Source organism: Nicotiana sylvestris, chromosome 7 (genome assembly GCF_000393655.2).
Source record: "Nicotiana sylvestris chromosome 7, ASM39365v2, whole genome shotgun sequence".
NCBI classification, from domain to species: Eukaryota; Viridiplantae; Streptophyta; class Magnoliopsida; order Solanales; family Solanaceae; genus Nicotiana; species Nicotiana sylvestris.
Window position 1 is genome coordinate 23,921,493 of NC_091063.1, and position 72,089 is coordinate 23,993,581.

The 72,089-nt window shown below is 38.3% G+C and overlaps 3 protein-coding genes across 5 annotated transcripts; 2 read left to right on the forward strand and 1 right to left on the reverse strand.

Moving 5' to 3' along the window:
* Nucleotides 1–32,962: 32,962 nt before the first annotated feature.
* LOC104248830 (benzyl alcohol O-benzoyltransferase-like) lies at nt 32,963–43,429 on the forward strand. Of its 3 annotated transcripts, none has more exons than XM_009805155.2 (3): nt 32,963–38,028; nt 38,170–38,354; nt 42,376–43,429. In XM_009805155.2, exons 1-3 carry the CDS (start codon nt 37,905–37,907, stop codon nt 43,312–43,314), a joined length of 1,248 nt encoding a protein of 415 aa, XP_009803457.1. In that variant the 5' UTR covers nt 32,963–37,904; the 3' UTR covers nt 43,315–43,429. The 3 variants fall into 3 exon arrangements, with proteins under 3 accessions (XP_009803457.1, XP_009803456.1, XP_070006855.1); XM_009805154.2 differs by having other exon boundaries at nt 32,963–33,478; nt 37,411–38,354; XM_070150754.1 differs by having other exon boundaries at nt 32,963–33,152; nt 33,294–38,354.
* LOC104248831 (benzyl alcohol O-benzoyltransferase-like) lies at nt 33,029–33,529 on the forward strand. Its single transcript, XM_070151270.1, has one exon. It carries the CDS (start codon nt 33,029–33,031, stop codon nt 33,527–33,529), a length of 501 nt encoding a protein of 166 aa, XP_070007371.1.
* A 1,929-nt stretch (nt 43,430–45,358) lies between the features above and the next one.
* On the reverse strand, nt 45,359–46,459 carry LOC138872851 (uncharacterized). The gene has a single exon (XM_070151271.1). The coding sequence runs from the start codon at nt 46,457–46,459 to the stop codon at nt 45,359–45,361; it is 1,101 nt and encodes a 366-aa protein (XP_070007372.1).
* Nucleotides 46,460–72,089: the final 25,630 nt, after the last annotated feature.

Genomic DNA, 72,089 nt, shown 5'->3' on the forward strand with positions numbered 1-72,089 from the left:
TCTCTCTTTCCAATCCTTCTTTCCGGATGTAGGTATCGTCTTATTACGAATAATAAAAAAAAGAATTTTGGAATTTGAATTCTTATAAGTGAGCTCTATCACACGATCTAGAGTAAGAAGAAAGAGTGACAATCCTAAATGCCATGTAGCCTCCTGCTTATAAGTGTGGTGCACGACACACCCATAAATAAGACTCCACTAGACACGGCTTGTAGACTCCCTAGAACAGAACTACTATGATACCACTTTTGTCACGACCCAAACCGATGGGTCGTGACGGGCACATGGTACCTTACTCAACCGAGTACCAACGTAACGTATTTTCTTAATACATCATCATATGCACATGACATACATGCCTAATAGGCCAACATGATCTTTTATAAACTCAAAACATAGGCCGACAAGGCTGTACAATCTTTCACATACACGACATATGTCTACAAGCCTCTAAGAATACATAAATATCATAATGGTTGGATAGAGTCCCGCCATACCAAACAATACACGTCTAAATCATACTAACCAAACAAGCAACTCCGAAGCAAATGGAGCACACCAACATCTTTCGCTGAGCTGATAGCCTACTTGGAGAGCTCTCGACTTGTCTATCGGGACCTGTGGGCATGAAACGCAGTGTCCCCAGGCAAAAGGGACGTCAGTACAAATAATGTACCGAGTATGTAAGGCATATAAATAAGTACATAAGAGACATGGAAGAAATATAGAGTACATGACTCATCCTGTAAGTCTGAATAACTTTGTAAATCATAAATTACTTTTAGCGTCATGCATATGCGTATGAATGTCATGTCGTGTATAGGTACATGTTTCATAACATTATCAGCCTCTGAGGGTATCCCATCATATCATATCAGCCACTATGGGCAAAATCATCATCGTATACCAGCTGATCAGGTGGTGGTGCGTATATAACGCCATAACTTTTCCCATATCCCATATACATATATATACTTACATATATACGCGTATATAACGTCGTTTGAATACATACATATATATATGCGTATATAATGCCATTTGAATACATACCCATATATGCATATATAACATCGTTTGAATCATATTTCAGCCACTGTGGGCAACATCATCATCATATGACAACTAATCAGGTGGTGGTGCATATATAACGCCATAACCTTTTCCCATATCCCATATAAATATATTTACATATATACGCGTATATAACGCCATCTAGTCATGGGTCAATGCACGTGGATGCAATGCATGAAATGTACGTCAATAAAATCATTCAGAATGTCATAAGATCATTTTCCCCTTGAGCAATATCATAATGTAACATCCTTTCAACTTTCGTATTTTTCTGAGACCCATGAACAGATGATAAAATATTAGGACACCTAGAAATTAAAGAACATAGATATTTCTATTACTCCTATGAGTAGAGTCACTTTTGGAATTTGTGCATTTGCACATTTCGTTCATATCGTATGGATCATGCCAAAAGAAGGAAGGGATAGCCTTAATATACCTGGAGTAGGGAAAACTCCGTATAATATTTCGTTAGAAAACCTTTATTGATTGAACGAAATCTACCTCTACTCCTTAAAGATTCACGAACGAAATTTGTTTCTGGTTCTTGAAATGTTTGAACGAAATCAGTGTTCCTTTGAAATTTTTGAGAGGGAACGATTCTGTTCTTGCAATTGGAAAGAACTTGTTCCAATTAAAGACCACATTTCCTTTTGGTTGAAAACTTTAAAAAGGAACGAATTTCTGATTTCCCTTTAGGATTTGAAAGAATCCTTTGGATTCATTTTGGATCAAGGAAACGTTTCTTTTTCTTAAAAGTCTTGGAAAGACTAGTTTTTCTTTTTGGAGTCACTTCTTTGATTCCTAAGAATTTTTGGCAGATTATTCTAATCCTCAATCTTGCTTATGCCTAGGTGGCATAATAAGTGACTAGTTAGTCACTCTTATTTTGGTGGTTTCTTGCCACGTGTGGTTGGAGATAATTATTAAGTTTTTATCCGCTTATTAATTAATCGGGTAATGTCCTACTACCCGGTAATTAACTAATTACCCGCATGATTTAAAAATTACCACAAATTACTTAAAATATTACTCACTTTCCACATACCTTATACACCTTACTATCATGGCCATGTGGTACCTTGTATGGCACTAGTTCATAAATACCGGGTATTTTAGCACGGGCCATATTTTATCCCAAAATGCCAAACATTGACAAAATTTATTTTCTTCGATTTTACTTACCCTCTTACCTTCACGAATTTACTCATCACTTATGATCCTTATAATCCCCAAATAATCTTTTCCTTGGACTGATGTCAATTACCTTACGACAAATTCAACGTACAATACTGCCGGGTGCAACACTGTCGTAACTTATTACTGCAAAGCGCAACATCACCGTAATGTAATACTAAGGGTGCAACACTGTCGTAACTTATTACTGCAGGACATAACATCATCGTAATTTACTACAAAGGGTGACACCATTGTAACATATTACTGCAGAGCATAACATTGTAATAATATAATACTGCGGGATGTAATATTGACGTAATATTGCAGGGTGTAACATTCTACCTGCCCATGTTTCACACAATTCGGGCTTGAAGTGATCTCAAAATGCCTTTACTTATTTCCCTCATATGTCCCTACATCTTCAACATTGTTTCATTGCTTCATGATTAAACTGACTTTTAAAACCAGGCTGAGAATTACGCGTGCATGTCATGTCACTAGAGTCAACAGGAAAAGAACTATAAAAAGAAAAGAGAACTAAACGAAAATGACTAGAAATCACATAAAACAGAAAATTGCATTAGACAGATGGTGAAAGGGTTTGGACAACATAACAAACAGACTAAACTGGGGTTACAAACCTAGAACAAACCTAGACAACACTAAACGGGCTACTATGACTAAACAAACTAGGCAAAATAAAAGGATAGAAGGGTTTGAGTCACAAGACAATATCCGGATTACAACCCTGAAATAACCCGGACAGCAGAAATGACAACAAAATAAACCACCAAAACTCCTCCCTGACTAACCAAGGAATGAGCGTCTTTCCAATTGTCAAGCTCGGCATCTTAGCCATTGAATTTCGCATCAACATTTCTAGGACCCTCACAAACCTCCATCACATTGTTCTTAATAAATTGCTTTTGGGTTCCCATTGCTAGCTCATTCTTAAGATCAACCTCTGATAGCACTAAAAACTTTGCGACGCGTGGACCTTCGAGGATCTTAGAAGAATTATCATATTCCTTTTAAAAACAAATCATACTCACCATATGCATCTCATTACGAACAGGGGATAGACTTTGGCTAGTGTCTGCTGCATCTGGATTTTGCACGACAATGTCACCTACATTAATAAGCTTCTGAATTGCTTTCTTCAGATTCCAACACTTCTCTATGTCATGCCCCTGGGCATCTGAGCAATATGCGCACCTTTGAGAAAAATCAAACTTCTTTGATAGAGGGTTTGACATTTTTATATGAATCGGCTTCGACATGTCCAATTGCTTTAACTCTTGGAACAAACTGGCATATGATTCTCCAATAGGGGTGAAATCCTTTTCTTTTTTTAGTAACCTCTCGTTCTTAAATGCTTGATTGGGTCGGAAACCTGATCTAGGGGTTTTCGGTAGGCTCGTGGGGGTGGATAAGCATTTTGTGGAGCTGGGTACTGGGAAAGTGATGTACGATTTTGGAAGTTCCGTGGAGAGAAGTGGCATTGGGGAGGATCATCTAGCGTACAAGGATATCCCCGGGGATGATGTCGAGGCTCGAAGTATTGATCGGGAAAGACCATCAGATCATCTTTTTTGTTTCTCTTTCTTCCACCCAAGCTTACTGGGGTGTTCTGAATGTCTTTCGAACAACTCATGATTTTGCCTGACTTGATTCCCTCTTCCACTAGCTCCCCTATTTTTAACACATCTTTGAAAGGCTTTCCCAAGGCCGGGATCAAATGACTAAAGTAGGTGGGCCCCTAGGTTTGTAGGAAAAGCTCAACCATTTCTTGTTCACCAATCGGGGTATTGACTCGAGCAGCTTGCTCCCTCCATCTGAGCCCAAACTCCCTAAAGCTGTCCTCTGATTTCTTTTCCATTTTAGATAGGGAGGAGCGGTCTAGGGTAATGTTACAACCCATATCCACACGCGTTAGTTCATTCCATATATTAGTTAACATAAATACAAGAAGTAATTACCTTTGAGATGATAAGAAGTTAATTTTATTGGTCTTAAGTGATACAAGGGTGTATAAGGGTGATTAAAAAGTATTAGAAGTTAAACGAATCAAGGATGTGGTAACTCGTATTTTCAGATAAACCTAGAGGTTCTTAATACACTCAAGGTCATGTATTAAGGTGTTTTAATCATATAATATCCGTATCATAAGTCTTGAAGTCAAACGAGTTATGAAACAAAAGTCGGCAAACGTTGTCGCAACTTAGGTTCATAATTTTACTTAAACATTAGGTTAAATGTTTCTAAGATTTTCCCCTAATTTACAAGGAATTACAGGGTGATCTACCCACAAAATTAAAGCTCTACGAGTCTAGTTTCCAACTCATAAACCATTTGTCAATACAATCTCGAAGTATAGAGATATTCATATTTTTGCAAGCCTGCGCATATTGGTAGATGACAAGTAGGTGCATCACCTACTTGCCAAAATGCTAGGACAAAATTAAAAGACCTAAGTCGGCCAAGAGAGGACTTTTAAGGGTTTATGAACTCAGTTATTTCATCCATATTTCAGACCCTCAAAACTAAAGTTAACCCCTGCAACTCCTCCCCAAAAATCTCACACAAACCCTAATCGATTTTCCCTCTCTTTCAAGTTCTATTTGAAGGTAAAACCTAGAGTTTGAAAAACCAAGAGAAGGGCTGAGTTATCCAACAAGTAAGGTAAGTTACTACCATCTTTCATACATTTTTCTCTGTTGTGAATTCATGGTAATTCGTTCTATACATGTAAGAACTCACTGGATAGTGATCGGAAGCCGTGAGTTTGAGTTATTCACTTGTAGCAGACTGTTTTGTGGATTGTTTTGTGTAGCTATTGGGCTACCTGTTTTACTACTATTTTGTGGGGTTTTGGAGGTGGAAGGGTGTGTAGGAACACCATATATATGTAGGGTTGTGGGCTGATAGTGATTCGTAACATTTTCGGGTCGTTTGACACGACTACGGTGGTCGTCGTATGTATGATGTAATAAGGTTGTGCGTGGACTGTTTTGGGAGGCTCAATATGTTTATTATTGATATTGTTTGGGATGTTTGGTGATTGTTTGGAATTGTGTGAAGTCATATATATAGGGGAGGTATTGTCCGTTTCAATGTAAAATAGGTTGTGGTCGATACATAATAGTTATGACGCTTAAATGATAACGATAGTATCGTTTCTCTTATTGTAAACTAAGGAGTTATGACAATTGCATAGCTTGTGATTGGGGCAGTATATACAAGGTATGTGAGGCTATCTCTTTTCTTCTTTTGCACTACTCCGATTGTACATAATGTAATGAACGATCTTCCAAAGATACTCTACTCTTAGAAGCTAGCAGTACTTACATTGCTTTCCCTCTTATGGAACGATTGATGTTAATGTTGCTTCTCTTGTTCTTATGTTATCAATGTTGTTGGTACTTCCTGATTCTTATAAGGTTTATAATGAAGAGTTGGTCCTAATAACGTGTACAGAGGATACCGACCTTACGTCACTCCGAAAGATTTAGAATGTGATTCCATGAGTCGAGCATGCATTATATATATGTATCTATTTTACTCTACCGAGCTGCGCTATAGTCGGTCGGGTACAGCACCTATTGTGCAACCACTGATCAGTTGGATATTACCGAGCTTCACGTGGTCGGGTACGATTCTACCAAGCCTTATAATGGCCGGGTATGTTTTTACCGAGCCTATTATGGTCGGGTACGATATGATGATGATGATGCCCACAGAGGCGTATGTTTTAAAAGTTTATGTATACATACATATGTATCATGCATTTCATGTCAGTAGCCCTCAGAGGTACTCAGATTTTCCAGGTTGTATATTCTCTATCCCTGCTTACATTACTATTCATATTTATGGTTCCCTGCCTTACATGCTCAATACTTTATTCGTACTGACGTCCTTTTGTTTGTGGACGTTGCATGTCGTGATGCAGGTCCTGATAGATAGGCAGGTGCAGCTCCTCCACCACAGTAGGTTGTCCAGTTCAGCGGTGATTGGCGAGATCCCTTCTCCGGACTTGTTGTGGTATTGGTATGCATTTCTGTTATAGACATTATGGGTATGTCGGGGCCCTGTTCCGGCTATGTTGCAGCACTTATGTTCATTTAGAGGCTCATAGACAAGTATCGACTCATGTATAGTTTGGTATGCCTTGTCGGCTGGTTTTTGTTCTATAGTCTTTCATGGTAGTGTGGTAGCTCATACCGTCTATGTAGTTTCTTGATTGTCTGGTCATCCCCTGCTATATATGTTCATGCCGTCATATTTTATTGTTGGTTTTTCATGATCCAGATCTACCATTTATATTGATCTCGTCAGCCCTAAAAGATAATACAGAAGGTTAGATGAAATGTACGTTGGTGCTCGGCAAGTATGGTCGGGTGCTAGTCATGGTCCTCCAGTTTGGGTCGTGACAAACTAGGTATCAGAGCAAGTCTGTCCTAGGGATTGTCTATGAGCCATGTCTAGTAGAGTCTTGATTATGGATGTGTAGCGCGCCCCATTTATAATCAGAAGGCTACATGACATCTAGGGTTGTTACCTTCTTCCTGAATCTAGATCGTGCGTAGAGTTGAGTCGTAAGTGTTTGTCTCTAATATTCACCTTATTTTCTTTCAACGATGCCTTCGACTAGGAAGAAAACAATTAGTAGACGGCTTGATACAGCTGCAGGAGAGGGTACCAGTCAAGTGCCCCAAGCCAGAGTAGGCCAAAGTGAGACTCAGAGTGAGATGTCGTCTCATACCTCATCTACCCCGTCTCTTCCAGAGGATATTAGGAGGCACCCAGCACCTCCAATTCCTCCGTCTGGCACTACAGACCAGGATATGCGAAGTGCTTTGCAGTTATTGACTAGCTTGGTAGTTGCTCAGGCTCAGAGGCAGAATACAGGTGCTGCTGAGAAACCAGTTAGTACAAGAGTTTGTGATTTTATTAATTTAGACCCTCCAGTATTTGCTGGATCAGACTCTAAGGAGGACCCACAGACTTTTATTGACCAGGTTCATCGTACACTTCGGTTTATGCATGTTAGTGATACAGAGGCAGTAGAGTTGGCTTCTTATCGGCTATGGGATTTAGCGGTTCTCTGGTATGATAGTTGGGAGAGATCCAGGGGTTCGAACGCTCCCCCAGCTGTGTGGAAGGAATTTTCTGAGGCCTTTCTTCGTCACTACTTGCCAGTTGAGATACGACGAACTAGAGCTGATAAGTTCTTGAACCTTAGAAAAGGTAATATGAGTGTGCGAGAGTACAGTATGCAGTTCGATTCTTTAGCAAGGTATGCTCCCCATATGGTGGCCGAGATGAGAGATAGGGTGCATTTGTTCATGAACGGATTGGGACCACATCTGATAAATGAGTGAACGACAGCCTCCTTGGTGGAGGGCATGGATATTTGCCGTATTCAGGCTTATGCCCAGACCCTAAAGGATCGTAAGCGCCAGTAGAGGGTAGATAGGGAGCGGGATTTTGGCCAGCATAAGAGGGCGAGATTTGCAAGGTATTCTAATGACTTCAGAGGCAGCGTCAGGCCCCAGTCCTCGAGGAGTTCGGCGCCACCTGTAACTAGTGCTCCCCCACAGTTTCAGAGGCCTCAATATGATTGATTTACCCATTCTGGTCCAGGTCAGAGTTCGCAGGCATCAGGCTCGCAACATCACAGGGATACTAGTCAGACGAGACCCACAACACCACGTTGTGATCATTGCGGCAAGGCCCACTTTGGACTGTGCCGTCGAGGTTCTGATGCATGTTATTCTTGCAGACAGCCTGGCCATATGATGCGGGATTGTCCTAACAGGGGAGGTGATGGTATGGCTCAGCCAACTGGATCTGTGCCTACTTCTTCCTCATCAGTTCGACCTCTAGCACGGGGTTTTCAGCAGTTGACAGGTCGTGGTAGAGGTAGAGTTGCAGTGCCGAGTTTGAGGGGTGGTCAAAATCGAACCTATGCTCTAGTAGGTCGACAAGATCTCGAGTCATCTCCAGATGTTGTTACAGGTATTTTATCTATGTTTTCTTATGATATATATGCGTTGATTGATCCGGGATCTACATTATCATATGTTACACCCTTTGTGGCTAATAAGTTTGGCACTCAACCTGAATTGATAAGTAAACCCCTTGCAGTATCTACTCCAATAGGAGATTATGTGATTGCTAGAAGGGTATATAGAGGTTGCACTGTGATGATTTGTAGTCGTCAAACCTCGGAAAATTTATTTGAGTTAGAAATGGTTGATTTCGATGTGATAATGGGAATGGACTGGTTGGCCTCATGCTATGCAAATGTTGACTGTCGTACGAAGATGGTTAGGTTTCAATTTCCCGGTGAACCCATCATTGAATGGAAAGGGAATATTTCTACACCAAAAGGTAGGTTTATTTTCTATCTTAAGGCAAGGAAAATGATCTCAAAAGGTTACATTTATCATTTCTTTCGTGTTAGGGATGCGGAGGCGAAACCGCCTACTTTACAATCAATCCCTGTGGTCAACGAATTCCCAGATGTTTTCCCAGATGAACTCCCAGGCCTTCCTCCTGAAAGGGAGATTGAGTTTAGCATTGATGTGTTGCCTGACACTCAACCGATCTCTATTCCTCCATACAGAATGGCCCCGGCAGAGTTGCGAGAGTTGAAGGTGCAGTTGAAGGACTTGCTGGATAAGGGCTTTATTAGGCCTAGCACTTCACCTTGGGGTGCACCAGTCCTATTCGTGCGGAAGAAAGACGGGTCGTTACGGATGTGTATCGACTATCGACAGTTGAATAAGTCTACTATAAAGAACAAGTATCCACTTCCAAGAATTGATGACCTGTTTGACCAACTCCAGGGTGCCAAGTATTTCTCCAAGATTGATTTACGTTTAGGGTATCATCAGGTGAGGGTTAAGGAGAAGGATATTCCAAAGACGGCCTTCCGGACAAGATACGGGCACTTTGAGTTCTTGGTGATGTCGTTCGGGCTAACAAATGCCGCAGCAGCTTTTATGGATCTCATGAATACTATATTTCGGCCCTATCTTGATGTGTTCGTGATTGTATTCATTGATGACATTCTAGTATATTCTCGTTCGGAGGCGGAACATGCGGGCCACTTTCGGATAGTATTATAGACGCTTCAGGATCGTAAGTTATATGCTAAGCTCTCCAAATGTGAATTTTGGCTGAACTCAGTAACGTTCCTTGGACATGTGATATCTGACGAGGGTATTAGTGTCGACACTCAGAAGATCGATGCAGTAAAGAATTAGCCGAGACCTACAACACCATCAGAAGTCCGCAGCTTCCTAGGGCTAGCAGGATATTATAGGCGGTTTGTGGAAGTGTTTTCCTCTATATCATCACCATTGACTAAGTTAACACAGAAAGCTACCAAGTTCCAGTGGTCTGACACTTGTGAACGTAGTTTTCAGGAGCTGAAGAATCGATTGACATCCGCACCAGTGCTCACTCTTCCTGAAGGAACAGAAGGTTATGTGGTATATTGTGATGCCTCAGGTATAGGTTTGGGGTGCGTATTGATGCAGCGTGGGAAGGTGATTGCTTATGCATCAAGACAATTGAAGAAGCATGAAAAGAATTATCCAACCCATGATTTGGAATTGGCTGCAGTAATATATGCTTTGAAGATATGGCGGCACTACTTATACGGCGTCCATGTTGACATCTACACAGATCACAAGAGTTTACAATACATCTTCAAGCAGAAAGAGTTGAATTTGAGGCAGCGTAGGTGGCTTGAATTATTGAAAGACTACGACGTCGAGATATTGTATCATCCCGGTAAAGCCAATGTTGTGGCAGACGCTCTCAGCCGTAAATCAATGGGAAGCTTAGTACATATTGAGGCAGGTAGATGGGGGTTGACTAAAGAGCTTCATCAGCTAGCCAATATGAGAATCAGATTGTTAGACTCTGATGACGGAGGTGTTACTGTACAGAATACATCAGAATCATCTTTGGTAGCCGAGGTAAAAGCACGGCAATATGAAGATCCTATCTTAGTACGATTAAGAGAGAGCATTCAGCAGTGTAAAAGTATGGCTTTTGAGATCGGAAGAGATGGGGCACTGAGATACCAGGGCCGATTATGTGTGCCTAATGTGGCAGGGTTGCGAGAGAAGATTATGAATGAGATTCATCAATCCCGATATTCCATCCATCCCGGCTCGACAAAGATGTATCATGATGTCAAGGAGCAGTATTGGTGGGATAACATGAAGAAGTCTATTGCAGAATTTGTAGCCCAGTGTCCCAATTGTCAACAAGTAAAGATAGAACATCAAAAACCTGGTGGATTGCTTCAAAATATAGAGATTCCGACCTGGAAATGGGAGGTGATTAATATGGACTTCATTATCGGATTACCTTGCTCTTATCATAAGTTTGACTCCATCTGGGTGATAATTGATCGACTTACAAAATGTGCCCATTTTCTGCCAGTTAAGAAAACTTACACAGCTAAAGATTATGCGAAGTTGTATATCAAGGAGATTGTTAGGCTTCATGGTGTGCCGATATCTATTATATCAGACCGAGGAGCTCAATTTACAGCTAACTTTTGGAGGTCTTTTCAGAAGGGTTTAGGCACACAAGTGAATCTCAGCACTGCATTTCATCCGCAGACTGATAGACAGGCTAAACGTACCATTCAGACACTAGAAGATATGCTACGAGCATGTGTTCTAGATTTTAAGGGAAATTGGGATGACCGTCTTCCACTCATAGAATTCACCTAAAATAATAGCTACCATTCCAGTATTAAAATGGCCCCACACGAGGCACTATACGGGAGAAGATGTAGATCACCAGTTTGATGGTTCGAAGTCGGTGAAACAGAATTATATGGGCCAGATTTGATTCACCAAGCTATTGAGAAGGTCAAAGTGATACAGGAGCGATTGAGGACGGCACAAAGCAGGCAAAAATCTTATTCCGATGTCCGACGTCGTGATCTGGAGTTTGAGGTTGGTGATTGGGTTTTCCTGAGGATCTCACCAATGAAGGATATTATGCATTTTAGGAAGAAAGGTAAGCTGAGTCTAAGGTATATCGTGCTGTATAAAATTCTTCGACGGATTGGACAGGTTGCTTATGAGTTAGAATTGCCATCCGAATTGGAATTTGTCCAGCTGGTATTCCATGTATCTATGTTGAGGAAATGTATTGGAGACCCTTCTCGAGTCGTCCCTATCAAAGATGTATAGGTTACAGAGGACCTATCATATGAAGAAGTGCCATTGGCTATATTAGATCGACAAGTCCGCAAGCTGAGAACAAAAGATGTAGCTTCCATCAAAGTATTATGGAGGAACAAGAATATGAAAGAAATAACATGGGAAGCAGAAGGGGAGATGAAGTCTAAATACCCGTACCTATTCCAAAATGAAGATAACAAGGATGCTGGTGGAACACATGATATATTGGAAGGTGAAATGGCTCTATGAGGTAAGCAATAACTTGAGAATACTCTTCCTTAATACAAAATGGCGATATGCAGATAATGTACATGTACATAATGCTTAGCATACTCTTGTAAGGCCATACGTTGAGTTAACTGCTTGCAAGTTTGTCCTCTATTTATGGGAGAAACTTTACCGGAATCCACGATTATTTAAACTCCCCATGAACCCTTACATTCGAGGATGAATGTTCCTAAGAGGGGAAGGGTGTTACAACCCATATCCACACGCGTTAATTCATGACATATATTAGTTAACATAAATTCAAGAAGGAATTACCTTTGAGATGATAATAAGTTAATCCTATAGGTCTTAAGTGATACAATGGTCTATAAGGGTGATTAACAAGTATTAGAAGTTAAACGAATCAAGGATGTGGTAACTCGTATTTTCAGGTAAACCTAGAGGTTCTTAATATACTCAAGGTTATGTATTAATGTGTTTGAATCATATAATATCCGTATCATAAGTCTTGAAGTCAAACGAGTTATGAAATAAAAGTCAACAAACGTTGTCGCAACTTAGGTTCATAATTTTACTTAAACATTAGGTTAAATATTTCTAAGCTTTTCTCCTAATTTACAAGGAATTACGGGGTGATCTACCCACAAAATTAAAGATCTACGAGTCTAGTTTCCAACTCATTAAACCATTAGTCAATACGATCTCGGAGTATAGAGATATCCATATTTTCGCAAGCCTGCGCAGAATAGTAGATGACAAGTAGGTGCATCACCTACTTGCCAAAATGATAGGACAAATTTAAAAGACCTAAGTCGGCCAAGAGAGGACTTTTAAGGGGTTATGAACTCAGTTATTTCATCCATATTTCAGACCCTCAAAACCAAATTTAACCCCTGCAACTCCTCCCCAAAAATCCCACACAAATCCTAATCGATTTTCCCTCTCTTTCAAGTTCTATTTAAAGGTAAAACCTAGAGTTTGAAGAACCAAGGGAAGGGATGAATTATCCAACAATTAAGGTAAGTTACTGCCATCTTTAATACATTTTTCTCTGCTGTGAATTCATGGTAATTTGTTCTATACATGTAAGAACTCACGGGACGGTGATCGGAAGCCGTGAGTTCGAGTTATTCACTTGTAGCGGACTATTTTGTGGACTGTTTTGTGTTGCTATTGGGCTGCATGTTTTACTACTATTTTGTGGAGTTTTGGAGGTGGAAGGGTGTGGATAAACACCATATATATGTAGGGTTGTGGGCTGATAGTGATTTGTAACATTTTCGGGTCGTTTGACACGACTACGGTGGTCGTCATATGTATGATGTAATAAGGTTGTGCGTGGACTATTTTGGGAGGCTCAATATGTTTATTATTGATGTTGTCTGGGATGTTTGGTGATTGTTTGGAATGGTGTGAAGAAATATATATAGGGGAGGTGCTGTCCATTTCAACGTAAAATAGGTTGTGGTCGATACATAATAGTTATGACGCTTAAATGATAACGATAGTATTGTTTCTCTTATTGTAGACTAAAGAGTTGTGACAATTGCATATCTTGTGATTGGGGCATTATATACAAGGTATGTGAGGCTATCCCTTTTCTTCTTTTGCACGACTCCGATTGTACATAATGTAATGAACGAGCTTCCAAAGATACTCTACTCTTAGAAGCTAGCAGTACTTACATTGCTTTCCCTCTTATGGAACGATTGATGTTAATGTTGCTTATCTTATTCTTATGTTATCAATGTTGTTGGTACTTCCTGATTCTTATAAGGCTTGTAATGAAGAGTTGGTCCTAATAACGTGTATAGAGGATACCGACCTTACGACACTCTGAAATGTTTAGAATGTGATTCCATGAGTCGAGCATGCATTATATATATGTATCTATTTTACTCTACCGAGCCGCGCTATAGTCGGCCGGGTACGGCACCTATTGTGCAACCAATGATCAGTTGGGTTTTACCGAGCTCCACGTGGCCGGGTACGATTCTACCGAGCCTTATGATGGTCGGGTATGTTTTTACCGAGCCTATTATGGTCGGGTACGATATGATGATGATGATGATGCCCACAAAGGCGTATGTTTTAAAAGTTTATGTATACATACATATGTATCATGCATTGCATGTCAGTAGCCCTCATAGGTACTCAGATTTTCCAGGTTATATATTCTCTATCCCTGCTTACATTACTGTTCGTATTTATGGTTCCCTGCCTTACATACTCAGTACTTTATTCGTACTGACGTCCTTTTTTTGTGGACGCTGCATGTCGTGCTACAGGTCCTGATAGACAGGCAGGTGCAGCTCCCCCACCACAGTAGGCTATCCAGTTCAGCGATGATTGGCGATATCCCTTCTCTGGACTTGTCGTGGTCTTGGTATGCATTTCTGTTATAGACATTATGGGTATGTCGGGGCCCTGTTCCGGCTATGTTGCAGCACTTATGTTCATTTAGAGGCTCATAAACAAGTGTCGACTCATGTATAGTTTGGTATGCCTTGTCGGCTGGTTTTTGTTGTATAGTCTTTCATGGTAGCGTGGTAGCTCATACCTTATATGTAGTTTCTTGATTGTCTGGTCATCCCCTGCTATACATGTTCATGCCGTCATATTTTATTGTTGGTTGTCCATAATCCAGGTCTACCATTTATATTGATCTCGTCAGCCCTAAAAGATAATAAAGAAGGTTAGATGAAATGTACATTAGTGCTCGGCAAGTATGGTCGGGTGCTAGTCATGGCCCTCTAGTTTGGGTCGTGACCGGTAACACCTGATCTGTATTGAAAGTATCAAACAAAATCTTGAGAAATGTCACCCAATGTAGGCCACTTACCAACATCTTGACGATTATGCCATTCCAAAGCTGCCCCGGCCAGGCTCTCACTGAAGTACGCCATCAACAAATTATCATTCTCGCCAACACTTCTCATTTCACTGCAATAATCCCTCAAATGGGCTACCGGATCTCCACACCATCATACAAGTTTAACCTTGGCACTTTGAATCCCGTGGGCAGGTGAAAATCAGGGGACACAGACAGTTCTTTGTAAGCCATGCTACCCTGGTCTCCCCTTCCTTGTTTGTTCTTTAAGGATTGTTCGATACCTTTCAGCCTCCTGGGTATCCCATCTCGCCCTTTTCTTCCTGTAAACTCTTCATTTACAACATGAGGCCCATCCCGCGGACCCTGCTTGTATGAGTTGGGAACCTTGTGGGCAACCTCTAAGGGGTAATATTGGGCATCATGAGCTTTGAGTGGGTGTTCATTATTGGAGATGGTGGATAAGACCGGAGGGCAATTTTTGGGAAAGGTAGTTGGAAAATGAGTGATGGAGCTACTAGGGTAGTTTGGAAATCCATGATAAGCGGGTGGATTTGGAGAGTATGGGGGATCATCTGGCACTGCGACCGGTGTTTGGGTAAGGGCAGCATCTAGGAAGCTAGGTGGTGGCAGGGGTGGCGCCTTCCCAATCATCCAAGCCTGATACATGTTAGCCATGTGTTGTTTTAACATCTTTACCTCTTCAACCAACACATTGTCCTGTTCAACTAACTGTTTTCGAGCGCCGATATCAACCAACTCAGTTCTGTTGTTGTCTGTCATTGCCTTTTGACTTTATGTTGTAGAGAATAGTTACCACTTTAAAACCACAAACCAACCACCCTTCTGCTATGAATATAACAAAATGAAGTCATCACGTTAGCGTTAGAGCATTTAACATAAGATAATCTCACTTTATGTGCAATGCACCTAGCCACAGTTATCGGTTCTAAAATGACTTTGAGGGTACAACAGTCAGTTGGCATCATCCCAATTTGTTCATTTCAATTCTTTCTTTTCTTTGCTTTTCTAGCACCTCTTGGCTTGCCCGTTTTCCTTTATTTCTCTTTTTTTTATCATCACTCTTTTCTTTCTCTCATATCTCACATCCCACAATTTCACCTCTCTTTTTTTTGTTTCCTTTTTTTTTTCTTGTAATAATAAAAAATATGATTCGATCGAACCCTATGTAGGTTGTCTACGTATCATGACCCCGCATGAATTAGATCTTTGCGTAGTTCTGGAAGATCAGTAATAAAGGAAACAAACTGACGTTCTCTTTTTCTTTTCTTTTTACCTTAATGACTACTCTACTGAGAAAAGAGAAATAAATGAAGCAAAACTTTTTAAAAAATTTCTAAACTTAATGTTCTATAACCTATTTTAAACTCAAGCTTAACGGATTTTATTTTCATTTCTTTGAAACAAATACTCTATTAAGGAAAAACTCTAGAAGAGAAAGATATTTCTAATTCCTTTTTTTAGGAAGAAAATCTAAAGAGTGAACCACAGAAAAATATTTAGAATTTTCATTTGATATTCTGATGCAAGGTTTCGAAACAAGCAATGAAAAAGATAAAACAAAATGTTTTTGGATTTCAATTTTGATTGCCTAAAGAAGAATTTCTAATGATAAACAAAGGATAAAGTATGTTTTTTTCTATGTACAATATCCTAAAGTTCTAATGAAAATAAAAAGAAATTTTTTTCATTTTTCACTATTTTCCCCAAGAAACACCTCAAAAGAAAATCTTTTTGAATTTTGGAATTAATATCTTAAAGAAGGATTTTAAAGAAGTACTAAAAGAAAATTCTCTTTTTTTGAATTTTGGTCCTAATATAGTAGAGGAAATATAAAAATAATTCATTTTAAGTCCTAGATATTAATTTCCTAAAGGAAAAACAATCTCAAAGGAGAATTTTTTTTATTTCTTATAACAAAAACACAAAATTTCTTCTTTTTTCTGGATTTTAGACTTGTAACACATTTCCACATACAAAATAAGAAATACAATAACAAAAGACTCGGCAAACTTAACCTGACTATTACAAACTCTAACATCACCTAAAAGACTAAATACTACTATACAGGACTAGAAAATAAAACAAAAACAATTGACTCAAAAACATAAAATGGCTCCTCGAGCAGCTCCTGAATGCAGTGAACCTGGGGTATCTGTCATGATCAAACTCCAGTAAGTATATCCACACCTGTATGAAAAAACTTAAACTAGCACTATGTGAGACAATAACATTCCCTAAGACACGTGCAAGACATGGTTGAGGCTATTTTTGCAAAATGACTTATTTGGCCAAAAAGTGGTTAGAAGTGCAAAATTTGGCTAAGACCCCGCAAAGCCAAGAACCTAAGATTTACTAGGAAGACCGGACCCAATGTGGGTTGCCAACGTATCACGCCCCGAAAGACGAGAATCAGGTATGCGTAGTTCGGGCAGATTGGATACAGGCAAGAATTAAAAAAAAACACTAATTTGAAAAAACAATATTTTTTTTTAAATTTTTTTTTTTTGAAAAATGATGGAACATCTAAACTCATTTTGGATTTTTTTTTGATTTCCTAATTTTCGGAAAATGACGAAAGAGCGCAAAATCTTTTTTTTTTTTGAATTTTCAATATCTTTTTCCTTAACAAAAATGTGACAGAAAACATAATTGGGCCCCACTCTCTTCACACTTCACCCTCTCTTTTTTTCTTTTCTTTTTTTCATTTTTAATTTTTTTATTTGCCATCAACTATCATTAGTCCGACAAATGACCCTTTTACCCTCGAAAAAATGCAACATGTAGCACATAGGATGCATCAAGATGGTCTATTATTTTGGGTACACCTGTCCTAGACAGACTCAACCCCTGTGTTGAGTCCCTAAAGTTGAAATGCACATGATGCAAACAAGCGTTCCTACTAGGGATCCGACATGAGGCTTTGTTATACTAGGTTTAAATCCTGGGTTTATTGTTCTAGACCTGGCTTACCCGAGCGGACAACTCGAGCCGAGGAGGGGGATACGTACCGGGAACCAAAAGGCCATCTGGCTTAGTAACTTGTCTGAACCTCTTTATTATTTCAAGGTATGACACTAACAGAATAGGGAGTCTCGACCAGCGAGCACATCCCCGAAGATGAGGAGAGAAGGGTTTCGTAGCAGTTTATATACAGTTCCACATAATATCAAAGAGGTAAAAGCAACATTTTACACATTTAGGCCCAACATGTAAAAAACAGATAAAGCAAGCCAATTATAACAATTCATCTAAGCTCGAATTCTGAACCCTGAACTAGAGATTCTGGGTTCGTTCCCCAGCAGAGTCGCCAGAGCTGTCACACCTCCTAATTACCTACACCCCGAGAAAGGGTATAGTATATAAGGGAGTTTTTCCAATTAAAGGACAATAGAAACATGATTTATTTATTTAAAGATTCAAAGTCGCCACTTGGAATAATTTATGGAATCCCAAGTCACCGGTTCAAATCCCGAATCGAGGAAAAGATTGACTCTGTATTACAGCCGCGAACACAGAAATCCGGGTAAGGAATTCTGTTAACCCGGGAGAAGGTGTTAGGTATTCCCGAGTTCTGTGGTTCTAGCACGGTTGCTCAACTATTATATTCAGCTTAATTATCTGATTTTAAACAATTATGAACCTATGTGCAAATTTTAACTTTTAACCGCTTTTATTCAATTTTTAAAAATGATTGAACGTCGTTTAAAATACGTTTTTGGATCGCGCCACATGAAATGCACCCGCAATCCTAAACATATTTTATTCAACGTTTAAAGATTTGGATTTTGTTCATATGAAATGCACACCCGAATTTAAGGAAAGTAATTTTTAAATAGCGCGCCTAAAGCAGTTACGCAATTAAAATGAGACGAGAATAACCAAATCCTCCTTTTTATGTCCAAATTCCTTCTCGTTACCAACCAAAACATACATCCAACTTTAATCTTTCTTGAATAAAAAAAATCAACCCTTGGTCTTGTTGACTTGATATTAACAGAAACAAAGTAAGATAATAGAGATTCATATCTATTCCCTAATAAAGCATCCATAAAATTTTAACATAAATAAACAGAATTAAGAAGTTTTAGACAAACAATGCCATAACAGAACACACACATAACGTCCATAGTCATCAAAGATCAATATTGAGAGGAAATTAAAAATCAGAGAGAAGTTAACCTCAAAACAACGCAATGTTGGTTCTGAAATGCATAACACCAGAAAATTTGGACAACAACAATTCGACGGAACCACGAGTCTGCCCGGAACCCTCGAACGGACAACCTCGATTTGAAAATGACACTACTACCGCAACAATGGCGACACTGGAGCAACAATCAAAACGATACACACGAAGGAATCGCCAAAGAACTAATTCCATCCAAACTCGGTACAGAACATCACAAAATCCAGAACTTGTTAGATCTACACTAGTCCGACGTAGAAGTAAAACACACGTGAATAATGGTGATGAAACAATCAAATGTTTTCTGTTCGTTCATCGTCAACAGTGCGGATCCGACGATACAAAGTCAGTAGAGGGGGAAGAAGGCAAGAAGAAATGGCTAGGCGTAGCAACAGTCATGGTCATCGCCGGCCATCACCTCCGGCAGCGGAGACCATGTAAAGGGCGAAACCTAGCTTCAGCGAGTTTTATTTTTGCAACTTCTAAGAAATGGCCTGGGTTGATCTGGGTCTGTCAATGAAGAAGAAGAGCTTAGCGTGTGTGTGAGGTGAGGCTTCGTTTATGGCTGTTGCGTGGTGAAGGGAGGTCCGTCGATGGAGTTTTGGTGGTGAGTGTGCGGCTGGTGGGATGGGCTGGGGCGTTAGGCTGCAGGGAGTTTTGAGATGGAGTTTAGGTTTTTGGTTTTGAAGGTGATGAACAACGACCCTAAAAACTTTCCTTTCAATATGGCTTTCTGATTTTCACTCGAAACTGGATCATGAACGCATAAACCAATTTCTTCTAGGGTGGAGATGGTCGCTCTAGGGTGCGTCGTTCATGTCTGTTCCGTGCAAAGAAGAAGAAACAATGATGAGGGATTTTTTGATTCCGGCGAACTTGGTTGACGGATGCAGAGAGTCGTTGTCTGGGTGATCGGCGTGAGGTCAGGCGTGGGGTGCGGTGATTTCCGGCGAACGGTCACTGTTTTGGTTTATTCTGCTAAAGAAGATGACTGGCGGGGGGGTCGTTTTTGTAGAGCTAGGGTCGTTTGGAGAAGACGATGCGCAAGGGGGTGGGTCTCGTAAATTGTCTATGCAGCCTTTGTGTTTTCCTTCAGCATTCTTCTTCTTCTTTTTGATTTTTAAGCATTAATTTATAGGTAGAGTCTAGGTTTCGGTGTATTTTTGTGTATTTTTCCCATTAGTCCCTAGGTCTTTTTGTGTATTAGGTCCTTAGGGTCTTTTTTATTTGTTTTTATTCCAAAGAAGAGTCTAGAAGGGTCCCTAGGCTTAATGGACTAATCCGAATTGGGCCAAAAATCGGGCTCTAAAACTCTTAAAATTGTGATCCAACACCTTAATTGACTCATTTTTAAAATAAGATAAAAATACTACACAATCCAAAGCTAATCCTAATTAAACTAAACATGAAACTATTTTTGTGTTTTCGAAATTATATAAAGATAAAAATAAGGTACCATTTTATATATATTTTTTAAAATTTATGAAAAATACATAAACTAAAATATATTTATTATATTTTTTTGTAATTTTCATTTTTCTTGTAACAAAATAAAGTAAAAGAGTCAAAATGGAGTTGGATTGTCTGTCTAGCCTAGAGATGTGTTTGTACTCCTAATGTCACTTCAAACATTTTTGGGTTTTCGAATTATAACTATTTTTATAAAACTATTGATTAACACTAAATTATGCTACGAGAATATTGCTAAGTTGTATCTAATGGGAAGAAGGGCACTAGGGTCGTGACACTACCTAGGTGGCTAATTGACGGGTAGATGTTACTAAGGTTCGATTGACATAATTGGGGCTTATGCTATAACCGTTGCACAATTTTACCCACTCTCACACCTCTCGGTAGAGAAAGTGACTTTGCCCAATTGACTCTCTCGAGACCAAATGGGTAGGCAAATTAGACCAAGCAACTAGGGTTCAAGTAGGGTAATTACTCTCTCGAGGTTTAACCCGTTAATTGGGACTATCATTTCTCATGAATCCATCCCAATTCCTTGTTGGGTCAATTTTGGGGTTATAGACTCTCTTTCTCAATAAGAGTTAAACCTACAAAGCTTGAATTAGTGTTTGCAACCACCAATCCTAGATTAAAACATAAAATCAACCCAAATAGCAAACACCCATAGTCAATCTAACACTAGATGGAAATACCCATCAATTACCCACACTAGGGTTGAGCCACAACCCTAGCTAATGGGTTTAGCTACTCATGCTAGATAAAGAAATTGATTAATTGCTAAAATTAAATTACAAGAATCTATCGTAAATGTAAAGCAAAAGTGCCAAAAAATGGCTACAAAATATGTTCTCATGAGCGCAGTTTTCCACTGATGTCTCTGATTCCCTAAAAATGGTAAAATATTCTATTTATACTAGGCTGGAAAAACTGGACAAAAATATCCTTGCGGGGTCAGTGCGGGCCGCATTAAATGGACCGCGGCCGCACTGGGCTCACTCCTGCTTCTCTAAACTTGGACTCCGCGGACCACGTAGAACGGACCGCGGCCACAGAGGGAGCTGGCGCGGTCCGCGCAACTAGCTTTGTAAACTCAATCTCTCTGAACCTCATGACCGCGGACCGCATAAAAGAGTAGTGCGGCCGCGGAGCCTTCACCGCAGACCGCGTGATGTGTACCGTGGCCGCGCTTCTTCTAGTCCTGATTCACCAACTCTCTGAACCACCTAGTGCGGCCGCATTCCACTTTGCGCGGTCCGCACTAGGCCTTCTATTCTTAATATTTCTTGGTCTTTGATACTTGAGCAGGTTTCACTCCTTTTTTAGCAGATCTTTGACATTTCGTCACTTTGTCGATCAAACTTACGATCAAGCATAACTTTTGAGCCTTTTAGGACTATTTTGTGATAATATATGATCAAAGCATAGGCAGTTAGAGGCATAAAACATGTTAAAATTAAACTTATCAGAGTTCCAACTCAGAAGGTGGATTTTTCTTTTGTCGGGGGTAGAGTTCCATATGAAATCTCTTTGTATCTTATCAATGTCCTTGATAGATTTTGTAGGGAGATGAGAGTATTGCATGATATAATTTGGTATGTTATTGAGAGTAGATGTGACTAGAGTGCATCTTCCAGCCATATTTAGCCATCTAGCTTTCCAACTTTCCAACTTCATTCTCATTCTATCAATCACAAATTGATAGTCTTTGTGGCTAGGTTTCGAGTTGATAATAGGAAAGCCTAAGTAGATACCAAATTTATCACTAAGCTTGATGTTTAGGATGTAAGATAATTCTTTTCTAGCTATTTTTGAGCATTTAGGAGATACGATTAATTTTGATTTTGTTTTGTTAATAGATTGTCCTGAAAGCAGGCAGAAATCATTAAGGCTTTGAATCATTGTGAGGGTTATGTCACCGGCAAAAAATAGATGCGATAGAGTAGGACTTCTAGGGTTAATTTTTAAAGTATCCCATTTCCTGATGTCAATTTTGTGATTGATCATGATTGAAAGCATTTCCATACATAGTATAAAAATGTATGGGGACATTGGATGACCTTGTCTGATCCCTCTTGTTGGAGTAAAGAGATCTGATTTGGTTCCATTTACCATGACGGAATAACTAGGAGTGGTTATGCAAGACATGATTAGGTTGATGATTTTTGGGGGAATTTGAAGTATTTTAATGTTCTATGAACAAAAGACCACTCGATTTTGTCAAAGGCCTTTTCAAGATCTATTTTAAGGATCATATGACCTTCTCTAGATTTTGAATTTCTAATGTAGTTAACTACTTCTTGAATTATTAAAGCATTGTCACAAGCTCGTCTACCCTTAATAAAGCTTGCTTGGTGGGGACCAATTACTTTATTAAGAAGAGGTCTTATTCTATTGGCAATGATTTTGGTAATAATTTTATAAATGGTATTACAGAGGCTAATAGGCCTAAAGTTTTTTAAGTTATTGGCATTTTCAAACTTGGGAATTAGGCACAAATAAGTATTGTTAATGATTGTAGGGATGCGGCAGTCCTCAAAAACTTTGTGACAAAAGAGATTTATACTATCCTTGATGGTATTCCAATATTTTTGATAGAAAAAGGGGTGTAGACCATCAGGACCGGGGGATTTGTAGGGTTTGAACGAGAATACTGCCTTCCTAATTTCTTGATCATTTAGGGGTAAATATAGTCACGACAGTTCATTCTTAGTGGCTAAAGTGGTTTCTTTAATATTTGTGTGCCAATTAGAATGAAAATGTGAGGTGGTAAAGAGATCTTTGGAGTAGTTTATAGTATGAGTCATAATACACATGTGGTCATCTATCCAATTACCCATGTCGTCTTTAAAGAAAACTATTTTATTAATTCTTCTTCTATTTGTAGCACTGATGTGAAAAAATTTAGTATTTGCATCACCATCGTTTAACCACATTACTCTGGACCTTAATTTCCAGTAATCTTCTTCCAGTTTGAGGATGTCATTATATTGTTGGGGTAAGGTTATCCTCTAATTGTTGAGGAAAGAGCTAGTATGGTAATTAGGACTGCTTTATATCCATCCTAGCCTAGCCAGGAGTTTTCTTTTTCTTTTATGTATACTGCCAAAGTTTTCTTTGCTCCAAAATCTTACATCCTCTTCAAAAGAACTAGTTGCATCTAGTAGTTCTTTGTTAATCCAATTTTTTTCCACTAGATTAATAAAATCAGGATGGCAGCACCACATTGTTTCTAATCTAAAAGGTTTGTCCATATGATTTTTATTAATATTATTTAAGGAGACTAGGATGGGATTATGGTCCAATTATGTCTTAGGAAGGTGTATTATAGAGACTTGGGGGTATTGGTCAAGCCATTCCATATTATCATACACCTTATCTAATCTTTCCATAATTAATCCCTTATTTTTTCTCCTATGATTTGACCACGTAAACTTTGATTATTTGAAACCTAGGTCAAGTAATTTACAATGATTAAGGCTTGCTATTATTTTTCTAGCTCTATTTTGATTAACAGCTTTGCCTCCAATTTTTTCATCAGTTCTAGAAACATCATTAAAATCACCCCCATTAACCACGCCCCTTTTATAATTATCAGAGATGTTTTCTATGTTTTGCCAAAAAATATCTCTATTATATTTATTGGTGCTAGCATAAATAGAGCTAAATAACCAAGATTTGTAGATAGGTTGTACCTCTATCATGGTATGAATTTCCTGATTCCTTCTTGTAAAATTGTTCACGGCAACCTTATTGTGATTCCATAGGATCACCATTCCATCAGCTTGCCCTTCCGCTGACACCTCTATCATTTCTGTGAAGTTAAACTCCTCTAGAATGGTTATGTGAGTGGCCATTCTAGTTTCCAGAAGGGCAATCATACTAGGCTTGTGAGTATCCATGATTTCCCTAAGGTTCCTTCTGAAATTAGGGTTGTTAGCACCTCACACATTCCAAATGATGAAGTTAATTGGTTGATTCATTGATGGGGAATTGAGGAGGTTGTGGAAGTTGTCCCTCATTGCCATGGCAATGCTTCTCTTGTGGGATGGAACTAGGATGACCACATTTTTTCCTACTGTTGGATCATGTGGGGGCCTTATATTGATTGAGCATTTGAAGAGGGTCATCGGACAATTGATGATGCATTTCTTGTCGAGCCTTTCTTTGATAAGATTAGAATTTTTACCTCGTTTAGGCTTGATAATGCCACCCTTGGTTCCCCCTGGTGATGGATGTGTTTTTCCTCCTCCTATGGACATTGTTCTTTCTCTTGCATGTTCTCCTGTGGCTGAGGTTGAGCTTGCTCTTCTGCCTGAGCAGGTGGATCTTGTTGTTGGACAGTTGGAGGTGGGGGTGTTGCACATCCTAACGAGTGAAGATAGGGTTCACCATTGACATCTCTTCTGGAGCAAAGAATGGAAGATTGAGAGGAATGTTTTGCGGCATTAGGGTTTGTGGATTCCCCGGAATATTCCACATGCCTTTCATGTTGCTTGCAAGGTTTTGGTTCATTGATGGTGCCAGTGGCTGCAGGATGTTGTTCATCCACATCTGGTTGATGTAGTTGTTCATTGCTAGATGCATGCCTTCTGAGATTAGTTGAGCCAGGTAGTTCATGTTCTGGATGATGAGAACTGAATCTTGGCCATTGATTTGTAGGTTGAATGATATTGCACGGCCCATGAGGCCCAACTCTATCCAAGATTAAGGTTGGTGGTTGGGAGGATTTGGAGGTTGTGCATAGATCACTGGTGAGGTAAGGATTTGTTGTGGTAGTGGAGGGAGGTTGTCCATCGGATAGGGACGGTGGAGACAATGGAGTTGAATCAATATGTATCTTTTCTGTAGGGTTAGTGGTGTGCGAGGCATTTTGGGAGGAAGTGTTTACTAATATAGGAGAAGGATCATCAATAGTTATGGCTGATGATAGGGGAATAGGTAAGATAGGAGGAGTAGTATCTATTTGCATGCAAGAATGGATTGGTTTCGTAGAGGATTTATCAAAATCTTCCTCAGATTTAGTCTCTGACACTTGTTGGCTTGAGTTTGCCAAGTGTTTAAATTTAGAGTGTTCATTAGTTTGCATGCGAATAGTGTTAGGTGGATTTATTGAGATATCAACATGATTAGGGTTTATTACTTGGGTAGGGATATTATTAACTAGAAGGTCATTGGTCTCTGTGGTTTTTAGAGGATTTTTACCGGGGTTATTAGTATAGGTAATCATTTGGGCGTAGGAATTAGGGGGGGTCTTTAGTGGAGACACGTTTCTTCCACTTGTCTGATGGTGGATAGATTTTGCATGTTTAGGAGTAGTGGTATTAACGAAACCACTGTTTTTAGTAGAAACCATGTGCCCATTATTGTTTAGCTGATCATTTTTAGTAATAGTGTAATTAAGGGTCTCCTGTGCATCATTAGTAGATTTATCCATGTTTAACTGGATATTACTAGGATTTTTAGTTTTATCAAAATTATCAGGAGGTATAGAATTTTTATCAACATATTTTAATTTTTGAGTGTTAAGAAACTTACCTGTTGCTGCATCGAAAATTCTTACATTTATACCTAGTGCATTGAGGAGCTTTGTTGATGTTGTCAGTTCTCCTCGATCAGTGATTGGCCTATTGTTCCTTTTGGGAAAGGATACAGTCTGCCACTCGCTGGTAGTATTTAGTGCAATTTGCTTTTGATTTTTGCTCACCTGATTGGTCATAGGCGGGCTATGTAGGTTTGAGATAGAACATTTCAAGGAAGCGTGACCTAGGCAACCATATCATTTGCATAGGATATTATCACCCTCGTAAAGGAATGGTTGTTTGTGAGACCCGATTTTTATAAATTATTGTACAGTTTGTTCTAATGGGATTTGTACACACAACCTTGAATATCTACCTCTAATGGTAGATGATGTACATGCATCGATTTTGAGTAGCTTTCCTATAGAATTCCCAATCTTTGCCAGGATAATCACATTGTAAAATTCGGTTGGCAGCTGTGGCAGTCTTATCCGGATAGCCGTGTAGCTCTTAGTAGCCCTGGTTGCTACAAAATTTGGAGTCAATTTTTGGACAGAGAGAAAGAAACCATTGATGAACCATGGATCGTTTTGTAAAGCTTTCCTTGCGTTTTCTTCTTTGTTAAATTTAGCTATATAATAATCTTCACCAAGGTCTACCAGGGAGAAGTTATCCGTTGGTCTCCATAGATTTTGTATTTTTTCTTTGAGATAGTGATGGAGGACTCTTTTCCTATTAGTTTAATTATCACTGAGAATTTCCATTGTTCATAGATCCGTTGGATATCTTATACTTTTTATCCCAATTTCTTCTATCTTTCGTGTATTTGGGATAGTGGAGGGGTGTGGAAGATCCATGGATATGGGTGAAGAAAGGTCTTCATTATGGATTTCATTGGGAGTTTGTTTTTTCCCCAGTAGTTTATCCTTGTAGGAATTCGTTTGGTCTATAGGATTAGGTTGAGAGGGGAGTATTGCAATGTCAGGAGGTTTTGGAGGAATAGGTGTTCCCAATTGCTGGTGTTTTGGTTGGTGTTGGTCATGATTGGGAGTGTAGAAGAGAGAAGGTAGACCTTCTCTCACTATAGAAAGGCGATGTTGTTCACTGTTATTACTTCTTCCTAGCAACAACTTTCTTTATCAAACAAATAGTAGTTCAATTTTCAACTTAAAAGAAAGACTTAGAAACAATTTCCATCAATAATTTAGTCCAATAGCAAGCAATCTTAGCATCCAAAGGTGTTCAATTTGAAACTGTGGACAATGAACTCAAAGACCAAACAAATGGAACTCTTTCTTTGTTTTCTTCTTGGGAACGTTTTTCCTTTTATTTATTTTTTCTGTTTTTTTTATGGTTCAAAATCAGAGAAAAATTGAGTATTAGAATATCCAATTACTCAAAGCTCTTGATACCAAATGATATAAACCAAAATGCAAGAACAAGAAATGAGACTTGAAAAACAAATAAAGAAAGGGGAAGCAAGATACAAATATTGATGAGATATTATTAATAACTAGAATTAAATCTTAATCACCCCTAATACAATCAACAAATGCACTTAACCTAATAGAATCCTCAAGAAGAAGACAAATTGCAAATTCTAGGGCTAGTTCAAATGCAACCACAAGTTTATCTTCAAGCTCACAAAATACATAGCAATATTCAATATAGTCTCAGAAATGAAAGATGACCTAATATTTTCTATTTATACTAAGGTCTACATAATGACTAAAAAGACTCATTAGGTGCTTGGTCTCTCCACTTGTAATTGGACCTCTTCACATGAACTTGGGCCAACATCCTTGAATATCATTTGGGTGAAATTGTAGACTCTATTAGGCTTTTCTGAAAGATCATCCAAATCTTCCAACTTCATCAAATGCATCCCAATAATTTGAAGGTCCTTGGCTTGACTCCCAGTGAACAATCTTGAAAGCATAGGCATAATGTGATCGGCATGTAAAAGGTTGTTTATTTAAGTTTTGTTTAAATGATTCAGATTTTCTATAAATGTTATAAGTTGATAAAAATATATCCTTTGAAACTACTATGCTATGAATATATTTTTAAAGTATCAAATGTTTTGTAAGTTACTTGTGTTCACCGAAATTGACTTCGGATATATTGTATTCATCCTCATGAAACTACACGTGTCGGTATAGGTGTAGATGACCACTTTGTGGTATAGACTACGACAGAGTGCTCTCCCTCGAGCGGGGTACTATTTTGTGCTATTATTAGCATGGCTAAGTCAATTTGTATGGTACTACGATAAGACGACCTGAGCAAGTAGGGTATATGATATTTTCCGCTAGGTACATAACCTAGTTGACCTTCTTATGTCGGTGATGGTATAGTACTCCCAATAAAAGGTAAGGATGATTTTCTTATATTTAGGCCTAAGGAGTCAAAAGTGATGTCGATGACTTAAAGCAAATGGAATGATGATTTTCATCCAAAATCGTGGATTGATGTAAATATTTTACAAGTTTATATTGTGGGTTATATTTCACTTGGTTGTTATTTAAAATAACAAGGTTCATGAATTGATAAAATTTCTTATCATTTTATATCAAATATTGACGCATTATTTTTATAAAGTTTGTCTCAAGAACTTAAGTTAGAGAGAGTCTATGACACTTATTGAGTACCGTTGTGGTGTACTCAGCCCTTAGGGCCCCCCTCCAGGGCCCTGCTTACTTTACATGTTTCAGGATGAGGTATGATACGTGGCATGCGGTCGGGATTAGGATGACTCTCTTCCTGAAGTATATGGTGGGGCACCACTCCTATTTCGTGGTAGCTATCATGTTGTTTTTCTTAATTTATGCTAGTTGGGTATTCGTCCAAGTGCTTAATTCTATTCTTTAGTATAGAGGCTCCATAGATAGTTGTGAAAGGTTGTAGTAACGGAGTTGTACACAATATATATGAAAATATATTTATTTTACTTAGTCTCATTGTTATTATCATGAAAGGTGTCATGTTTAATTTCGAATTGAAAATATTTTATTATTTAACTTGAAAATATATATGATTTTCAAAGAGCTTCCACAGTTAAATTAGTTTCATGTATATGATTTGGGTGCGTCATATGGGTTGGTTCACTCGAGTTGGATAGTGTGTCGGGTGCTGGTCACATGGATTTGGGTCGTGACATGCCTCCATGGTGGCTAAGGTTCAGCATCGTTCCCCTATAAAAGCTAAGGGCAAATAGATGCACCAAATGCAGAAGGGTCAGTTCAACCCCGGCCAACTCGACAATTTTAATCAGCATTCTGATAATTTTGTAGATATACGGTGCAACCTGAGCAGGGCAAATGCTGTAGTGGCGAAAAAATTCTTCTACCAACAGTAGACGAGGGAACGAATAACCGATGAGGAATAGGTAGGGGTAAAAAGCATATTACCCAGGACGATGAACCTGCACCACGTCCCCTTCGGCCGGGACTAGTTCGACGTAGTTGGGAAGACCAAACTTGGCTTTGAATTCTGCCAACTCTTTGGATGCCATCAGCGATCGAAAATTCCTGGGTGTTGCATCCAGTAATCGGGTGAGATCAGACCTGACGTCGGGGTTGCGGGGTAGTATCTCCTCCGCCGACGGGAAAGCTTCATCCTCAGCAATGGCGGAAACATTCTCCCTATAGGTAGGAAACACAACCGCTAAAGGAGCAACACGACTCCCTTCACCAGCATCTGAGGGTAAGTTTGACATGCTTCGAAATAACGAAGAAGAATACATGAAGGAGAGATTCGAGTATGGTGTAGGGCAACAAAACAGAGAAAGAAGATTCAAAGAAGAAGGTTGATATCTCAAAAATTTTAGAAGAGCAAAATTTCGAATTCATGTTCATCAACCCCTATTTTTAGAAATCATAGCACCAAACCCGAAACGGCTAATCATAATTGGCACCAGAATTGAAATGGCAGATCCAATCAAAGGTCACACGTAAATAGAAGCAACGCGTCAAGAACAAGTGTCATCATGACTCATGATGTCATGACGTCACTCCATCCCTTGGGCCAGGCGACTCCAACAAATTACCCGGAAAACCTAAGAAATTTGAAAAATGCATCCGACAGAAGGCCACGTTGCCCGCTAGCCACGATTACTACGACTTATATGGTCTACTCGATAAGTTCGACCATGAACAACATTATCCGCTCATTGAATTCACTTGCTATAATGACCTAAATAAGCGGAAGGACTAATTGTATGGGTCAAAAAATTATCTTTGATATGATTAAAGCGTGATAGCATTAAGAAGGCCTTCATGGGCTGCCACATATCACCAGTGCGACTTGGATAAAGACCTTCCCAAGGTCGAAATGGTCTCTTAAGAGGTGAAGGCAGGGTCGGCGAGTTGTTGAAGGTCAAGGTCGAGGTCGAGCATTCACCTTAGACAGGATAATAACGGCTATTTTTTATGATAAGACATTAAAGAGAATATTCTAGTAGATATTCTCTGGACTTGTACTATTAAGGTATTTATGTATATGTTCCATATAAATAGAAAGAGACAAAATTACAGAGGACATAAGATATTCACTTGTAAGAAAAGACATTGACTTTTGATATTGAATCTGGCTTTATTGCAAACATACAACAAATACCTTTTTCCTAAGATTCTTGTCTAACTTTTCTACCTGATCCAAGAACAATCTGAACATTCGAAGGCTCATCAATCATTCATTATTGCTAGATGGAATATCCATAGATCTCACCCCTTTTCGGGTGACCCGCACGTTCTTATTTACTTAAATGTAATCCATGATATTTATTGTTATTAGTGTCATCCCCCTTCTTTTTGGGTCGTTGAATATTGTTAGTGTTGTCAATATTTATTTCTATTCAGATAATCTACATATCATCTTATTATAATATTAGTTAATATATCTTTTGGATATTAATATTAGCTAAGATTGACTCAATTTTATTAAATCTAACTGATTAAGTTCAGATCTAAATTTTGGGTCAAACAGATAGTCCAAGAAAATACGAGAAATTGTACATTGTATCTCATATGGTTAAATCATAATTGTGTGAGATTTTAGGAGCATCCATAATAAAGCGGGGTCTCTCCTGCAGCTTTGGCTTCTTTTTTTTTTCTTCCTACGTACTTAGGTGTAATTTTGACAAGTAGATTCTCTTTCGTCCAATCTCCTATGAAGGAGCTGTAAATAGTCTCTACAAATCGTATCAGATTTATCGATGGTCTTACTTTGAATAATAATTAAAAAAATTCTATCCTGTATTTTTTTGAGAAATAACGTGCACTCGGCTTTGTACCTTGCTGATAGATTACACACTTTGCGTAGTATGTTCTTTTTGTTATTTAAGACTTTAACTTATATATACAAAACCAACAATGACAACAAGAATAGCATAATGAGTAAATTCTCGTACCGTGGGGTCTTAGAAGGGTAATACCTATGGAAATTTTACCCCTATCTTATGAAGGTGGAAAAATTATTTCCAGTAAACCCTCGGCTTAAGAAAAAAATAAATATACAAAACAACCATCATAAATATATTTTCCTCAATTGGTGTAGTTTAATTAGCTCAAGGATTAAATAAATTGACGAGTCCTTTAAGTTAAAATATTACCTATTTAAAGTTATTACAAGCCTAAACTTTCCTTTAAAACTACAGACAAAGGGTGTGTTGGGTACGAATGAAAATATTTTCCGAAAAATATTTTTTTTAATTATTTCTTGTTTGATTGGCCTAAATATTTTGAAAACATTTTCCTCATGAACTCATTTTCCTTCAATTGGAGAAAAATATTTTTCCTATCAAGAAAAGGGAAAATATTTTTCAAAACTCCTTCTCAACCTTCCCCACCCTAATCCCCGACCCCACCAACTCATCCCCACACCCCACCTCCACCCATGAATCTTGGACCCCACCCCCACCTACCCACCCCACCCCGTCCTAAATAAAAGTATTATAAATAGTATTTTCTTTTCATAATATAGATAGTTTTTTTATATTTCAACAAATGAATATTTTTTTCATGATATAGAAAAGTATTTTTTTCATTTTAACAAAAAAATTACTTTCTTCTCATGTAGAAAAATATTTTTTTCATGTCAACAAAAAAATTATTTTCTTTTCATGATATAAAAAAGTATTTTTTTTCTTCTTTTCAACAAAATGAATATTTTCTTTTCATGATGTAGAAAAAGTATTTTCTTTTATTTCAATAAAATTGGTACTTTATTTTCATGTTTTAGAAAGAATACTTTCTTTTCAACCAAAAAAAGAGTATTTCTTTTTAGTTATGAAGCACAAATTTCAACATTATTTTTGCGTAAAAAAGTTAAAGCAGCACATTAGTTCCTTTGGGTTTGTGTGAATTTTTAGAGACTTGGGAGAAGGGAGAAGGGAGGGGGAGGGTGAGGAGAGTTTCATAAAAAATATTTTCCTAAAAAAATATTTTCCACTCATCAATCAAACAAAGGAAAATAAGTGATAAAAGCACTCATTTCCATAAAAATATTTTCTAGAAAAATATTTTTCATGGAAATTTTCCTTCGTACCAAAGACAACCAAATTTCCATACATTTTCGTGTAACTTACTTTTCAAAAACTTGAAACGACTTGAATCATTTAAAGAAACAAATTTTTAAAGGCCGAACTTGGTTGTTGAGTATGAAAACACTAACAGATATCTTCCAATAGTACACATAAAATAGCAAGTCTATTTCAAGTCAATGCAGTCCTCATTCAGCAGCCAGGAAATTCACAACATAGATTCTAACAACCATTAACATGTCTTCTACGGGGCGGATCTAGAGTAGCAGCGTCTGATTAATTTGAATCCGATATTTTGATGCGAAACTTAAATTTATGTATAAGAATTTATTAAAATTGCCATAAATGGTAGTTATTAACCCATAAATTTAGAATACAACAGATTCAATGCAAAGAACTTTAAGGAATAAACTCATAGAGTTTAAATCCTAGCTTCAGTGTGGAGCCACCTTATAGCAAAGAATTGGCACCCCTTCACAGGAACTATATAGGCAGGTAATTTTTTAAAATTTTTTTTATGTATATATATTATATGTTGAATTTCATTACTTTTTTATAATGTTTACTTTTTACATATTTTTGACAACCCTTGATAAAAATACTATTTTGTCATCATTACAGGTACAACCACTGTTACCACCTCTATATATAGCTTTTATGTTTCAGTAGTTGGAATTCATCCACAAACAAATGTTTCTTCTTCATATCCCAATTAATCACTAATATTAAACTCACATTCCTGATTATGTATCATCTTCAATGGATTCAAAGCAATCATCAGAATTAGTGTTCACAGTATGGAGACAAAAGCCAGAGCTAATAGCTCCAGAAAAACCAACTCCACGTGAAACTAAGTTTCTTTCGGATATTGATGATCAAGAAGGTATGCGATTCCAAATTCCCGTTATTCAATTTTACAGTAAGAATTCTCCTATGGGAGGGAAAGATCCTGTTAATGTTATTAAAAAGGCTATAGCTGAAACACTTGTGTTTTACTATCCATTTGCTGGCCGGCTCCGGGAAGGAACTGGCCGGAAACTTATGGTGGATTGTACCGGCGAAGGGAATATGTTTGTCGACGCGGACGCTGATGTTACACTTGAAGAATTTGGAGATGAACTTCACCCTCCATTTCCATGCTTAGACGAGCTTCTTTTTTATGTTCCTCACTCTGCTGGAGTTCTTAATTGCACTTTGCTTCTTATTCAGGTTAATTATTTCTCTTTTCTACCTAATGTTTGGTTATTTATTCTGGGATAATGTCACGATCTGGAATTCTCACCGTTAGAATCGTAATGACGCCTAACATTTCACTTGTCAGGTAAACTAACGTTAGAACAATTTATTTTCTTTAACGGTTTAAATGATAATATTAAGAAAGAGCTAAAATAACTTAAATAATCTAAAACATAAATGCGGAAGCTAAACCAGCCAAACATCTATTACAAATCTCTGAACCTGGTGTCACATGTGCACGAGCTACTAGAATAATACATACAAAGGTCTAAAATAACGTAAAGTTGTCTGAAAAGAAGATAAATAGCTAAATAAAAACCGGAAGGGGACTTCAAGAGCTGCGGGCGCTGAGCAGCTGTACCTCAAGTCTCTGCAGGCCATCCAATCCAAGCTCTCTAGTAGCCACCGCTGGGACCGACTCCAAAATCTGCAGAGAGTAGTATCAGTACAACCGGCCCCATGTATTGTACGTGCCGAGCCTAACCTCGACGAAGTAGTGACAAGGCTAAGACGGGTCACCTACACTACAACCTGTACGCAGTATATATAATAATGACAGAATAATAGAAATACTGAACATAATTAAACAGTCAATTGAACCCACAGCCTCAAGAATAAACCAGCATCGTCCAGAATTTTTCAATATTTAACAGTTCAATTACAAATACCGTAAAAACCAACATAGCTCAAGAAATAGAAACATATAGGTTGTTGCGGCACGCAACCCGATCCCTCCAGACAATACATAATCCTCCGTTATTCCACCGTAATAGCACCAACCACAGAGATAATGTATATAAATATGTCACAGCGCGCAACCCGATCCCACTATATATCAATATTAGTATCACAGTTCACCCTTATTTCACCATATCAATCCACCCTTCATCCATCTGTTGCGGCGTGCAACCCGATCCCACCTCATAAAGCATATTCACCCTTATTCAACCATATCAATCTACCCTTATTACACCTGTTGCGGCGTGCAGCCCGATCCTACCATATTAGTACCAAATACTCAGAACACAACCAAATCAATAGTTCAACTACAAAGCCTTTACGATCAATAAATACCAAACTGAACCAAAAGGGAACTTGCACAATAAAGGAATCTACATGAGTAATACTAAACAACGAGACCGGTCCAGCAATTGACAATTAGAAGGTGCAAGTAAGTCAATTTAAACAAATAGTAGGGAGTCATGAAACTATGGAATAACTAACATCATGAACAGGAGAAGATATTGAATAACAAGTAGAAATTAAGCATGGAAAGCATATAGATCATATAACAGTTAAGACATGAAAGGAAATAATTAATGAAAAGCGGTAAATCAGGGAAAAAAATAATTTGGCGGCGTATAAGCACTTGTCACCTCGCATATATGCCGCTCACATGAGAATCACATAGCACATAGTCCGAGGGTTCCTAATTGCTCAAGTCAAGGTTAGACACAATACTTACCTCACTCTGCAGTCAATTCTAAGCTCTACCGGGGCCTTTCCCCGTGAATTCGCCTCCAAACCACTCGTATCTAGCTACAATTAACTCAATAACATCAAATATTGCTAAAGGAATCAACTACAATGCATAGATTTAGATTTCCCAAACTTTCCCCAAAAGTCAAAAATCGACCCCGGGCCCACTTGGTCAAAACCCGATGTTCGGACCAAAATCCATTTACCCATTCACCCCGAGCCCAATTATATAATTTATTTCGAAATCCGATCTCAATTCGAGGTCTAAATTCCAATTATACAAAAATCGCTAATTCTACCCAAACCCCCAATTTCCACCATGAGGTTTAAATCTAATAAAATGTAATGGATAATTGAAAGAAAGTAGGTTAGAATAAATTACCAACAAATTGGGAAAGAAAATAACTTGAAAAAATCGTCTCTTTAGGCTTTTTAGCTTTTGAAAATTTGAAAGAACGACAAAAATCCTGTACTGGTACTTTTTATCACTGGGCGTCAGTGTTCATCGCGTTCGCGTGAACACTGACGCGTTCGCGAAGAGCTGTGCCTTAAGGGCTTACGCGACCGCGAGAGGCTACACGCGTTCGTGAAGGTTTAGCCCCCCCTGACCTTCGCGTTCACGGGACAAGACCCGCGTTCACATAGTGTAACCTCAAGTTTCCCGGCCCAACCAATCTACTGCTACTCGTTCGCGTAGGTTCGACGCGTTCAAGAAGGGTAGTACCCCATCGCTCCGCGTTCGAGTCCTTTACCTCGTGTTCGCGTAGGGTAGTTTTTCCCCAGTCCCAATTCCCTTTCTTGATCGCGGTTGGACATATGTGATCGCATAGAAGTCTATACCAAACACCAACTGAAGCAAAATACCAGATTTTCTAAGTTCAAATCAGCTTGTAGCCTATCTGAAACTCACCCGAGCCTTCGGGGATCCAAATCAAACATGCACACAAGTCCTAAAAAATCATACGAACTTGCTCGCGCGATCAAATCGCCAAAATAACACCTAAAACTACGAATTGAACCTCAAATCCAATAAAATTTTCAAAAAAGCTTTAAAACTTCTATTTTCACAAATGGATTGCCGAATCACGTCAAACTAATTTTGTTTCTCACCAAATTTCACAAATAAGTCATAAATATTATAATGAAACTGTACCGGACTCCGAAACTAAAATACGGTATCAACAAGGCCAAACATCAGTTAATTCTTAAAATTATTAAACTTTATACTTTCAATTTTCAACAAAAATTCATATCTCGATTGGTGTAGTTTAATTGGCTCAAGGATTAAATAAACTGACGAGTCCTTTAAGTTAAAATATTACTCCCTCCGTTCTAATTTATGTGAACCTGTTTGACTGGGCACGAATTTTAAAAAAAATGAAGATTTCTGGAATTTGTGGTCCTAAACAAGCCAACAAGGGGCCCAAAGCATTTGTGTGGTTATAAAAGCTTCTCATTGAGGGTAGAATTATAAATTTAAGCTAAATTGTTACCAAATTTAGAAAGGGGTAATTCTTTTTAGAACGAACCAAAAATGAAATAGGTTCACATAAACTGGAAAAGACGGAGTACCTATTTAAAGTCATTACAAGCCTAAACTTTCCTTGAAACTACGGATAAAGGGTGTTTGGTATGAAGGAAAAATATTTTCTACTCTCTAATCAAACATTAAAAAATATTTTACAAAAAATATTTTTCACTCACCAATCAAACAAAGGAAAATAAATGATAAAAGTACTCATTTTTCATAAAATATTTTCTAGAGAAACATTTTCCATGGAAAACATCTTCCTACCAAACACAACCAAACCTTCCTACATTTTCATGTAACTTACCTTTCAAAAACTTGAATCATTTAAAGAAACAAATTTTTTAAAGGCCGAAATTGGTTGTTGAGTTGAAAACACTAACAGACATCTGCCAATAGTACACATAAAATAGCAAGTCTATTTCAAGTCAATACCTTCCTCGTTCAGCAGCCAGCTGGAAATTCACAACATAGATTCTAACAACCACATGTCAGCTACGGGGATTAAGATGGAACTCATAGAGATTAATAATGGCACGTTTGATCAAGTTTTTTTTGCCAAAAGTATTTTTTTTTTTTTTACCAAAAGCACTTTTGGCCAAAAATTAAGGTGTTTGGTCAAGCTTTTAAAAGAAAAAAAAATTATTTTTGAGGAGAAGCAGAAACAGTTTTGGAGAAGCAGGAAAAAGTAGTTTCTCTCCAAAAGCACTTTTTTGAGAAGCACTTTTGAGAAAAATACATTTAGAAGCAGTTTTTTAAAGTTTGGTCAAACACTAATTGCTATTCAGAAGTGGTTTTCAAACTAATTAGCCAAACACAAACTGATTATCACCAAAAGTGCTTTTGTGAAAAGCACTTTTGAAAAAAACCACTTCTCAAAATAAACTAATTTTTACAGCTTGGCCAAACGGGTTATAAATTTTAGATCCAGCGACGGAGCCACCTTATAGCAAAGAATTGACACCCCTTCACGGGAACTATATAGGTAGGTAATTTTTTTTTATTTTTTATGTATATATGTTATATGTTGAATTTCATTGCTTTTTTGGTAATATTTACTTTTTATATATTTTGACAACCCTTAATAAAAATGGTAGCTTCTTAGATCCATCTCTGGTTAGCCAGCAACAACAATACACCCTGGTTAGTTGGTAGTACTTAATTAAAATTTACAAAAAATAAAACATAAAAATAGAGTTTCTAAGCTCTAACGTCGCTTCTTCTCCCCCACTTACTATTTTCATCATTACAGGTACATACCACTGTTACCACCTCTATATATATAGCTTTTATGTTTCATAGTTGGAATTCATCTACAAACAAATATTTCTTCTTCATATCCCAATTAATCACTAATATTAAACTCATATTCTTGATTATATATCATCTTCAATGGATTCAAAGCAATCATCAGAATTAGTGTTCACAGTAAGGAGACAAAAGCCAGAGCTAATAGCTCCAGAAAAACCAACTCCACGTGAAACTAAGTTTCTTTCGGATATTGATGATCAAGAAGGTATGCGATTCCAAATTCCCGTTATTCAATTTTACAGTAAGAATTCTTCTATGGAAGGGAAAGATCCTGTTAATGTTATTAAAAAGGCTATCGCTGAAACACTTGTGTTTTACTATCCATTTGCTGGCCGGCTCCGGGAAGGAACTGGCCGGAAACTTATGGTGGATTGTACCGGCGAAGGGATTATGTTTGTCGAAGCGGACGCTGATGTTACACTTGAAGAATTTGGAGATGAACTTCAGCCTCCATTTCCATGCTTAGACGAGCTTCTTTTTGATGTTCCTCACTCTGCTGGAGTTCTTAATTGCCCTTTGCTTCTTATTCAGGTTGATTATCTCTCTTTTCTAACTTATTAGTATTAGTACCCATGCAATGCGCGGATGTAAACTATATCAAATAATGATTTAGATTATTTGAATTATGTGCAAATAACTTTAAAAATTAAATCTTTTATATAAAATTATAAAAAATTATTAGATATTAACTAAAAAAAAAGGACATGAAACTATATTTTTCAAATCTCCTAATGGATAAACTGTTTTCTTTTTCTACATATGCAATAACCTAACCCCTTGACTGTGGCACTTGTATTTTATTTTAGAGAAAATAAAATATACATAATTACTTCTTATAAAATACAATTATTTCTTATAGTTACTATTGAGTTGTGTATTCGTTGTATTCGCCAGTGCCGAGGCCAGAAAATTATTCAAGGGTGTTCAAACTTGAACACGAAAAAATAAATGTGGAGATGCGGGTTCAATCCTGCATCCTTGAAGCAATTTTGACCACCCTTTGCCACTGGGCAATGACTCTTCATTGTTACAAGGGTGTTCAATATGTATTACATATATATAAATCCTAATATTTTACCTATATACACGGTATTATTTTTCGACGAAGGGTGGTCAGTTGACCACCCTTGCTACCATGTAGCTTCGCCCCTGGTATTCGCGCGGCTGTATTCATGAATACAGCTGTAAAAAGCGCCTAAAATCATGGCAGTCCAGTTGTATGCGCATGTATTCACATGTATTCGTGCCATGTATTCATGAATAAAGTAACGACAATCACCTTAAAAATAGGTATGTCCAGCTGTCTAAGATAAAAGAAAAATATAAATAGCATATTTCATACCTTATTTCATGCATCAATGATAGGATATACCATAAATACTTATATTGCTATAAAATATAAAAGGTAGCTATAGAAAAATATTTTAAAATAATTTTGGTTTATAATAAATGGGATGTATACCTTTGCAATAGGAGGTAAAATTTCCCTTTATTTTACGGTCAATATTAAAGAATACTGAACATGTAATACCTTTAAATTACATTTGATCAAATCTTATTTGTCTTAATTTTTATTAGATTTTGTCTCTAAATATTTTTGAATTTTATCCTAAAGTACCAAATGACTTTTCTCAGTACACTACTTAGCTTAATATTAAGCTTGTCTCCCCTCTTATTTTATGATTTTATCATAAAACTACTGATTATCTTTTTTTGGGTGAAAGAAAAGTTTTATTGATCTCCACCTGACAAAGATATTTACAAGTTTATAACTACACTATAAACTATAAGCTATTCTACTTTAGCTTACCTCTAATTGTATTTTCCTTCTATGCATCCCTAGAAGGTAGGTCTGCTCTATAGAATACAATTTGTACAAAAGATTTATCCATTCTTTATCTTTCTTGTTCTTCCTATTGTCTACTATCAACTGCATTCTATGTTTACTATCCTCTTTAATACTCTTCCATATCTTTGCTGGAATTGGCACTGCTTGATTTCATAGAGCTTCATTTCTTGCTTTCCATATTCCATACATGATTGCTGCAATGATTGAAGTCACAAATCCTCTACAGATTCTTCCTTTTATACATCTTCCTATCTTCTCCATATGTTTTGCTGATCTGGTTGGCTGACCTTTATTCCCAGCCAGCTGTCAAGTTCCTCAATACTTCTTCTTGAAAATTGGCACTTAAAGTATAAATGCTGAATTGTTTCATCATGCATACCACATAGAGGACATGTCTTCTACTAGCTTACTCCTATCATGTGCAGTCGATCTCTTGTAAGCAGTCTTTGTCTCATAATCAGCCAGCTTATAAAAGCAATGTTTTGGTACATTTAGTTTGTTCCAGATCCATCTAGCATATGGCCATTTAGGTGCTTCACCTCTTCTCCATTTATATCCATTTTTAACTATATATGTATTGTTTATTCTTTCTCTTCCATCCTTGTTGCTCAAAACCAGTTTCAAAGCTAGTTTTAATGTCATAAATCTTCTTCCAGTACCATGCACAATCCTGTGGTGGTTCATATTGCTATCAGTCTTTCCCCTTTATATAAATGCGATTCACCCATCTGACCCATAAAGTGTCGCTTTTTTGTTTAATATTCTATACATACTTTGCTACCGCTACTTCATTCCATGTCACACATTCTTGTACCCCTAATCCCCCCTTTTTTTGGTCTGCAAATTGTATCTCATGCTACTAAAGGAGGTTTGTTAGTAATCACTTTTCCATCCCATAAGTAATTCTTGCACATGACTACTGATTTTCTTAATAATTATTACTTTTGCATTATGTGCCATAAGCAATTTTTTTCTTTATTTATATTCAAATATTTTTATCCTTAAATTATCACTAGCTATCACGTTTAAAACTAAATTATAATTTAAATTTTTTCAAAATATAAATAGATATGTTAATTTACTATAAAACTACTGATATCCTCTATTCAGTTAGTACTACTAAGTGAAAAGGTCCTTCCATGATTTCTAATTCCTAAACATATAGAAAATAAAACTCAACTCGAAATTATCCATAAAATTACCTATCTTAGATTAGATGGTGACCTCCATTTATATAATTTAGCTCAAATTCATTTGTGTAGTTTTGATCTTTGTGTAATTTGAAAACAGTATAAATATAAAACGTAGTTTGGGATAACTTTACACTATTCAAATATTTTAGTTTTTTCTTCAAAAACATGAATCGATGCTAAGAGGTTTGGGTATGCATGTAAAATTCAATTAATTTGATTATACTAACGCAATGTTATTAAAATGATTTTATAAGTACTTAATTTTAATTGGATAAAAATCCAATTAAAAAATGTACATGCAAACAGATTCCACAATATAAGCTCCTTTCTTTTTATGATCCAAACTTACCATTTGAAAATTTCATTGATTAGATTTAGATTATCAATTCGAAATCTTTATATAGATTCTCATTAATTTTTTCCTAAATTTTTATCCTAAAATGCCAAGTGGCTTTTTCTCAGTATGTCACTTGGCTTAACCACAATGCCAATTATGTATGGTAACTTTATTTCTTTAATATAGATATATAGATATTTGGTTACTTATTCTAGGATAAGTTATCCTAGGATTAAAAAGAATATTAGGATAACTTATACCTACTAGAGGTGGAATAATAATTTCAAGATAAAACAATAAAATTGACAATCCCAAAATTAATACAACATATAAAAGTCGATAAGAAATAATACCTGGATATCTACATTCCAGCATAACTAATTCCAATATAACTTGTCTTCAAATCAAATGACCCCTCAATGTATTATTTTTTACACTATGAAATTGAGTCGACCTATAATAATAAGTTAGCCTTTATACTCCCTCTGGTCCACAATAAGTGATCAATTTGCTTATTTATTTTGGTCTAAAATAAGTTTCCATTTATATAATCAAGAAAAAATTCAATTTGTTTTTCTAATATTACCCTTATGTACGTATCCCTAAAAAGTTATTTATTCCTCACATGTGAGAAGAGAAGTAAGTGTTATTATAACTATGCTGCAACATTTAATTAAAGATAGTTTAGTCATACTAATTATTTTTGTCTAGAATTTAATATTTTCTTAATGAGTGTGCCCAAAACAAATTGGTCACTTGTTGTGGACCGGAGGAAGTATATAGCAAACTCTATATGGCAACCTGGAAAATAGAGAAATAGTATGTTATATATCCTGTTAATTAAACTAATATTGCTGCAAAAATCATTTACAACGTCAGTATATTAGAATTAAATCCTTCAAATGCATACAGTACATTCTTATACCATTCAAGCATTCATGGATAGCGAGAAAAAAGTTGAGCATCGTTTTGGGCTGGTAGATAGGGGCGGAGCCAGCCTTCCAGCAACGAATTCGGTAGAACCAAATATCTTTGGACCAAACTATTTTTGTTGAAAAAATCATTAAATATGTATAAGTAATATATCCAAAACCCAGTAAGTAAAGAAATTTTGGTGCAGAACGCATAAACTAAAAATCTAGTTCTGCATACTGATATATCAATTATATGCAGGTAACTCGTCTAATATGTGGTGGTTTTATCTTCTCGCTGAGATTAAACCACACAATGAGTGATGCACCCGGTCTTGTCCAATTCATGACTGCAGTGGGTGAAATGGCACGCGGTGCATCTGCTCCATCTGTACTTCCAGTCTGGTGTCGAGAATTGCTAAATGCAAGAAATCCGCCCCAAGTGACATGTACACATCACGAATACGATGAAGTACCCGATACAAAGGATACCATTATCCCCTTAGACGACATGGTTCACAAATCTTTCTTTTTTGGCCCTTCTGAAGTCTCAGCACTTCGTCGATTTGTCCCTTATCACTTGCGTAAGTGTTCCACTTTTGAACTTCTCACAGCAGTCCTTTGGCGTTGTCGAACAATGTCCCTAAAACCTGATCCAGAAGAGGAAGTCCGCATTCTTTGTATTGTCAATGCACGTTCGAACGCGAGGTTCAATCCACCCTTGCCTACTGGCTACTACGGCAACGCCTTTGTATTCCCCGTAGCAGTGACAACTGCGGCTAAACTGAGCAAAAATCCACTAGCATATGCACTCGAGTTAGTGAAGAAAACAAAGACGGATGTGACTGAAGAATATATGAAATCAGTGGCAGATTTAATGGTGTTAAAAGGTAGACCTCATTTTACAGTGGTGAGGACTTATCTTGTATCAGATGTGACTAGAGCTGGATTTAGAGAAGTGGATTTTGGATGGGGAAAAGCAGTATATGGTGGACCAGCTAAAGGAGGAGTGGGTGCAATTCCTGGTGTGGCTAGTTTTTATATACCATTTAAAAACAAGAAAGGTGAGAATGGAATTGTGGTTCCAATTTGTTTGCCTGGTTTTGCAATGGAAACATTCATTAAAGAACTTGATGGTATGTTGAAAGGTGATGCTCCATTAGTCAACTCAAACTATGCCATTATCAAACCTGCCCTTTGAGATATTAATTACTCCTATGAATTAATTATCTCGAATACTTCATCTGTTTTTGTGTGTGTATAATTTCAAATTAAATGTTGTAAGTTTTCTCTTTTATCACATGTAATTTTAAATATCGTATGTGTCCATTACTTCAACCAGCTGCATCTAAAGGGTCGTAGACAATGTCTTTCTATTGCGGCCAAATGCACATACAAGTATACAACAACAACAACGACCCAGTGACATCTCACTAGTGGGGTCTGGGGAGGATAGTGTGTACGCAGACCTTACCCCTACCCCGAAGGAGTAGAGAGGTTGTTTCTGAAAGACCCTCGGCTCAAGAAAACAAAAAGATAAAAGGAGACAATATCAGTAACACCTCAGAAATCATAAGAAAAATAGGAACAACATGAAATCCAGAAGAAAGATGTAAAGCAAAAGCGAAATAGTAACCCTATCAAACTAGTCTCACAAAGTTATGAAGTAGGGCAAGACTCAACTACCTCCTAACCTACAACCCTAATACTCGGCCGCCACATTTTCCTATCAAGTGCCATATCCTCGGAAATCTGAAGCCTCGCCATATCCTGCATGATCACCTCCCCCCAATACTTCTTAGGCCGCCCTTTACCTCTTCTCATGCCCTTCACAACCAGCCGCTCACACCTCCTTACCGGAGCATCTAGACTTCTCCTCTGTACATGCTCGAACCATCTGAGCCTTGTTTCCCGCATCTTGTCATCAATGAGAGCCACGTGCACCTTCTCCCGAATATCATCATTCCTAATCTTATCCATCCTAGTATGCCCGCACATCTACCTCAACATCCGTATTTCTGCTACCTTCATCTTTTGGATATATGAGTTCTTAACAGGCCAACACTCAACCCCATACATCATGACCGGTCTAACCAACGCTTTATAGAACTTATCTTTGAGTATCAGTGGTACTCTCTTGTCACACAATACTGCAGATACTAATCTTCACTTCATCCATCCTACCCCAATATGATGTGTGACATCCTCGTCAATCCCCCCCGGATAACCGACCCAAGGTACTTAAAGCCGCCTCTACTCGGGATGACCTATGATTCAAGCCTCACATCCACGTCTACTTCCCCCGGCTCAGCGCTAAACTTACACTCCAGGTATTTTGTCTTCGTCATGCTAAGCTTGAAACCCTTAGATTCAAGAGCCTGTCTTCAAACCTCCAGCCTCTCGTTAATATCGGCTCGCGACTCATCAATCATAACTATATCATCGGTGAATAACATGCACCATGGCACATCCCATTGAATGTGGTGTGTTAGCGCGTCCATCACCAGGGCGAATAAGAACGGACTGAGCGCAGAACCTTAGTATAAACCCATAACAACAACAACAACAACAACCCAGTATAATCCCACTAATAGGGTCTAGGGAGGGTAGTGTGTACACAGACCTTACCCCTACCCTGAGGTAGAGAGGTTGTTTCCAAATAGACCCATGTCATCCTTCCCACCAAGAACTCCCCATCTTGCTCTTGGGGTGACTCGAACTCATAACCTTTTGGTTGGAAGGTGTAACTCCATAAAAATCAAAAAATCCTCAGTGTCGCCTCCTACTATTCTAACTCGAGTCTTAGCCCCATCATACATGTCCTTAACCGCCATAATGTAGGGAACCGACACACCTTTTTCCTTCAAGCTTCTCCAGAGAACTTCTCTAGGAACCCTGTCATACGCTTTATCTAGGTCAATAAATACCATGTGCAAGTCTTTTTTCCTATCTCTATACTGTTCAACTAACCTCCTAACAAAGTGTATAGCTTCTATAATAAAATGACACGGTATGAACCCAAACTAGTTGTCGGAAACGGACACTGTCATCCTCACCCTTGCTTCAACCACCCTCTCCCACACTTTTATAGTATGACTCAGTAATTTGGCGGCCCTATAATTATTACAACTCTTGATATCACCTTTGTTCTTATACCGTGGGACCACTTTACTCCACCTCCACTCATCCGGTATCCTCTTCTCCTTAAAAATAACATTAAACAAACTTGTTCTCCCCATACACTTCTAAAATTCCACCGTAATCTCGTCACACCCGTTCGCTCTGCCCCTGCTCATCTTCCTCATAGCTCCCAGGATCTCCTTAACATTGATGCGCCTGCAGTACCCAGAGTCATCGTGACTTTTGGAATGCTCCAATTCACCTAGCACAATATCCTGATCCCCTACTTCATTCAGAAGTTTGTGAAAGTAAGTCTGCCATCTCCTTTTAATATGGGAATCTTCCATCAATACTCTACCATTGTCGTCCTTGATGTATCTCACTTGGTCTAAATCTCGAGCCTTCCTCTTTCTCAGCTTGGCCAGACGGAAATTTCTTCTCCCGCCTTTTCCCCTCAGTTCCTCGTACATATGACCATAAGCCGCAGTTTTAGCCTCTGTGACCGTCAGCTTAGCTTCCTTCCTAGCTACCTTATACCTCTCCATGCATGCTCGCCTCTCCTCCTCACCTATGCTCCCCACTAAATTCAGGTATGTCGCCTTTTTCGCTTCCATTTTACCTTGTACCACTTCATTCCACCACCAGTCTCCTTTGTGCCTGCCAGAGATGCCCGCCGAGACTCCTAACACTTCTCTCGCAGCCTCCCTTATACAGTCTGTTGTCGTTGACCACATAGTGCTCGTGTCACCACTGCTCCTACAAGCTCCCATAGCCAACAACCGCCCCTCCAACTGTTGGGCTTTATCCTTAGTTAAGGCTCCCCACCTAATTCTCGATCTTCCTCGAGCAGTCATTTTCCTTCTCTTCACTATAATACCAACGTCCATCACGAAGAGCCTATGCTGCGTCACGAGTATCTCACCTGGAATCACCTTGCAATCCTTGCACAACCCTCTGTCACACCTCCTAAGGAGGAGATAGTCAATCTGAGTCTTTGCCACCGCATTTTGAAAAGTAACCAAATGCTTCTCCCTCTTCGGAAAGCTAGAGTTCGCAATCACCAACCCAAAAGCTTTAGCAGAGTCAAATAACGAGGTGCCTCCTCCGTTCCTCTTCCTAAAATTGAAGCCTCCATGCACCTCGCCACACCCATATGCGATCGACCCAATATGACCATTGAAATCCCCTTCTATGAATAGCTTCTCAGCAGGTTGTACCTGGCACATAATCTCATCTATCCCCTCCTAGAAGTGTCGTTTGACCTCCTCATCTAGGCTCGCATATGACACGTAGGCGCTAATGACATTTAGGGTGCACTGTCCAACCACCAACTTAATAATCATTAATCTATCATTCATCCGTCTAACTTTAATTACAGACTCTATAAGTTCCTTATCCACCAAGATACCCACTCCATTCTTACCCTTATGGACTCCTGAGTACCAAAGTTTATACCCGTCTACGTCCCTCGCCCTCGACCGCACCCGCCCTGTCTCCTGGACATATGCTATATTGACACTCCTCTTCTGGAGGATCTTTGCCAACTCTATAGACTTAACCATCAATGTACATACGTTCCACGACCCAATTCTCAACCGATAAACACCATTGTTTCCTTCACCTCCCTTGCCTCCCGACCCACCCCCTACCCCTCTCCCTACCTCCCGGCCCACCCCCACTCCCCCGAGGCCATGACATCACTCGACCATCCCATAACACAGACACTATATATCCAGCGGACTAAGGGGAATCACTAACACACACAACAGTTCAAAGCACAAAAAGACAAGTTGCAACTACATGCACACTAATATATGAACTAAGATGACAACAATTTAACTAACACAACAGAGGGAAATAGGAAAATGGGAGGTACCAACTCCTGTGAGTATAACCTGGGAATTGTCTTGGTATACCCGACGGTGTTGCGGTCACCTAGCTCGTTCATGGATTCGGTTCTAGTGGTGAGTGTTGTTGATAACCAATTTTTCCCTCATATTTTCCAAATATATATATATATATATATATATATATATATATATATATTACTTACTTACTTTTAAATAGTGCACATGCATCATCATTTGATTTACAAAAGTGCACAAGTATTTTTCATAATTTTTAAATGCTTTAAATCAATTTATTTCTGTATTTTATTATATAAATATTCAATAATTACCCTTCATATTATTTTTATGATGATTTAATCATCTAAATTTATCATTTATACTAACATAATATTCAAATATTTTTCAGTGCATTTTTATAATTATATTTGCATTTTTAAGGCTAAATTGCACATTTTACAATAGTAGCCCATATGTACTTATGATTATATTATTTATGCAAAAAATAACATTTTATAGTTTTACAGTTTTACATAATTGTTTTAAATTATTTTTATTCACAAATAATATTTTTGTTATTAATTTATTATTTTTTATAAATTATTTTATTTAATAAATTGGGTATTTAAAATTTGGCCCAAAATTTTCAATTAATTTCAGACCCAAACATACCCAATTACCCCAAGCTTAATACCCCTGGCCCAATTACCCTTACCCATTTAATAACCCGACCCAACCCTGTCTAAATCCCAACCGTTGATAAAAAATGATCAACGGCTAATAAACGACCTCTCCCTTTCCTTATATCTCCACCCCCAAACCCTAACCCTCATTTCCCAAATTCGCCACCTCTATTTCCCTCCTTTGATGAACCCTAACCCCGCCGCCTCACTAAAATCCCCCTGAATCTCGTTCCTAATGGGATTCTTTCCCCATTCATTTACCATTCCGGTATTTTTCCTTTATTTGGTGTTGTTCTACAGAATAACTTAGGTACTTGCTTAAACATGGCAAGTACCTCACTTTGATTCTGTCTTAATCGATTTTTACCTCTTGAATCTGGACGACCTTAAGTCCAAATGCGCTATTGTGTACCGTGTGAGCCCGATTTGCTCACATCTCGCTGATTCGTACTTAACCCTATAGATTCTCTTTGATTCGAACCTAAATTGGTTTAAGTTTTAGTTTTGAGTATTATTTCATCTATATTCACTCTATTATGCGTGAATTTGTCTATTTCTGTTGATTTCTTTTACTTGCCCTAAAAATAAGGTTTCAAATCTTCTCTAATTGAACCAAATCTAGTTCAATTTTGTGTTTCTTTTTTAATAATTTCCTATCTATATTTGCTTTATGCAAATATATGATTCTTTGCCTTATTTTCTGCCGATTTTGTGGTTTACCCAAATTAGGGTTTCAGACCCTTTTTACTCGAACCAAATCTGGTTCGATTCTTTGTTTCTCTTGAATAATTTCCTGTCTATGTTAATCATTATGCATTTTGTGATTATTGTGTCCTTATTTCTCTGCCAATTTTGTGTGATTTACCTAAAACTATGTAACGATCCGACTTGTCGTTTTAAGAATTAACGCCTCGTTCAGTGACTTAAGATCTCGAGCAGCTTCATATGTATTATGACCCGCATGTGAGGTCGAGTTTGGTTTTTGGAAGATTCGGATTTAAATTTAAAGAATAGTTCTCATTTTGAAGCTTAAATGGAAAGAATTGACACGAGAGTTGACTTTTGAGCAAACGACTCCATAATGAAACTTTGATGATTCCAATAGTTTCGTATGATGATTTTGTAGTTAGGAGCATGTTCGGATTTGGATTTGAAAGTCCGTAGGACAATTCGGCGCATTTTGGCGAAAGTTGAAAAATATAAGATTTTTGGAGAGTTTGACCGAGAGTTGACTTTTTATTTCGGGGTCGGAATCCAATTATGAAAATTGGAACAACTCCATTATATCATTTATGACTTGTGCGCAAAATTTGAAGTCATTCTAGATTGATTTGATATGTTTTGGCGCAAAAATAAAGAAGTTGGAAGATTTGAAAACTCATAATTTGATACCGAGTGCGCAATTTCATACACTAATGGATGTAAAAGAACACATGATATATGCTTCTAGCTGAATAAATGTCGCACGATAAGGAATGAAAGAGGTGAAAAATTTCGTACTAGCTCTGTAGCCTCTCGAAGATATGTGTGCAGATCTAGGAGTTGCGGGTCATGATAGTGAGCATTGATTGTCCATTCAGCAGGATTTCGGAATCGACAAGGCAGTTGCATGGTATTCGCAGCCTTGTTCTTCTCCCTCATATCTTCCCTAGCTTTAGTTAGTATGGTCTTCCAGTCTTGTTTAGACTTTATAGTATTGAGACAGATGTAGTTGCTCGTGACTTGTGACACCCCGATGTTTAGACTTCCAGTCGGGCTTGAAGTTTAATATAACTAGGGACTAGACATGGATTTGTTTAAGTGCAATTTGAATCATTCATTAGAATTTATTTTGGCTTAGTAATAAAAAATGCGAATTTCATGTTGCTGGACGTGTTCCAGTATTTGAACCGGGCTAGTTGTTTATTTTAGTAGTAGATGTATTTTCTTACATTGCCGATTCATCTGTCAGTATTTACCCTTTTAGTCAAATAACTTCAAATTACTTGCTTTAAAATCATTGTAACATTTACTTTATGGATTGGCAGAATCATTGAAATGGTCGTAGTATACATGCTTCGTCAATTAAAATCTATTTCATATTCTACAAATAAATCCCATAAATTCTTCGCTTAATCTCAAACTTTAGGAAATTTGGACTCATCAAATATTTGTAGAAATGCTTTAGGCGCTATTAGTTAACTATCGTGACTATGAGTACGGTTCTCATGACATAGTCACGGTACATAATTCCAAATTTGGGTGCGCATTTCATGTGACTCAATCATAACAACTTTGAACAATAATAAAATAAACATGTCGTGAATGGCGGGTGCATTTCATGTAGCGTGGTTTGCGGTGTGTTCCAAAACGATAAGTGTACGACAATCGTAACTTGTTCAAGAAATAATTTCATAAATCCTAAAGAGCGGTTAAAATAATTAAAAGAGGCAATAAAGTTAAAAATTCACACTAGGTTTTCAAACTTGTAATAAATCGGATAATTAGGCCAATTATTAATAGTTAAGTGACCGTGCTCGAACCACGGAACCCGGGAATGCCTAACACCTTCTCCCGGTTTAACAGAATTCCTTACCTAGTTTTCTGGTTTCGCACACTTCTAAATAAAGTCGATTTTTCTCGATTTGAGATTTAAAATAAACCAGTGACTTGGGACATCATAAATTATTCCAAATGTCGACTCTAAAATGAAATAAAATAATTCCATTTCAATTAATGTCACTTAAATTAGGAAAATTCCGTTATATCCCCCTTCTCGGGTAAAAAATGGGGTGTGACACTTAGTCTAATCTGGACTCCCTTTTATCACTATGAATTTGCTTATGAACTTGCCTTATTAGTATGTGACTGAGTTTAATTCCTAAAACTTGATTAAGTTTGCTTAGGTTCAAACATGTCTACTACTTGTTTGTATATATTCAATATGTGATTCTGTTATTAAGTGGATTTCCTAACCCATTCTACTCCCTCATATTCATTTACTATCTGATCCTTTTGAATCCTTATTCTTAGTCGGCTGAAAGCCAAGACTATTTAGGTTTTGTCCTCTGACCTCCCTAGTGTGAGTACTGTTCGGGGTCCATGTGAGAACCTTGTGAACTTTGACACACTAAGAATTGGTCCCTAGTCTTTCCTTGAACTGTTTCTAATCAATCTCTCTAGTGTGAGCACTGTCCTGGGTTCTTGAAGCCCTTGGGAACTCTGATGCACTATGGACTTAAGTTTTGTATGCTCAGCATTGATATATGGGTGAATCACTCAACAACTGGTTATTTTGTATCTATGAACATGAATTTTGGAGCTGTTGTGGGTTGAAGGCCTGACTTGCCCAGGTGTATTTGTGCCTGTTGTAGTCTCACTATAGTTGTACTCATTCTGTAATTCATTATATTAAATTCTAGTCTGTAATAATTATTTGTAATAGCAATTCTGGGGTGTTACTGAAATTGGGAAAGGTTTTTTATGTTTTCCCTTCCTATAGGTTCAACAATGTGTTATTATATGTAATGCGTTAGAAATCATGCTTATAGGTCCAATAATGTGTTATTATATGTAATGTGTTAGAAATCTTGCCTATAGGTCCAACAATGTGTTATTATTTGTAATGTGTCAGAAATCCTACCTATAGGTCTAATAGTGTGCTATTATATATGATGTGTTAGAAATCATGCCTATAGGTACCTTATTATGTTTAATCATCCTATACGGGCAGCCATGCTATAGACTTAATGCTTGGTTCTGTTATGTTTAGCTTTGCTAGAAACCATGCCTATAGGAAATGGTGTGATCCAATATGTGTGCAAAATGCCTATTTAAATACTATTTTGTTCAAGTTGTAGAGATTATGCCTATGGGACCTCAAATTATATCAAATTGTAGAGATCATGCATATATGACCTAAAACTGGATCAAATTCTAGAGATCATGCCTACAGGTTCTAAAACTGGATCAAATTGTAGAGATCATGCATATAGGACCTAAAACTGGATCAAATTCTAGAGATCATGCCTACAGGTTCTAAAACTGGATCAAATTATAGAGATCATGCCTATACGATCTAAAACTAGACCAAATTGCCTAACACATGTTACTGGCTTGAATTTGTTTAATTATCATTTCTGGCCATTTGTTTATGAGTTTCCAAACACTATGTTGTTACTCTCACTAGAAAACCTGCCTATAGGTCAAATAAGTGATTCTGAATGTGCTTCTATAATTACCACTATTTATTATCGCGTAAAATGCCTAGACATCATGCCTATAGATTTAATCCTTATGTTTAAAATTAGTAGGTAAATCATATAGGTTTTGGAAAGTATAATGGCTTTTGCGTATAACTATCCACCCATTAAATTCAGATTCATATAAAGATCCTGCCTATAGGTTTCTACAATCTTAACTGTTTAAAATCAGCAAACTATCTTTGTCAATCTGACTTGCGTACATTTGTTGTCTAATTGCAGAGGCCAACTTGAGCCCTTACTTGCTTATAAGTAAAAGTCCAATGTGTTTTGTATGTTGCCTAGCTTTTTTTAGCAGCCAAAGTTAAAGTCTAGAACCACGCCGAAATAGAGGTCCAAATGCCTTCTGGACCATAGACATGGGACGGGTAGTGCACGCATAGGACATGACTTACAATTGACTAGTGCGCTTCAGGTAAACAACTTAAAGATAGTAATTGGGTAGCATAAGATGATAGTCTATGCCCGCTGAATAATATGAGTAGAACCCCATTTCGAGGGAGTTACGAAGTATTATTTATATTGAACAGGGTGATCCTTTAGGCTAAAAACTCTTTCAATCTATTATTCATGTTTATGTAATTCCTTGTTTCTTAGCTTTGATCACATAAACTAATTCATATAATTGAGTTCGGCCGGAAACCACAGTTGTGGACCTTGAAGAGTGCCTAACACCTTCTATTCGAGGTAATTTCGAGCCCTTACCTAATCCCTGGTGATGCAAATAGGTCAAAATAAATTATTTGCAAATAGGTGTCTTGACGCACCTTAATCCGTTGGGTGGAGACTGTCTCTTTTAAAACACTTCCTTAAAAGAGTTGTCACGTGTCGAAACCCAATTTCACGAGAAAAAGGGGAGCGACAGCTGACACTCGCCCGGGCTATTCTTTATTGTTTTCACGCGCACGTCTCGCTCGCCGCCAAAATCCACTGGCCCTAACATAAAATATACACAAAATACCACGAAGCCAAACAAATAGTAGGTTGTCACCACTACCACCAGTGATGCCTAGCCACTGCAACGAAATGCAAATAAAAAAGAAGCGAATTTGAAGGTTCTAGTTTATGAACAAACAAAATATTGCAAAATTAGTAAAAAAAATGCAAAAGAGTGGAGGAGATTTGTATGTACGTGCCAGGATACAAAATATAAGAATCACAAAACTAAAAAAGATAAAGAAGAGACAAAGCTCGAAAATTGGATGAGGAGATTTATCCTGTGTAAGTGGGGGGGGGAGAGATGAACTAGTGAATTTTGGGAGTGGGGGTGAGGGAAAGAAGAAAGAAGAGAGAGAGGGGAAGGGGAGGAAAGGGAGATGAGGGAGGGGTAACCTATTGGGGGAGGTGGTCGCCGGTGTCGGGAAGTCACCGGCTGGGAAGGGGGCTGAATCTGGGACTGGTTCTGACCGTTAGGGGGGGAATGTTATAGAGGAGCATTAAGAAGCCAACGATACTTGACAATTTCACACACACGCAAGTATATACGGTCTTCAAATAATAAAGTGACTAAAAGTCGGATATCAAACCTACAAGAACTTGTGATTAACTATTAACTAAATTAGACTATCCTAATTATCTAAACAATATTAAATCCAAAAGTAGAGATGCTAAATAATTAAAGTAAAAGGAAAATAACTAATGAACTATAAACAAAGGAAGAGCAGTTTTTTATATTATCAATGTGATGAAAACGATCTAGGGTTATGGGCTATCTAACATTCTTATTGTATTCTTCAATTGAATTGACTAACTAATTTATCTATTTTATTGGTTAACAGGGTTAATATTACTCATAAGAATTTGTTGAGTTCTTACTCGCCTATTCAAGCTAACCTAACACATATATCTCTATGAAATTAGAACTAACAAGAACGCATTTATAATTTCTATAAATCTACAAGAAAGGCAATTAGATATATGTCTATCCTAACTGAGAATCCATTCCCCGATGCCCAGGTTCAAGAATTTTCTCTACTCAATCCTATATGTAATCTAGAATTCCCACTTTCGAGATCAATTCTAGATTTGTAGAAAGTAGTTAATCGGTGATCAATCAATCAAATAATTAAGCGCAGGATTTAATAAATAAATCAATACAAAAAACAAGAAATAAAAATCAATATTCGAATAACAATAGCCATGAAAGAACCACAACCCTAGAACGTAAAGTTGTCACGACCCAAAATCCTAAGCAGTCATGATGACGCCTATCTCAATACTGGGTGATAATAGGCGAAATCTAGGTGATTTAGCTATTGTTTATTCTTCCGCTTGATTATATTCCGATGTCATATTATGGTCAATTAATGAGAAATAGGCTCTAATTGTGATATGTATACATTGCAGGATGAGGAGCCTAAATGATGCTTTTAAGAGGAGGTTGGAATGATTTATGAGCAAGAACAACCCCTAGGAGTCGAGTGTGCGCAAGGACGAGACGGAAAAATGGACAAAATCGAGCTACTGAAGTGCGCTAAGTATTGTGCTAACTTTCAAACTTCGCGCAATAGTTCGCGAGTTTTTCTGCCTGGAAGCCAAGAGAAGCGCGCGAACTATCGCGCGAACTCCATACTTCGCGCGTGTCATATCCGGAGGGACTTTATTTAGGGGTAAAATTGGAACTTCTTCTTAATCCCACTAAATTTACATAAAGCAAAAACTCCATTATTGGATAGATTAGATTTTAGAGGAAGAAATAATTTTAGAGAGAGAAAGTGAAGAGAAGACTCAATCTTGAAGTGAAGAAAAGAAGGGGATTACAATCTTGAATCAAGAACTAAAAGAGCTTTTCTAAACTTTCTTCTTGTATTTACTTATATTATGTTTAAGACTTTTATTGTTGATATTTGTATAATTATGAGTAGCTAAATACCCAAGTATTCTGGGTTATGGGTGTTAGATGATTATATTGTTTGAAGCTTAAATTGATGATCTTGAATTTATCATTATGGGTTGTTTATTTGATTCTGCTGTTAATTATTTTACTGCGTAGCTAACAGTAAAATACTATTTACGAATCTTGAGTTAAACTTGAAAAAGGAAATTCTTGATTGCATATAGAATCAAATAGAGCAAGATCCGGATCCTGGGCATTGGGTGAAAGATTCACAATTAAGATAAAACTATACTTAATTGCCTTGCTTGGTTGAGAAATAGGATTTGTAAATGCATTTGAGTTAATATTAATACCATAGAAATATAGGTATTAATTTAACTTGAATAGGCGCATAAGAAATTGACAGATTCTTATGGGTATTATTACCCTATAATCAATAACCTAGATAATTCAATAAATTATATTTAAGCTAAAAGCGTAGCATGATCTCTAGCAAGCCCATGACCCCGGAATATCTCTCTTATTAATTGTTAAAAGAAAAATTGTATAAGTGGTGTAGTAACTTCGTGTAATATTATTGTTAAATTACCAGTCAAAGTTTTAAGTTGGTTATTTATGTATTTTGTAATGAATTAGCTTAAATCGATAATTGTTTGAGTTTGCATCAGTTGATAAGTTAATCACAAGTCCTCGTGGGAACGATACTTTACTTATTACTATATTACTTGTCGATCGCGTACACTTGCGTGAGTGTTTAGGTCGCAACAAGTTTTTGGTGCCGTTGCCGGGGACTTGGAAATTAGTTACTTGACTGAGTTAAGCTTTTATCAGTTATTGGTTTAAGCATTAATTTTCAGTTCACTTTGTTTGTGTCACGCAGGCCCTTCTCTTGAATGCGGAGGAGTAGAAGCACACACAATCTTTTCCCTCTTGATCCTGAAATTGAAAGGACACTTCATAAGGCAAGAAAAGAGTTGGAAGCTAAATACAAAATAGAAAGAGCGTTGGACATCTTAGTTCAACCACAGCCAACAATGATGGCAGGTAATGGAGGGCGTCCGGTGATAAAAGCTGCAAGGCCAAATCTTGCTAATATGACTCACGCAATTGTGAAGCCTGATATCACTTGTCACTTTGAGCTTAAACAGTATATGGTACAACTGATTCAGTCCACCGGGCAATATGTAGGTCTATCTCATGAAGACCCGCCAAGGCACATTCAGATTTTTTTGGAAATCACTGATACTTACAACTATCCAAATGTTTCCAAGGACTATGTCAGGCTGACCTTGTTTCCGTTTTCATTGCTGGGGGAAGCTAAAGAATGGTTGCAGAAGGAGCCTGCTAATTCAATCCATACTTGGGATGATTTAGCAAAGAAATTCTTAATCAAGTTTTTCCCCACTAAAAAGACAAAGTCTTTGCGGAGTCAGATTCTTGGGTTTCAACAACGGGATGGTGAAACTCTTCGCCAAGCTTGGGAAAAATACAAGAAATTACTTCGAGACTGCCCACATCATTGTCAAACTGATGAGGTATTGGGCTATACTTTTGTTGATGGATTAGATGAGACTTCAAAAATGAATCTTGATTCAACTTGTGGAGGTAGTTGCATGGCGAGGCCATATAGTGAAATACAACTTTTGCTAAACAACTTCACTGCCAATGATCATAATTGGCAAGGTGAGGGAGAACCAAGGAGAGCAATGAAACAAAAATCAGCAGGGGTACTTGAACTTGATGACTTTTCCGCCATTAGAGCAGATATAGCAAAATTGGCGAATCAAATGAATAGAATGACAATGAATCAAACACAACAAATGCAACATGTTCAACAAATGTCGATTTGTTGTGAAATGTATGGCGATAATCACACAAGTGACATGTGTCCAACGAATCCTGAATCTATTTATTATGTGGGGCAACAAAGCAGAGGTCCGATGAACCAACAGGCACAATATGGGAACACTTACAATGCAAATTGGAGGAATCATCCTAATTTCTCTTGGGGGTGGAAATCAATAAAATTAGAATCAATATAGACCCCAAGGAAATTTTAATCAACCACAAAGGCCACCCTAGTAGGTAGAAGAAAATACAAATGATTTGTTGAAGAAATTGTTGCAAGACAACCAACAGCTCAGAACCGATTTTAGAAATCTTGAAAGACAATTGGGACAACTAGCTGCAAATCAAAATACTAGGCCTGCAGGTGCTCTTCCAAGTGATACAGAGAAAAATCCGCAAGTTAGTGCAATTACACTTAGAACTGGAAGGGAATTAGAAGAAGTTCCAAAGAAGAGAAAAGACAAGCATGTACCTGAGGGTGAATTGATTCCCAAAGCAACACAGGAAGTAAAGAAAGATGATACAATTTCAGCACCTGTGAATGTTCCAAGGTCACCACCACCTTTTCCACAAAGATTGCAGAAAAAGAATGACGATCGCATGTTCAACAAATTTCTCTCTATGTTGAGTCAGATTCAATTGAATATTCCATTGGTAGATGTGATTCGTGATATTCCAAAATATGCCAAATACATAAAAGACATTGTGGCTAACAAGAGGAGACTGACTGAATTTGAAACAGTTGCACTTACTGAGGAGTGCACTTCAAGGGTCCAAAATAAGCTTCCTCAAAAGCTTAAGGACCCTGGCAGCTTTACTATCCCTGTGAGAATAGGCAATATTGATGTAGGCCATGCACTTTGTGATTTGGGAGCAAGCATAAATTTGATGCCATTGTCTTTGTACAAACAATTGGGTTTGGGGGCTCCAAAACCCACCACGGTGATGTTGCAACTAGCAGACAGATCCATAGCTTACCCGGAAGGGGTGATTGAAGATGTGCTACTGAAAATTGGGAAATTTATTTTCCCTGCTAATTTCATTATCTTGGATTTTCAGGCCGATGAAAAAGTTCCTATTATATTAGGAAGACCTCTCTTGGCTACAGGTGATGCTATAATTAAAGTAAGAGAAGGAAAAATGATCACGATAGTTGACAACAAGGAAGCTGTTTTTAATGTATATAAAGCAATTCAACTTCCTCGGCATTATGAAGAATTGTCTATGATATCTGTCATGGAGATTGATGAACAACTTATTACCCCAAGTGTATATTTGCAGGATTCTTTAGAAAAAGCAATTGTGTTGTTTGAAAGTTTGGAGATGAATGATGAGGTTGAGGAGATGAAACATACTTTGAATGCAACATGTGTATAAAAGGTTTAAATCCCTTTGAACCTTTGAACAGGCCAGATGGTCCTCCTCTGAAGCCCTCAGTTGAAGAAGCTCCCAAATTGGAATTAAAACCTTTACCTTCTCACCTTCATTATGCTTATTTGGGTAGTTCTGAAACGTTACCTGTTATTATTTCTGCTGACTTGTCTGAATTGCAGGAGGAGAAATTGTTAAGAATACTACGTGAGCATAAAAGAGCAATTGGGTGGACAATGTCTGACATAAGAGGTATTAGTCCAGCTTTTTGCATGCATAAAATTCTCATGGAGGAAGGGCACAAGCTAAGCATAGAACAACAACTCCGCCTAAATCTGAACATGAAAGAGGTGGTAAGAAAAGAAGTGATTAAATGGCTTGATACAGGTATTGTATTTCCAATATCTGATAGCAAATGGGTAAGTCCAATCCAATGTGTTCCAAAGAAAGGAGGAATGACTATAGTGACAAATGAAAACAATGAACTAATTCCCATTAGAAATGTTACTGGGTGGAGGATTTGCATAGATTATAGAAAATTGAATAATACCACCCGAAAAGACCATTTTCCCCTTCCCTTTATTGATCAAATGCTTGATAGATTAGCCGGGCAGGAATACTACTGTTTTTTGGATGGCTACTCGGGATATAATCAAATTGTTATATCCCCAGAAGACCAAGAGAAGACCACATTTACATGTCTCTATGGGACATATGCATTTAAAAGAATGCCATTTGGTCTTTGCAATGCACCTGCGACTTTTAAAAGGTGTATGATGGCTATTTTCACTGATATGGTTGAAAGATTTGTGGAAGTATTTATGGATGATTTTTCTGTATTTGGATGTTCTTTTGATGAATGGTTAATGAATCTTGATAAGGTCCTTGCTAGGTGTGAAGAAACAAATTTGGTACTAAATTGGGAAAAATGTCATTTCATGGTACGAGAAGGCATAGTCGTAGGGCATAAAGTATCCAAGAATAGATTGCAGGTGGATAAAGCAAAGGTTGAAGCAATTAAAAAATTACCTCCACCGACATCAGTTAGAGGCATTTGCAGTTTCTTAGGCCATGCGGGTTTTTACCGTCGTTTCATTAAGGATTTTTCAAAAATCTCCATCTCCTTTGTGCAGGCTTCTTGAGAAAGATACATCTTTCAAGTTTGATGATGCTTGTCTGAAAGCATTTGATGAGCTAAAACGAATATTAGTTACTGCACCAATTATCATTGCCCCAGATTGGAAACTTCCATTTGAATTGATGTGTGATGCAAGTGATATAGCCATTGGAGCTATTTTGGGGCAGCGGAAAGAGAAAATATTTTGTTCCATTCACTATGCGAGTAGAACTCTTAATCCATCTCAATTGAATTACACTGTTACTGAAAAAGAGTTGCTCGCAGTAGTATGGGCATTTGATAAGTTTAGGTCCTATCTAGTGGGGACCAAAGTCATAGTTTACACAAATCACTCAGCTATAAGGTATTTATTTGCAAAGAAAAATGCCAAGCCAAGGTTAATTCGATGGGTTCTGCTTTTGCAGGAATTTGATTTGGAGATTCGAGATCGAAAGGGAACAGAGAATCAAGTTGCAAATCATTTATCTATGCTGGAAAATAGAGGCCATGTCATTGAAGGAGAATCAATCAAAGAAACATTCCCTGACTAGCATTTGCTTGCCATCACTTCAGATGAAACCCCGTGGTATGCTGATTATGTGAATTTCATTGCAAGTGGGGTGACTCCACCAGAATTCACAGTTGACCATAGAAGAAGGTTCTTAAATGATGTGAGATTCTACATGTGGGACGAGCGTTTTCTATACAAGCAATGCGCAGATCAATTGGTAAGAATGTGTGTCCCTGAGGAGGAGATGAATGCAATATTGCATGACTATCATTCTTCTCTTTATGGAGGTCATCATGGTGGAGACAGAACTGCACAAAAGGTTTTGCAATCAAGTTTTTACTAGCCAAAATTATTTAAAGATGCACATGCTTTTGTTAAAAATTGTGACAGGTGCCAAAGAACCGGAACGATCACGAAGAAGCACGAGATGCCTTTTCAAAATATTTTGGCAGTAGAGCTCTTTGATGTCTGGGGAATAGATTTCATGGGACCATTCCGTATTCTAATGGGCACAGATATATTTTGGTTGCAGTGGATTATGTGTCTAAGTGGGTTGAGGTCATTGCCCTTCCTACTAATGATGCGAAGGTAGTGGTAAGTTTTGTGAAGAAGCACATTTTCACACGCTTTGGAACTCCAAGGGTGTTGATAAGTGATGGAGGAACACACTTTTGCAACAAATTGTTGAAAAATGTTCTAGCAAAATATGGTGTAAGACACAAGGTTGCTACTGCATATCACCCTCAAACGAGTGGTCAAGTTGAAGTGTCAAACAGGGAGGTAAAACAGATTTTGGAGAAAACTGTGAGCGCAAATAGGAAAGATTGGTCCGGTAAGTTAGAAGATGCATTGTGGGCTTACCGAACTGCATACAAGACTCCAATAGGTACTTCTCCATACAGGTTGGTTTATGGAAAAGCATGTCATTTTCCTGTTGAGATAGAACATAAAGCTTATTGGTCTATCAAAAAGCTAAATATGAATATGGACTTAGTTGGAGAAAAAAGAATTCTACAACTCAATGAACTTGATGAGTTTCGGTTGCATGCTTATGAAAATGCCAAGTTATATAAAGAAAAGACCAAGAAGTGGCACGATAAACACATCCAACATCGTGAGTTTGAGCCGGGTCAAGAAGTTCTCTTATTCAACTCAAGGCTAAAGTTTTTTCCTGGAAAGCTTAAGTCTCGTTGGGCAGGCCCTTTTGTTGTAGTAAGTGTAACTCCTCATGGAATAGTTGAATTGCGAAACATTAGTTCAACAGGCACATTCTTGGTAAATGGTCACCGAATTAAACACTATTGGGGTGGGGACATTCAACGTCACAAAACCTCAGTAGATTTAATTGATGTATAATGCAATATGGCGTCGTGCTGCGACGTAAAATAAGGCGCTGGTTGGGAGGCAACCCAATGATTGTGGTATTTGTGAATATATAATTTTTTTAAAATTATTTTGTGTAATAATAAATGCAGGTGAACAAGGGCGGATGCTAAGGTAAGAATATAAAAAAAAAAATCTTCGCGAACTATCGCGCACCATTCTGCCCGGGGTCACTAAACGCGCGGAGTATCGCGCGAACTATAAACTTTGCGCGATAGTTCGTGCACCATTCTTCCTGGGGTCACTAAACGCGCTAAGTATCGCGCAAACTACATACTTTGCGCGATAGTTCGCGCGCCTGGACGAGCCTCTCAGCCTGGAAATTTTCAGGCGTGTTATTTTCTGTTTTGTTTTTGTTTTTCTTTTTGTTTCTTTTATTTTGTAATTTAAATAGGCTATTGGTTCATACCCCTTCCCCTTTTATTAAACCAAACCCAATACCCCCAAAACACAATCATCTCTTCTAAACCAACAAAAACCCCTAACTTTCATAACTTCTAGCACTCATCTCATATCTCACGGGCTCCTTCCTTAAAATTATTAGCAGCTTCACCCCACCTCACAAATTCTAACAAGGTATTATGGAACTAACGAAAAAGCGCCAAGCCACAGGTCCATCATCAAGCCGCCAAAGGGCAGCTCCAGCGCGCTCCTATGACGGCACCAACTTTGTCTCCCTTGAGGCTCATAACCGTTTTACAGAGAAGGCAGCTAAGAAGGCAATTGTGGAAAGGGGCATCAAAATAAAAAAGGTCAAGGAACGATGCCCCCACATGTTCAATGAATTGATGGAGCGGGGGTTGCAAGCTTTCATTGACAAGCCAGGGGAGGCTAATGAAATGGTGGTACGAGAATTCTATGCCAATCTACCCGAGCATGTCAACCATGTGGTCGTAGTGCGTCGTAAGGCGGTAGATGCCTCCATTGAAGAGATACGCACAACTTATCAACTGCCTGACCCTCTTCCTGAGAACGCAGACTTTTATGAATATGGGCGCAATCAAACTGATGCAAAGTGGGAGCGCTTCTTTGATGAAATTTGTGAACCAGAAAAAATGGTAGAGTGGCTAGATAACAGAGAGAAGTTCCATTCATCCGTCTTAACTCAAGAAGCGAAGAGCTGGCTGTATGTAATCAACAGTCGCCTTATCCCCTCCACAAATACTACAGAGTGAATGGGCCCCGGGCGGCGTTGATTTGGTGTTTCATCAAGGGTCTTCCCTTCGACATGGCTAAAGTGATCCACGACGAAATGTTTATCCGATGCCCCCAACGCCAGTATGGTTTATTTTTTCCATCTTTGGTCACTAGACTTTGCAGAAATGTGCAGGTGCCTGAAAACATTCGTGTGGACGGGCTGGTAAGAAAAAGTCACAAGATCCGACCTAGCCCGAAAACCACGGAGGCAGCTTCAGCAGCAGAGGTAGGTAGAGAGGATGAAAGTGGTTCGGATGCTTCGGAGGAGGAAGAGCAAATGGATGTGGAGGGAGAAGCACAGGCTCAAGCGCCCAGAAAATCAGCTGCAACACTGTCACACGCAACATCCTCTTCAAGAAGTGCCGGAGTATCTCGGTCCACCACATTGGAACAAGAGGTGGCTGATATACGCACTTCCATGCATGATTTGAACACTCGTGTGGACGCAATAGCTGACTGACAAGTCAAGTCAAAAAAGAAGTTCATGTGTTGGCTGCGAGCTTTGGGGCGTGCATGCAACGTGAACCCCGAAATCGTGTCCGATCAAGAGTGAAGCTCAAGGGAAGTCTCTTTACCTCACTGCTCCTTTCAATTTTAAGCCATGGGGACATGTCTTCTTTTTAAGTGTAGGGTGGTGGATATTGTACAAATTGTCGCGTTATTTTGTTTGTCTCATGTTAAATTGACAGTTTTTGTTAAGTAGGAGTAGTTTCACTAATTTTAAAAACTAAAAAAAAAAATCTGAAAATGGTAAAAAAATTAGACTTTTCCCTACGACGGATCTTTTAGACGAATTTTCTTGAGGGAAGTGAGTCTAAAGAAAACGAAAAAAAAATAATTTTTTTTTAATTTTTTTAGGTAGTGTAGCAATTCCCCCTTGGTTTTTCTTTAAGCCGCGGTTCTTTTCCAAGGGTTTATCTTGAACCGGGCATAAGTAGTTTTTAATTTTTGTTTTTATATTTTTTTTATTTTGTAGACTAAAATAAGGAGTTATAAGTTATAGAAAAGTGAACCCATAGCGTTGATGCACCTGAACACAATAGACCCTAGAGTGTAATGCTTAGTCCTAATTGTTGAATCTCACTGAAAGTGCTTTAATTTGTATGTTTGTACTGAATTGAATGCTCGTAATGGAGTGTCTTGATGAGTTGATCTGGAATGAGTCATAATCCATGTGTGGTGAGTATTTGTGTAGTCCATGTATTGTTCTTGTGTCTAGAACTTGCCCGGTATGTGAGTTAAAGCGAAATTTGAGGTGATGCTCGGTTTGAAAAATGATGTTAGAGGTTCTTTGACCTTTTTGAGCTTAATTGCTTATTAAAAATAAAATTTGTCCCTAGTTAACCCTTTTGAGCCTTCAGACTTTTTGTTTGGCACCCGCATTACAAGCCTATACCCTTTTGTTCTTAATTGACATTGTTTTGATCCTTTTACCTCTTAAAGCACTTTAATTATGAGAAGAGTGCTAAAAGAAGTAAAAAGGAAATAAGTGTGGGGTGGCTTTTGAGTGGAACAAATAAAAGGATGAAAGGTGCACTTATGTTGTAAACGAATACACCACTAGCAGAAATTGAGTGACAAGAAAAAAAGAAGAGATGATTACATTGTGTTTTTCTCTAGCTAGTGAGAATGAATTAATAGAGTGCTTTAAGAAGAAGGGTGTATTTATGGGATGATATTGTGTATGAATGAGAAGTGGGTTGAAGAATTTACGCTGAAAATTGCTCGTGTGATTTGTTAAAGTGCTTAGGGGTTGAGTCACTATTCCTAAATACGTCCTACCCGTCCCTTAGCCCACATTACAATCATGAAAAAGTCCAAATTGATTTTGGATCGAGCTAGCCTACCTTAGTAGAGATTTACATTAAGGGCAAGCTTATGGTACCAATTGCATGCATGTGACCTCTTTTGTGAGAGTGAGTGATTTCCTTGATATATGTGAATATATGAATTGAATGTGGTGGATTGAACTTACTTTTTGTTGATGTAATTGTGAGGGCATATGAATCGTGATGGAGAAGCAAGTCTTGATTTCTGTGTAGAGTACTTTGAGGAAGTGTGAATATTGCATGGCACTTAAGAGTTGACTTTGAGGCTAGGATTGTTCACTGCTAGGCGTAATACATGTACATTGTTCTAGGTGTAATGCGTTAAGGGAAATGGTTGAGCGAAGGATTCTCTAGAGAATATAGTTGATTGCTCTAGGACTAGCAATGAATTAAGTGTGGGGTGTTGATAATAGGCGAAATCTAGGTAATTTAGCTATTGTTTATGCTTCCGCTTGATTATATTCCGATGTCATATTATGGTCAATTGATGAGAAATAGGCTCTAATTGTGATATGTACACATTGCAGGATGAGAAGCCTAAATGATGCTTTCAAGAGGAGATTGGAATGATTTATGAGCAAGAACGACCCCTAGGAGTCGAGTGTGCACAAGGACGAGACGGAAAAATGGACAAAATCGAGCTACTGAAGTGCGCTAAGTATTGCGCTAACTTTCAAACTTCGTGCAATAGTTTGCGAGTTTTTCTGCATGGAAGACAAGAGAAGCGCACGAACTTTCGCGCGAACTCCATACTTCGCGCGATAGTTCGCGCGTGTCATACCCGGAGGGACTTTATTTAGGGGTAAAATTGGAACTTCTTCTTAATCCCACTAAATTTACATAAAGCAAAAACTCCATTATTGGATAGATTAGATTTTAGAGGAAGAAATAATTTTAGAGAGAGAAAGTGAAGAGAAGACTCAATCTTGAAGTGAAGAAAAGAAGGGGATTACAATATTGAAGCAAGAACTAAAAGAGGTTTTCTAAACTTTCTTCTTGTATTTACTTATATTATGTTTAAGACTTTTATTGTTGATATTTGTATAATTATGAGTAGCTAAATACCCAAGTATTCTGGGTTATGGGTGTTAGATGATTATGTTGTTTGAAGCTTAAATTGATGATCTTGAATTTATCATTATGGGTTGTTTATTTGATTCTGCTATTAATTATTTTACTGCGTAGCTAACAGTAAAATACTATTTACGAATCTTGAGTTAAACTTGAAAAAGGAAATTCTTGATTGCATATAGAATCAAATAGAGCAAGATCCGGATCCTGGGCATCGGGTGAAAGATTCGCAATTAAGATAAAACTATACTTAATTGCCTTGCTTGGTTGAGAAATAGGATTTGTAAATGCATTTGAGTTAATATTAATACCATAGAAATATAGGTATTAATTTAACTTGAATAGGCGCATAAGAAATTGACAGATTCTTATGGGTATTATTACCCTATAATCAATAACCTAGATAATTCAATAAATTATATTTAAGCTAAAAGCGTAGCATGATCTCTAGCAAGCCCATGACCCCGGAATATCTCTCTTATTAATTGTGAAAAGAAAAATTGTATAAGTGGTGTAGTAACTTCGTGTAATATTATTGTTAAATTACCAGTCAAAGTTTTAAGTTGGTTATTTATGTATTTTGTAATGAATTAGCTTAAATCGATAATTGTTTGAGTTTGCATCAGTTGATAAGTTAATGACAAGTCCTCGTGGGAACGATACTTTACTTATTACTATATTACTTGTCGATCGCGTACACTTGCGTGAGTGTTTAGGTCGCAACACTAGGCAAGCCGACAACCTCAATACTCTACAATTTATTTTAAGTTTGAAAACATAATATTCTGATTTAATAGAAAATCCCACAAATACTGATACAAATACTCCGAAAACCCGGTGTCACTAACTACATGACATCTAAATAATAACAAAGTCTGACCGATAAATACACCGTCTGAAACATAGAATAGTACAATAACTGAAAGGAAGAGAGTCAAGGTCAGCGGATGCCAAACACCTACCTTCATGGTCTCCAACTGATAATACTCTGAGATCTAACAATTTCCATATCCGGAAGAACCTGGATCTGCACACGAGGTACAGGGTGTAGTATGAGTACAACCAACTCAGTAAGTAATAATAATAAATAAGGAACTGAAAGGTAGTGACGAGCTACACAATTATAGTTCATTTTCAGTAATCTCAACAAGAAGTAGACATGCTTTCAAATCCCCCAATTTAAGTCAATTTAGTTTTATACAGTTTCAAGTTCAAGTAAAATCGGAAATAGAATCTTCCAGAGATTTTAGAGCAATGACAAATAAAAACTGTGATGACCTGGCCAGTCATCTCATGAGTTACCGCTCCATTTCCCCCATTTATTCTTCTTATTGCTTGTTTATTGGTTCTATATGTGATCGGGTTGGTTGGCTCGGGTTCGGAAAGCTTTTGAGAAGGTATGAGCCACTTAGTCTCTTTTAAGGATGCTTAAGTTGGAAAAGTCAACTGAATGTTGACTTATGTATTAGAGGGCTCAGATGTGAGTTCTGATGGTTCATATAGTTTCGGGAGGTGATTTGGGACTTAGGAGCGTGATCGAGATGTGTTTGGGAGGTCCGGAGTAGATTTAGGCTTGAATTGGTGAAATTGGAATTTTGGCGTTTTCCGGTTGATAGATGAGATTTTGATATAGGGATCGGAATGGAATTCTGGGAGTTGAAGCAGTTCCGTTGTGTCATTTGGGATGTGTGCGTAAAATTTCAGGTCATTCGGACGTGGTTTGATAAACTTTTTGATCAAAAGTGTAATTGGAAGAATTTGGAAACTTAGGCTTGAATCCGATGTGTTTTGGTTGATTTGATGTTGTTTGAGGTGTTTTGAAGATTCGTATAAGTTTGGATGATGGTTTATGATGTGTAGGTGTTTTTGGTTAAGGTCTCGGGGACCTCGGGGTGAATTCGGGTGGTTGACGGAAAGAACGGAAATTGGAAATGGCAGCTGAAATGTTGGAACTGTTGTCATAACCGCATTTGCGGTTGGGAGGCCGTAGGTGCGACCCCCACAGATGCATAAAGGAGTCGCAGAAGCGGAAAGAGCCTTGGAAGGTAGGAATTGCAGAAGCGATTGAAGAGAAAGCTGAGGGGCTTAAGTGAAAACCGCAGAAGCGGGATTTTGGCCGCAGGTGCGAAATCCATGGGCCAGAAGGTATAAAAGCATTGCTTCGCAATTTTTGAGTTGTTTTTCACTATTTCAAGTCGGTTTTGGAGCTTTTTGAGAGATGTTGAAGAGGGAATCAAGGGATATCATTTGGAGGTAAGATTTTTGAGTCTAATAATCAATTTTATGACATTATTTCACTAATTTGACCTAAGATTTATGGAAATTAAGGGTTAAAAATTGGGAAACTAGGGCGTGTTATTGGAGACCCTGACTTGAGGATTTGAGGGACCATTTGTGGTCAGATTTTGGGACTTTTGATATGTATGAACTCGTGGGGAGATAAGGAATCTATTGATGTAATTTTATCAAATTTTGAGACGTGGGCCCGGAGGTCGGGTTTTGGTTAGTTTCGGGATTTATGTTGTAAATTGATTGCTTTCGCATGGGCTTCGTTCCCTTAGCATATTTTGACGTCGTGATTCTGATTCTTGGATAGATTCAACATGAGTTGAGGCTGATTCAAGAGGCAAAGGTGTCGCGGGCTAGTTTGAACTGGATTGAGGTGAGTAATGATTGTAAATGTTGTCCTGAGGGTATGAAACCCCGGATTTCACATCGTTGTGCTATATTGAGGTGACACACACACTAGATGACGAGCGTGTGGTCGTGCACCATTGGGTATTGTGACTTAGTCCATCCTGAATGATTGTTTTACCACGTATTTGACTAAAAATTGTTTGCTATCATCATGTTTTGGGCTAAATGGCATATCCGGGCCTCGTGCCAACTATTTGGACCCTTAGGGGATTTTTACTGTTATTTCCTCACTTTTTTGACTTTATACTTGTACTCAGTCATGCTATATTTTATTGTTTTCATAACTTAGCCACATTTACTCGGTTTTAACACATTAAATGATATTCAAAATGATAATTTGGGATGAGCATCATGTTTTACTGTTGCCCAGGTAGTTTATGAGTTTCTGACTGAGTAAGGCCGAGGACCTGTGTTGTGAGGATACACTGATTTATGATTATGAGGCCGACGACCTGAGATTGTACGCCACGAGGTGGCTTGTTGATATGAGGTCGAGAGCCTATTGATTATGCCACGAGACCCTAATTGAATCAGAGAAGGCACGCCTTGTTCGAAGGAAGTGGCACCGCAACTTGGATGAACTTCCATCACCAAGTGAAATGGTGGAAATCATTATTGACCGCTTCGGCAGCAAAGCTGCCTATAATACCAACAAACCCAATGTCCCCAGGGCTAATTTACCGCACTTAAGGGCTTGGTTTGGCTTGATATTGCGCTTGGGCCGTAAGGGACCCCTCCAGGAGTCTGTACACCCCCAGTGAGTGTGGGTACCCATTATTATATGAGATATAGACCGCGAGGCTGGTGTTGTTCCATGATATTGCCCGAGGGGCGGATTCTGTAAACATTGTGCCCGAGGGGCGGATTTTTATGTGTTTATCTGTTCTAGTTGCTTCTCATTTAATTGTTTAATTGTTAAAAGGGTGTTTTAAAGAATCTTCTTCTCAACTAAGTGTTTTTACATGTTTTCAGTATTTCATTGTTTTTACTGGTTTTATACTGCTTCTTTAAGGTATACTGATGTGCTTTTACGTGATTTCTTATCGCTCAGTCTTCATTTATTGTTATAACTCACTGAGCTTGAGTACTCTCTTTACTCCCTATACCCCGAGTGCAGATTCAGGCATTTTAGGTCCTGCTTGTGAGGGTTGAGATCTTCCAGTAGACTTCGGAGATTCACTAGGTAGCTGCTCAACGTTCTTAGCCCAGTGCTTCTCCCTCTATCGTATTTTCTCCTGTTTTAGCTATGTAATAGTTGTGTAGACACTTTCAGACTTGTAGTTTTATGATAGATGCTCATGACTGGTGACACCCCGATATCGGGCTATGTCTATTCCGCAATTGTACTGTTACACCTTATTTTTGGGATTTGTATTTTGTTAAAGACTTAATATTTATTATTTTAACTGCTTTAAATGAATTGGAAGTGTGTCGGCTGGTCCTGTCTTCACGAGAGGCGCCATCACGACCAGGTATGGGTTTAGGGTCGTGACAAGTTGGTATCAGAGCCTAGGTTACATAGGTCTTACGAGTCATGAGCAGGTTTAGTAGAGTCTCCCAGATCGGTACAAAGACGTCTGTATTTATCCTCGAGAGGCTGCAAAACCTTTAGGAAAACTTTGTATTCTTGAAATTCTTGTCGTGCGAATCTATTGATCCGAGTACTAAACTTTTGTTATTTTATTCTCTCACAGATGGTGTGGACACGCGCTACTGGTCAAGATGGACGATCGCCAGTACCACCAGATGTGGCCACTAAAGGCGGCGGACGCGCTCGTGGTCGCGATAGGGGCAGGGGTATGGCCCACACAGCAGCTAGGGCAGCATGCAGATCCAGTAGCCGCCCCAGTTCAGGATCAGGTCCTAGTTGTGGACGCTCCAACAATACCAGCTCACACCAGTTATGCCTATTGTGATTCCGGGTCTTTAGGAGGCCTTGTCTTAGATTCTATTAGTATGCACTGGACTAGCTCAGGCAGTCCCAATTACTACAGCCACAGCTACTTCTCAGGCCGGGGGAGGCACTCAGACTCCCGCCGCTCGCATACCTAAGTAGGTCGTGCAGGGTCTTCAGACACCGGGGGCACATCCAGCCCAGCCAGTTGCAGCTGCTCATGACTATATGGCTCCTACCATGCCAGAGGATGAGCAACGTATGTTGGAGAGGTTTGGCAGACTTCAGCCTTCGACTTTCAGTGGTGCAGAGGGCGAGTATGCCCAAGGTTTCTTGGACAAGTGTAAGTGGATTTGTCGCATAGCGGGTATTCTGGAGACCAGCGGTGTCGCTTTTAATACTTTTCAATTTTCTGGTGCTTCCTTCACTTGGTGGGAGGCTTATGAGAGACGTAGGCCTGTTGGTGCAGCACCCCTTACCTGGAAGCAGTTCTCCATTCTCTTTCTGGAGAAGTATGTGCTGCAGTCTCATAGAGAGGAGCTGCGCAGGCAGTTTGAGTGGTTGCATTAGAGAGAGATGATGGTGACGCAGTATGATATGAGGTTCTTCGAGTTAGATCGTCATTCTATTTGGTTCTTTCCGACAGATAGAGAGAGGATTAAGAGGTTTGTGCATGGCCTCACTTATCAGCTTCGTATTCTCATGATCAGGGAGAGGGTGTCTGGTGCTACATTTGAGGAGGTTGTTGACATTGCTCGTGAGATTGATTCAGTTCGCCGCTAAAAGCGAGACGAGAGGGAGGCCAAGAGGCCTCAAGGATCTGGTAGTTATGGTGGGGCTCCTTCAAGAGGTTAGTTTCAGCACGACAGAGGCCGTCAATTCAGGATGCTCAGCCAGCTTGCCCAGGTTATCATAGGGTGTCATCGGGTCATGGTTCTCACAGTCTTCATCAGGGATAGTCATCACTTAGTGCCCTTCTAGATTAGAGTTTATCCTGTGCTCCATCAGTTTAGGGCTCTTTTATGCCAGGTGCATCTGCTAGTCATTCCAGTGCTAGGGGTTCCCTTCAGTCACCGTCTCCAGCACCCGAGAGTTGCTATGAGTGTGGAGAGATGTGTCATATATGGAAGCAATGTCCTCATCGTCTTGTGGGTTCATCTCAGTAGAGGGGTCAGCCATCGGCTTCAGCGCCAGTTACTTCACCACCACCCACCCACCCAGCTAGGGGTGGAAGTCAGTCAGCTAGGGGTCGCCATAGAGAAGGAGGTTGATCAAGTGGCGGTCATGCCCATTTCTATGCACTTCCAGCTAGACCAGATGCTATTGCTTCTGATGCTGTTAATACAGGTATTATCTCAATCTACCACAGAGATGCTTTTGTATTATTTGATCTCGGTTCCACCTTTTCTTATGTGTCATCATACTTTGCTCGTTATTTGGATATGCCCCGTGAGTCTCTTGTTTTACCTATTCATGTATCTATTTCGGTGGACGATACTGTTGTTTTAGACCATATGTACCAGTCGTGTGTGGTGACTATTGGGGGTCTGGAGACCCGAATGGATCTTTTGTTATTATGTATGGTGAATTTCGATGTTATTTTGGGCATGGATTGGTTATCTCCGCGTCGTGCTATTCTAGACTATCATGCTAAGACAGTGATATTGGCTATATCGGGTGTGCCACGGATTAAGTGGCGAGGTTTGACTGATTATGTTCCCAGTAGGGTAATATCGTTGTTGAAGGCCCAGCGTATGGTTGGGAATGGTTGTCTTTTGTATCTAGCCTTTGTGAGGTATGTCAGTGTAGAGACTCCCAATATAGATTCCGTTCCAATTGTGAGGGGTTTTCCTGATGTGTTTCTTGCAGACCTACCGGGCATGCCACCATACAGGGATATTGATTTTGGTATTGACTTATGACGAGAACTCATCCCATTTCTATTCCGTTGTATTGTATGGCACCAACGGAGTTGAAGGAGCAGCTTCAGGAACTCCTTAATAAGGGGTTCATTTGGCCTAGTGTGTCACCTTGGGGTATGCCGGTTCTATTTGTGAAGAACAAGGATGTCACCATGAGGATATGCATTGATTATAGGCAATTGAACAAAGTAACAATTAAGAACAAGTATCCCTTACCTCGCATTGATGATTTATTCGACTAGCTTCAAGGAGTGAGAGTATTCTACAAGATTGATCTCTGTTCAGGTTATCACCAGTTGAAGATCAGGGACTCGGATATACTTAAGACAGCTTTCAGGACCCGATATGGTCATTATGAGTTCTTGGTGATGTCTTTTGGGCTGACCAATGCCCCAAAAACATTCATGCA

What these genes read in the sequence shown, in the direction of transcription:
- LOC138872851 (XM_070151271.1), bottom strand. Translation starts at nt 46,459, where the DNA reads ATGTGCCAGGTACAACCTGCTGAGAAGCTATTCATAGAAGGGGATTTC.
- LOC104248831 (XM_070151270.1), top strand. Translation starts at nt 33,029, where the DNA reads ATGGATTCAAAGCAATCATCAGAATTAGTGTTCACAGTATGGAGACAA.
- LOC104248830 (XM_009805154.2), top strand. Translation starts at nt 37,905, where the DNA reads ATGGATTCAAAGCAATCATCAGAATTAGTGTTCACAGTAAGGAGACAA. An exon ending in GCCCTTTGCTTCTTATTCAG is followed by an intron (nt 38,355 to 42,375) that starts GTTGATTATCTC and finishes AATTATATGCAG; the next exon opens with GTAACTCGTCTAATATGTGG.